Consider the following 72,089-nt stretch of genomic DNA (forward strand, 5'->3'; position numbering starts at 1 on the left):
CCCCATATAATGCTGCACATGGCCCCATAAGATACAGACATTTGCCCCATATGCTGTTGCTGCAATTAAAAAAAAAAATCACATACTCACCTCTCAGGCCCCCCGACACTTGCTATATTCACCTGCTCCCCGGTCGACCTCTGGGCACCACTGTGTCTTCCCCGTCCTCTGCACTGACATTCAGTCAGAGGGCGGCGCGCACACTAATCGTGTCACCGCGCCCTCTGTCACTGCAAGACTGGGAAGATAATAACAGAACTAGGCAACATTTTAGCAGGGAAATTAAAGCACTAAGTAGTGCCCTAAGAACCTGCAACCCAGAAGGCAAACTAACTCCATATTAACCATCGACAGAAAGGAGTACCAGCGGAGCAAAAAGATAGTGCAAAGTTTCAATATTTATTAATTTAACAAGCATATAGTGCATAAATACATACTAGACAATACGAAAGGATGGTTAAAACAAGGTGAGTCACCACCAGTGGACACATTGCCAATAATCAATATCCCACATATAAGGTAATATTAGGAAAGCAGCCGAGTATATATGCCAAATCACTTCCGTGGGTAACCAATATACTCCCCACAATATCAGATACCGGTCACAAGGCAGCGCTTACCAAAAAAATGTGTAGAGGCAGTGTGCACCGGACAGGATACAGTTCATGGAAGTCCCCAGTTTCTCCTTAAGTAGTTTAATGTGGTTCCCATGATGTCTAAGTTTTAGAACCTGTTCAACTACCTGAAAACATAACTTTGATACAGTGTGTTTGGCAGCTGAATAATGTTGATGATATGATGATTGACAGCCGACTCCCCACGGTTAGATGAGGTGAGCCCAGTTAAAGGAAAAATACTTAAGAAGGACGAACCACATTATTAAGCAGACAACAGGTTTCAAGCAATATGGCCAAGGCCCCAAAGCATTAAAAGGGACATTAAATTCAAAAGAATAACTTCTCTGTGAAGTGAATATACTGGTTAATTCGAATTTTGCCTAATTCGCTCATCTCTACCTGTGTGGAGTCTATGAAAGGCTGTCATAAATTTGTATTTTCGGACCCATCTGTCTTTTTGTGATTTGAAGATGCCATTTAATGTGACAACTTTCATATGGTTTATATTGCATCCTGGACTGCAGATGAAAGGAGCCGTCAGGGAGGAGTAATATCATAAATATGGAGTGGACCCTGCAACCAGCATCAGTAGAGAAGATTGACTTATCCTCTCGTCCTCTGTCAGATCAATTCAAACAGCAGCTATAGAACCTCTACATTGTTAGACACAAGCCTTGCACAGTACCCAGCAGAGACAGCATTATAAGTTTAACTCTGCACAGCAACATGTTTTTTTAAATATATCTAATTGTGAAAAAGCTTAATTTCCCTTTATATATCGATTAAACGGCACTTTTGTCTGTGGGGACAGCCCCTTTAAAGTTATGAATATGGGACAAAACCCTTTAATATGGCATATTAAATTTGTATTTAAATGAAAATAAAACAATAAAATGGGAAATAACTATCTGAATTTAATGTTTAAAATGATTTAAAAAAAGTGTTCTTCTATAAAACTCTTCTGCAAGAAAGGAGTGGATTGCAGTCTATTGGCAGTTCCATAAGGATTTAACAGTGTAATGTGACCTTGTGAGATGATTTCAGTGGCATAGATGTTCTGTCTGATAAATGAGACAAGTAAATCATCTGTTATGCTTTACCGTCTGATCGTCTTCAGCAAAGAGCAAATGGTCTTATGAACTTTGATAAATGCCAAAGAAGACATATTTGATGCTTATTAACATTCAAAGATTAGAAGCTAAAGAAGATTAAAAGTGGACTAATGACGCTTTTGTGAGACCTACTAAACTTCCTCAGTGAAGAACACTAAATATTGTTATCATTTCAGAGAAGACCAAATTCAATTACATCCTGTTCAAGAACATCAAATGCATTAAGAAAGAGGTTAGCATCAGGGATCACATGGTTGCCTTCAAATGAACACTCATATTATACAAAGTGAAAATATATGTAAAACTGAACTTTAGGCAGAGGTGAAAGTATGTCTTGTATTTATGAGTCTGATAGTATTACGTGTTTAGCCTCCAGTATATTTCACTTAGAAGATAGTTGATCTTTTGCTCTAGTGGCTAAAAATATTTTACAGAAAGTCCAGAGGAAAAATGTACAGAACAACTTCCTCTGCTGTCATTTACTGAACTATAGCTCTGGCAAAAATTAAGAGACCACTGCAAAATGTTCACTTTGTCTGATTTTTCTTTTTATATGTATATTTTGGTGTAAAATGTAAATTGTTCTTTTATTCTATAAACTTCTGACAACATGTATCCAAAGTTCCAAGCAATACATTTTGTATTTATTTTCTGAAAATGAGAAATGGTCAAAATAACAAAAAAATGCATTGCTTACAGACCAAAAATAATGCAAAAAAAGTCATAATTATTTAGAAGCAACTTTATTTAATGTTTTAACTCAGAAAAAGTTCAGAAATCAATATTTTGTGGAATAACCATGATTTTTAATCACAGCTTTCATGCGTCTTGGCATGCTTTCCACCAGTCTTTCACACTGCTTTTGGGTGTTGTTATGCCACTCCTGGTACAAAAATTTAAGCAGCTCTTTTTGTTTGATGGCTTGTGACTATCCATCTTCCTCTTGATTACATTCCAGAGGTGTTCAATGGGGTTCAGGTCTGTAGATTGAGCTGGCCATGACAGGAATATGATGTGGTGGTCCCTTCATCCACACCTTGATTGACATAGCTGTGTGGCATGGCGCATTGTCCTGCTGGAAAAAACAGTCCTCAGAGTTGGGGAACATTGCCTGAGCAGAAGGAATCAACGGTTTTTCCAGGATAACCTTGTATGCGGCTTGATTCATATGTCCTTCGCAAAGATTACCCTGCTCAATTCCAGCCTTGCTGAAGCATCCCCAGATCAGCACCGATCCTCCACCAAATTTCACAGTGGGTGCAAACACTGTGGCTTGCATGCCTTTCCAGGTCTCGGTCTAACTATTAGACAACCAGGTGTTGGGCAAAGCTGAAAATTAGACTCATCAGAGAAGATTATGTCATCTATGGTCCAATCCTTACGGTCTTTGGCAAACTTCGTCCTGGCTCTCCTTTGCTACTCATTGATGAAAGGCTTTTTTCTAGCTTTGCATGAATTGAGTCCGGCATCTAGAAGTCTGTTTCGAACTGTTCTTGCCATGCACTTCACCCAAGCTGCCATTTGCCATTCCTTTTGAAGGCCACTTGATGTCATCCTGCAGTTGCCGAGTAACATTTGAATAAGATGCCGGTCATGCCGGTCAGTGGAGAGTCGTTTTCACTCTCTGCCAGTCTGTACCTTTGTTGTCCAAAATGTCTACTGCTTGACCTTCTTGTAATGGACTACCGTCTTAGAAATTTTAAGGATGGAGGCAACATGACACTCACTGGATTCCTCTGCTACCAAAGCCAGAATTGAGCCCTTCTTTTCCTCACTCAAGACTTTTCTTTTCAACTCCTTTGGCATGGCTAAAAGTTATTTTTTATTCCTGTTACTTTTGGGAAAATACTACCACTTGTTTTGCCATCCAGCTTGTCCTATTGCAAGAGGATTGTGAACACCACAGCAGTGTTTTTTTATACTTTCCTTCGTTAAATAAGATTTGGTTCAGGTGATCACCTAATCAGAAGCACATTAAGTAGAATGAGGTGTCCTCTGGTTGGAATTCAACTGACACTGGGATGGAATGGCTGTCAGACATGTAGAGAAGCTGGTTTTATAAAACTGTGCAGTGGTCTTTTAATTTTTACAAGAGCTGTATATAGCTTTTAACATATATAATAAAAGAAAAGATTTGACTAAAATGTTTACTAAAAAAAAAAAAAAAAAAAAAAAGCTTTTCTGAAACAAATTTGCTTTTCACTGTGGAAATATGTGGATTATTTCTTGACATTTCTAATGAATTTACTCTTCTAGATTACAGAAAACAATTTGACAAAATATAAAGAACATAAATGAAATGTAAGGTTTCCATTATGACAATGATTTTTTGTACTGTGTGGTTTGTTGGAGCATTACTGTGTTTTGAGCACTGTGGGGTCATTATACTGTGTGAGGGCATTATTGTGAGCATCATACTTTATGGAAGCCATGAGAGACTATCATAGTGGGTGAGAACATTAAGAGCATTCATTAGGGCGATAATATCAGTCTTAGTACTGTAGTTTTGGTTAATGATCAGTATGGTGGTTGTATTACTCCTGTATATTCCAGAAATATTTGATTATGGGCAGATGGTATTTCTCTATTACAGTATATTGCAATGATATTATAATGGTATTATTGTAGTGGTAAAACTTGATTTCCTTTGCACAAGGTAATATTTGTAATAGAGACCCCCATCAAAAGAAGATTGTGAGGGCAGCGTGAACCTGTGTGCTTTCAAATAGCAGGGCTAAATTGCAGTCCGAATTCAACCCTGGTTACATATGTTAGTCATTTCTATTTGAAATTGATTGTCCTGTTTGTAGAGCCCGTGTGGTTCAAGAACAGAAAAACCCCATAAATGTGTTGCTTTATAAATTATACTCCCTAATTTATTTATCTGGAGAGGTAGTGAATAGTTTGATACCATAATTTTTTATGTATGTTTTTCACTGTACTGTCACTTATATGATTGTTTTTTGTACATTCTGAGGAACACACCTAAAATTATATTGCACATCTTTTTCAGTGTTTGGAAATACATCCAATATGGCACCAATGCGAGCACTGTACATGTGGCTTTGCCTATAATAGATGGCATACCATTTGGTCTTTCAAAATTTATAGAGACATTGAGCTACCAAACAGGGAAATCCTTCCAGGTTTATCTTGTAAAGAGACTGGTCATACAATATCTGGTTAGCTCCATCAGTTCCTAAATAAGGAACTAATATGCTAAGCGGTGTGGTACCCCATAACAGGCTACAGCCGGCGAAGGTAAGAGCCGCTATGTGCACAAACAACCAATCAACTACATAATTCTAAAAGTATTGTCTGGTACAGGAAGTTCGGCATGAACCCTGCAGTAAAGCCCACAGTGTATAAATGTGGAACAGCCTCATTATTAGAGATCCTCCAATAAAATGATCATGCCCATATTACCAACATAAATAATGCATAATTCCAAGAGAGGCCTCACAGATTATTAATCAGGCAGCAGAATGTTTAGTTCAAACATATAGATTTATTTATAACGAGATGAATAAAAACCTTCATTCAAAATACACAATCAAAAAAATGTGCAAGTACCTCCAATCCAATAACTGATTCCGTGTAACCATACGGATACCCATATGATGACGCCTATACAGTAAATGTTAAGGTAAGCCACAAGTAGCCTATTCCATAACTATTATCATACCAATTTATGGGTAATATATCAATGAGTAGCCTAAAAAGAGGAAAACCCGCACTAAAGTGCATGTGTGCATAAATATATAGCTAACTGCCCATTATAGCCTATGTGGCATATATAAGATAAGCAGAAAAAATGGCATTCTTAATACACATTGGCATGTCAGTGGGTATTACAGCTAAATTAGCAATTTACTTCATAGTACAACGACCTAAATAGAAACACCTGGCAACATGCCTTAATGCGCATTGCAAAAATGGGTTTTTAAATGACTATGGCACAATCATCAGAGTATGCTTACCTCCGTGGAATCACACAAGACCAGTTTAAACTGGACTAATATGTATAATAAATAATGCATAAGTAATATAAATGCAAAGAAAAGTTTTGTGTAGCAAGACATAGACATAAAAACAGTCAAAGTAAGATAAATGGTCAAAAATATTTAAGTGAGTGATCAAACCTGGAATTGTCAGATGACCTGACTTTTGTGGGATTCACATTCTGAAGTATACAGATGAGGGCATGTGGATGAGAATTTGCATAAATAATAGTTTCTTATGTGAGTGATCAAGTCATGGAATTGTTAGATTACCTGACTTTTCAAGGTTATTTGTCTGGTTCACATTCTGGTGTATACAGATGTGGGCATTAGAGATGAGAGACTCGTTCAGAAAATGTTTGCCAATTTCAAACATAGCACAATTGGATTCGTGTTCGCTTTCAAGAGCATTTTTACGCGAAGTCGTCAAAATTCGGTCACAGTTTGGTAATTCATTGTGTTTTCACTTATGCTTTTGTTATTACTTTGGCTAGAATCGTGGTGCTGTATGATGAGCAGGGAGGGGGACGGGGAGACGTCTTTGATGAGGAGAGGGGGTGTGGAGAGATTAGAAGAGCGTATGAAGGGGTTAGGGAAGCAGCGCTCATTTTTTTCCCCTTAATGTGTGTTGATTCCGCCAATCAGGGAGCAGAAACCATCCACAACGTCATGACACAAGCTCTTCTCTAATTGGCTGCCGAAGTCACATGTCCCTGGCAATATAAAAAGCAGACATCTTGTTCTGCTGGCACCATCGTCTCAGTGTCAGACAGAGATTGCTCCTGCTGAAAGTTAACTTGTCAGTTAAGTAGATAGGATCATGTCCTGTGTGAAATCGATCTTCCACTTAAAAATGGTTAGGACTAACATTGCGGTGCAGCTATGAGGTCCAATTAGCTACTTCAAATCATTTGTGATAAAACTGTGTTTCAGAGACAAATCAGAAGGTTAGATTCCACTTCAAAGTCATTAGGCCTAATATTGGGGTACAGCCTGGAGGCCCAATTAGCTAATCCACATCATTTGTGATAAAACTGTGTTTCAGTGGCAAATCAGAAGGCCAGATTTCCACTTAAAAATTGTTAGGAATAAATGTTTTTCAGGCACATTATCTAAGAAAATGAATAGTGAATTTTCATTTAGTGAAAGATAACTGATAGCTGTGGGCTTAAGGTTGTGAAATAGCAGGTTACAAGAGGGGAAGGCTACTTACAACATGAGTGGCAAAGAGAGAGGTTATGATAGAAGAGGGAATAGGCTTTGTGTTCAACGTGTACTTGGGTTAGGTGTTAATGTAAATGAAAGTTCAACTGAACGAACACCATCTTGTCCTATCCAAAGAATCATAGAATCCAGAGGAGGAAAACATCTGCACTGATGCAGACACTAACCACCCAGGGTGGAAGTGATCCTGATGAGACTCAGATACCACATGGACTGTTCTGTGGTGTCAGGTAAGGAAGAGGAGGGGGGTGAGTCTCAGCTTGAGGAATGAGAGAACAGAGAGGATGATGATGAGGTTGTAGATCCCACTTGGTGTGAAGCCAGATGTACGCGTCTGAGTAGTTCAGCAGAAGGAGTGGAAGAGGAGGATGATGAAGAGGTTACGTTGCAACTTCCCACACAGGCACAAAGAGATGCAATCATGACAAGTACTGCATCCTAAGCCCCAACTCTGGCTGTAGGCAGCTCTGGTCACAAGTGTGCAGTTCACAGGGGCGGCAAGGGTTTCCTAGCTTAGGCCTTTTTCGTGACTGCAAAGGATGATCTAACACATGCTATTGGTGAAATTTGTAAAATACAACTAGAGTAGAGTAGATGTAAAAATTGTATTAATTTGACAACTACATGCCTTAGTGGAAATCCCAGTGCACTAAAATGCGTACTAGTGGACCTCGCCAACCACCGGCTGTCCCATCAACCCCATCTGCTGCTTCTTCCTCCTCCGTCACCATTCCAAGGCTTCTCACACAGGTCTATGGCCACAGAAACTACACTTGTTTACCCCTACAGTCGGGGTGAGTGAGAGCCTGTCAGCTGTTACAGAAGTAGACATAACTGCTGCTTTTTTGTCACCTAGTAAAATATATCTTTCTTAATCCACCATTACATCTCTGCCTGCACATCACTCACAGTCCAGCAGTTTGTCCTGTTCTCCATACTCCACCCTTTTTCAACACAGCAGTCAGCCCGCGGTCCCATAGTTGTGGTCACATAAAAGAATGTTTCCTCCGTCACATGCCAAAGCTAAACGCTTGTACTCCCACATCTCCAATCTGTTGGCCATGGAAATACTGCATTTCCACTTAATGAATATAGACAGTTTCAGAAAGTTATTGGCCGTCACAATCCCTCATTACCAGTTGCCCAATTTCCATTACTTCTCTAAGGATGCTGTGCCTGCGCTACACCAGTATGTCATCGGAAACTTCACCCGTTCCCTGAAAAAATCTATGTCTCCCAGGGTTAATTTCACCACAGACACCTGAATGATCAAACATGCGCAGGGGCGTTACATCTCACTGACTGGGCACTGGGTGACTCGTGTGGCTTTGGGGGCAGGTGGTCAAGGCGTTGCTCCACAAGTCTTTGAATCCCCAAAAGCTTGAGTGACAAACCTCTGTATCTAACAGTTCCTCCACTGCTTCTGCATTCTTCACCTCCTCTAGGGCTTTCAGCTGTGCCTTCAACCTCTTAGTTAATCAAACATACATTCCAACAGTGCAGATAGAATCTCCCCCACCTCCGTACTGAGCAGCCATGACTCATCACAATTAGGCTGTGTTTAAATTAATATGCCTTGGATATCGCAGTCACACAGCTCAAGACTTGAGGACAGCTATCCAGGCCAAGATACAGCAATGGCTGTCTCCACTAAACATGAAGCCAAAGAAGGCTGTGTGCAATAACAGTGTAAACCTGGTGACTGCCATATGCTGTGCCAACCTCACACATGTGCCTTGCATGGCTCACATCTTAAACTTGGTGGTACAGCAATTTTTCTGCCACTATCCCGGCCAGGACGCACTGCTGCAGAAAGCACGCAGGGGTGGGATTCAGCCGGTTCTCCCCAGTTCTATGGAACCGCTTGTTAAAAAGTATCTGGTTTCCCGAACCGGGGAGATTCAGAGCCGCGATCCGGTACCACACCTCCCAACCTTCCCGTATCCCGCTGGGGAGTCCCGATTTGAGAGTGCCCCGTGGTCCAGCACTGCAGAGCTGCATCCCTCCACCCACAGAGAGCCGCACATCACATACATGGCTGCCGCTGCTCTGTGTGCACAGGACCTGTGATGAGGTCACATGAGGGGAGGAGTCAGGAGTCACATGATTAGGGGTCTCCCTGTTTTGCAGGACTCTGCTGTGCTGGTTGTCATGGTGCTGTATGACGGTAAGCTTATGTGTGGGGTCAAGAGTTGTTTACAGTGTGGATGTAGCAGAGCCATGTGTGTGTACCAGGTGTGTACGAGGTGTGTGTGTGTACGAGGTGTACGACAGTAAGCTTATGTGTGGGGTCAAGAGTTGTTTACAGTGTGGATGTAGCAGAGCCATGTGTGTGTACCAGGTGTGTACGAGGTGTGTGTGTGTACGAGGTGTACGGAGCAGAGCCGTGTGTGTCCGAGGTGCACGAAGCGGAGCCGTGTCTGTGTATGAGGTGTATGGAGTGGAGCCGTGTGTGTATGAGGTGTACGGAGCGGAGCCGTGTGTGCAAGGTATACGGAGAGGGGCCTTGTGTGTACGAGGTGTGCGGAGTGGGACCATGTGTGTACGAGGTGTATGAAGCAGAGCCATGTGTGCAAGGACTATGGAGCAGAGCCGCATGTTTACTAGGTGTACGGAGTGGAGCCACGTGTGTACGAGGTGTATGGAGTGGAGCTGTGTATAACAAGGTGTGCAGAGTGGAGCCGTGTGTGTACAAGGTGTACAGAGCTGAGCCGTGTATGCAAGGTGTACGGAGCGGAGCCGCGTGTGTAGGAGTAACTATGTAATTATGCTGTACGCAATATCATGTGTGGCCATTCTACATTATGGAGCATCATGTGTGGCCATTCTACAGTATGGAGCATCATTTGTGGCCATTATACAGTATGTAGCATCATGTGGCCATTATACAGTATGGAGTATTATGTGTGGCCATTATACAGTACGGAGCATCATGTGTGGCCATTATACAGTATGGAGCATCATGTGTGGCCATTATACAGTACGGAGAATTATGTGTGGCCATTATACAGTACGGAGCATCATGTGTGGCCATTATACAGTATGGAGTATCATGTGTGGCCATTATACAGTATAGAGCATCATGTGTGGCCACTATACAGTATGGAGCATCATGTGTGGCCATTATACAGTATGGAGCATCATGTGTGGCCATTATACAGTATGGAGCACTGTGTGGCCATATGTTTTTGTTTATAATTATTGTTTATGAAACAGTGTGATCAGCAGCGCTAAATGAGTGTGGTTGGGATGTGGATATGGGTGTGACTAGTTGCAAAATGGGTGTGGCCAGAGGCGTGGCCTAAAACTTGCAGCGGCGTGAGCGCCGCAAAGTTTACCCTCTTTCCCTTCTTCAAAAGTTGGGTGGTAGGATTTGACTGCGCCCCTACTTGTATATGTTTGAGGAAAAGGTGTGTGTAAATGGGGGTGGCTTAAAAAATGGGTGTGGTTTTCCCACACACAAACACAGAACCTGTTGTTAAAAATTTGAATCCCACCCCTGAAAGCACGGTTGCTGTATGCTTACTTCTGACAATCGCACCCGCAGGTCATCAACTTGCATTGCTGTCTTTCGACCTACCGGTTAACCGTTTGATTAGCAATCTTCTGACATGGTAGAATTCCACTTTGCACATGTTGCAGTGGCTGTGGCAGCCCTGGTGCCATAAGTCCTTTTGCATAGCCTGGGCCAATACAGAACAGACATGGTGCAAATCACGCTTGCGGAGTGAGCACAGATGAAGGACCTCTGCACCCTTGTGCACAGTTTAGAAATGGCTACTAAGATGGCTAGCGCTAATGATGTCATCATCAGCATCACTATTCTGGTCATCTACATGCTGTATCACACTTTGAATAGTCTGCCTGAGGAGGATGAGGTTATGGATGCACAACAGTCAGGAGATGAAGAGGATAATGATCTGCTCTCTCTTGCTCGTGATTGGCAGGAGGGGAAGGAGGAAGCAACCTTGAGTGTTATCCCCCAAACCAGCACACCATGGACTTGGACCTCATGGAAACGCCCATCACATGATCACCTTCTTGCTACACTATCTTCAACATGATGCCCGTATTCTTAGGATTAGAAATAGTGCTGACTACTGAGTTCTTATTACGTTAGATGCATGTTACAAGAGTAAATTTAGATCAAAACAACAAAATTCACAAAAGTGAATAAATGTTCACCATCAAATATAAACCAATGTCAAAGTGAACATAAAGCAATGATCACACTAAGGTATAAAAATATAATTTTATTACAAAAAAATAATAACAAACAAAAAAAACAAAGAAGAAAACAACCAACAATACTACAGCATATAAAGGATATACCGAATGAAGAGACCAGATCCATATAATAAAAAATATACTAGAAAAATAATATATAACCCTCCAAGATGCAGAAGATGGATGAAAAAAGAAATGGACAATCCATCTCAATAAAGTGCATATGCTTTCATAATAAATAGTCTAATCAAGACAAAAAAGTGCATAGAACCTCTGGAGCAATACTAGTACCAGTGTGAAGATGATCTGTGACCCTCAAGGACTCCGACTCCAACGTACGTTTCGCCTAAGTGGCTTTTTCAAGGAGTTGACTCCTTGAAAAAGCCACTTAGGCGAAACGTACGTTGGAGTCGGAGTCCTTGAGGGTCACAGATCATCTCTGTGACCCTCAAGGACTCCGACTCCAACGTACGTTTCGCCTAAGTGGCTTTTTCAAGGAGTTGACTCCTTGAAAAAGCCACTTAGGCGAAACATACGTTGGAGTCGGAGTCCTTGAGGGTCACAGATCATCTTCACACTGGTACTAGTATTGCTCCAGAGGTTCTATGCACTTGGAGGGTTATATATTATTTTTCTAGTATATTTTTTATTATATGGATCTGGTCTCCTCATTCGGTATATCCTTTATATGCTGTAGTATTGTTGGTTGTTTTCTTCTTTGTACTTTGTTTTTTTTGTTTGTTATTATTTTTTTGTAATAAAATTATATTTTTATACCTTAGTGTGATCATTGCTTTATGTTCACTTTGACATTGGTTTATAAGAGTAAATTTAGCCAGATGCTTCACCCCTGGAAAGAGATGTGCACATGCTGGAGTATTGAAACACACTTGTAGACAAACTTAAGAATGGTTTTCTGCAAGACAGCAGTAAGGCATACAGTGTGCATATCAGTTCCAGACGCCCAACCCCGGGAATCTCAAGGCGTCACTGCAAATACATTAGCAGAAGCAGTGTAAGTGGCATAAGCAATTTCTGTGAGTCATTTCACACATTTTTTAGACCAGCCCGTGAACCAGCAGAACTGAGTACAAGTCTGACACGTTGTGAGTGACTGGAGAGGATTGTGCAGGAGTATCTGGAGCTCAATATCAATACCATTATGGAGGGTTGGACCCTTTTGCATTTGGTCTTCAAAAATGGAAGATTGACCTGAAATTGCCTGAAACACCTAGGAGGTTTTGTCATGCCCGGCAGCCAGCGTTCTCTCAGAACATGTCTTCAGCGCTGCTGGTGGTGTCCTGACGGATAAGGCTACGTTCACATTTGCGTTGTGCGCCGCTGCATCGGCGACGCAACGCACAATGCAAATAAAAACGCACCAAAACGCACGCAAAAACGCTGCGTTTTGCGACGCATGCGGCTTTTTTGCCAAAATTTGGACGCAAGAAAAATGCAACTTGTTGCGTTTTCTGCGCCCGACGCTTGCGGCAAAAAAAAACGCATGCATCGCACAACGCAGCACAACGCATGTCCATGCGTCCCCCATGTTAAATCTAGGCGCATGACGCATGCGTCGCCCGACGCAAAACGCTAATGTGAACGTAGCCTAAGCGCATCTGGCTGTCCCCTGAAAGTGAATGACTTTTTCCACCCCAGTCACAGAATGGGTAGTCTAGGCGATGGTGTTGTTTTTAGTGTCATGAATTGATATCACGTTATTGCAGTCTGTGCCATCTTTGTGGTGTCTTCTGTGCCTGCTGTTGCTACTGCTGCTGACATTATAAACAATTTTTTTAAATGTGGAGACTCCAAGATGGGTCTCCATATGGAGGGTTGCCTGTAGTGGAAGGTATGTCACAGTCCTATTATACAGTTTCTACTCTGTGGAAATTGATGTGGCTTTAGTGGTGTATGATAATAATTTTTTGAATTGTGGAGATTATAAATTGGGACTCCATCTGGTGGGTTGCCTGTGTAAGTAGGGCTCCCAGACAGACAGGCCTGCGCTCACTTTCAGTCAACTACCTGTGTTATTTTCCTTCCATTTTTGTACCAATAGTACTGCATGAAACTGTAGTTGGGGAAAAAAGCTGTTGCATGAGGTGTCAGGGCTCCCAGATAGGAAGGCTTTCATTACTCCTTTAGCCACCACCTCTTGATTAAAACTTCAATTCAAAGCTCTCAATGCTAGCCCAGACCCTGATATCTCATTCATGGCACATGGCTGACTCTGCTGTGCCATTATCAAATTTCTACTGTATGTAAATTGATGTTATGCCTCCTGTTGTCTGCCCCTAATTTTGGAAAATATTTGTACTCCAAGTCGGGTCTCCTTCATGTGTGGTGCCTGTTGCAGTATGGCTCCCAGATTGGCAGGCCTGCACTTACTTTTAGTAAACTATCAGTTTTTCTATCCTTACATGTTCAAAATATTAGTGCTCTACCAAGCTGATATTTGTGTTACCTGATTCTAGCAAGGAAAAATATTAAGCTGTTGCATCAGGCATCAGGGCTCCCAGCAAAAAAGGCTTACACCGCTCCCTTAGCCACCATGTCTTAATTGAAACTTCAATTAAAAGATGTAAATGCTGTCCCAGTCCCTAATACCTCATGCATGGCACTTGTCTGACTACTTCTGTGCCATTATAAAGTGTTCTACTGTGGGTCAATTGATCAGTCAACTACCTGTGTTACTAATATACATTTTTCTGCCAATAGAAGTCTGTGAAACTGATGTTTATGCCACCTGAGTGTGGCTAGGAAGCTAAAAAAATTCAGCTGTTGCATGAGGTATCTGGGCTCCCAGTAAAGAAGTCTTTTTCTGCTCCCTTAGCCATGACCTCTTAATTGAAACTTCAATTCCTCGCTCTAAATGCTGGCCCAGACAGTGATACAACATACACGGCCCATTGCTGACTGCTGCTGTGCCATTCTAAAATTTCTACTGTGGGTGAATTGATCAGTCAATTACCTGTGTTACTATCCTTAAACTTTTCTACCAATAGTAGTGTACCAAACTGAAGTTTGAGCTGTTGGAGCCTACACTGGTCCCTTACCCACCTTGTCTCAATTTAAATGTAAAAATTCAAAGCTCTAAATGCAAAACCAGACCCTGATACCACATGCATGGCCTATTGCTGACTGCTGTTGTGCCATTATAAAATGTTCTACTGTGAGTCAATGGATCAGTCACCTATATGTGTTACTAGCCTTACATTTTTCCTACCAATAGTAGCCTATGAAACTGATGTTTGTGCCACTTAGGTGTGGCCGGTAAACTAAAAAAAAGAGGCTGTTGCATGAGGTATCTGGGCTCCCAGCAACGAAGGCTTATACCACTCAATTAGCCACCACATCTAAATTGAAACTTCAATTCAAAGCTGTAAATGCTGTCTCAGACCTTGATACCTCATACATGACACATGATTGACTGCTGCTGTGCCATTCTAAAATTTCTACTGTGGGTGAATTGATCAGTCAGTTACCTGTGTTACTATCCTTAAACTTTTCTACCAATAGAAGTCTACCAACTGATATTTGTGCCACCTGAGAGTGGCTGAGCAAAAAAGAACTTTAAGCTGTTGCATGATGTATCAAGGCTCCCAGCACAGCAGCCTACACTGGTCCCTCACCCACCTTGTCTTAATTTAAAATTAAAAATTCAAAGCTCTAAATGCAGAACGAGACCCTGATACCACATGCATGGCCTATTGCTGACTGCTGTTTTGCCATAATAGAATGTTCTACTGTGAGTAGTGTTGAGTGATACCTTCCAATATCCAGATGTATCGGTATCAGATTGGTTCGGCCGATATCCAAAAAATATCGGATATCACTGATACCGATATCAATGCAAGTCAATGCGACACAAATATCGGAATGTAAATAAGCCCTTTCTGTCCTTCTACATCCTGTTCCGGAGGGGGGAAAAGTGTAGGCGGTGCTTTGGTGGACACTGGGCATGTCTGTGTGTGCGGGCGGAGTCTGTAAGGGCCTGCCGGGGTCTGTGTGTGCCTGCCAGGGGTCTGTACGGGCCTGCTGGGGCTCTGTGCTTGCTGCTGGGGCTCTGTGCGGGCTGTCGGGGCTCTGTGCGGGCCTGCCGGGGCTCTGTTCAGGCTGCTGGGGCTGTGCATGCCTGCCGGAACTTTGTGCGGGCTGCTGGGGCTCTGTGTGGGCCTGCCGGGGGTCTGTGCGGGCTGCCGGGACTCTGTGCGGGCTGCCGGGGCTCTGTACGGGCCTATCGGGGCTCTGAGTGGGCTACCGGGGGTCTGTGCGTGTGTGCAGGCATCGTCCGATGGGACTTCAAGTCCCACCGGACGATGCCTGCTACAGTGACTGTGATTGACACATTAGCCAATGATGGGACAGTAGTAGGTGAATGAATAAAATAAAAAAAACTTACTACACACATACTACATACAGTTAGGTCCATATATATTTGGACAGAAACAACATTTTTCTAATTTTGGTTATAGACATTACCACAATGAATTTTAAACTAAACAGTTCAGATGCAGTTGAAGTTCAGACTTTCAACTTTCATTTGAGGGTATCCACATTAAAATTGGATGAAGGGTTTAGGAGTTTCAGATATGGGGTAATAAGGGGTTAATGTCACCTTGCTATTGTAAGGTGACATTAAGCCGGGTTAATAACAGAGAGGCATCAATTAGATGCCTATTCATTATTAATCCAATAGTAATAAAGGGTTAATAAAACACACACACATTAGGAAAAAAGTATTTTAATATTCTTCATTTAACCATACTTACCATACTTCAGCGCCGTAGTCCAATTAATAACGAGTGTCCCACGACGATCTCCCCTATAGAACAGTGACATCGGGTGATGTCACTGCTCTATAGGACCTTCAGTGACACACTGACAGGAGACAATGGCTCCTGCAGTGCATCACTGAGGTTACTAAAGTTCAAAGTCTCACTTTATGGTAATTGCTGCGTGGGAAAATTTCTCACACAGCAATGCCAAAAGTAAGACTAGGGACTTTTTTTTACAGCGGTGGAGGAATACAGTGCAGAAGGATTCCTTCCTCCCGTCATTGTGTTCCTGGAGCCTGTTATGATTCGGTGACCTTGGAGCAACATGAAAAAAGAAGAAGAGGAGATTGACATCAAAGGAACATCATTATGAACCCCCTGACAACCCCAAATAGTCACAGACATGGACTTCCAATCCAACACAGGATTATGTACCTGCAACCACGGAAAACCCAGCACGATAGCATCATGCAAATTATGCAACACCAGAAATCGACAATCTTCCTGATAGGCTGGCGCCATGCGCATGGTCACCTGTGTCCAAAACTGGGGTTTATTTTTAGCCAAGGGTGTAGCATCAATGCCCCTTAAAGGAATAGGGTTCTGCAAAGGCTGCAAGGAAAAACCACAACGCCTGGCAAACCCAAAGTCCATTAAGTTCAAGGCGGCGCCTGAATCCACAAACGCCATGACAGAAAATGATGACAATGAGCAGATCAAGGACACAGATAACAGAAATTTAGGTTGTACAGTACAGATGGTAAATGAACTAGCGATCCTTTTTGTCCGCTTAGGACAGACTGAAATAACACGAGAAGCATCGCCACAATAATAACACAACCCATTCTGACGTCTGAATCCTTGTCGTTCTGTTCTAGACAGAATCCTATCACACTGCATTGGCTCAGGAGTCTGCTCTGAGGACAACGCCACAGCGCGCACAGTTTTGCGCTCCCGCAAGTGCCGGTCAATCTGAATGGCCAGAGACATAGAATCACTCAGACCAGAAGGCGTGGGAAACCCCACCATGACATCTTTAACGGATTCAGAAAGACCCCTTCTGAAAATTGCCGCCAAAGTATCATTATTCCATTTAGACAACACAGACCATTTTCTGAATTTCTCACAATACAATTCTGCCGCCTCTTGACCCTGAGACAGGGCCAACAAGGTCTTCTCCGCTTGATCCACAGAATTAGGTTCATCATATAACAATCCCAAAGCCTGAAAAAAGGAGTCTATATTAACTCCTTCATGACCTTGGGATTTTTCATTTTTCCGTGTTCGTTTTTCACTCCCCTCCTTCCCAGAGCCATAACTTTTTTATTTTTCCGAGAATTTGGCCATGTGAGGGCTTATTTTTTGCGGGACGAGTTGTACTTTTGAACGACTTCATTGGTTTTAGCATGTCGTGTACTAGAAATCGGGAAAAAAATTCCAAGTGCGGTGATATTGCAAAAAAAGTGCAATCCCACACTTGTTTTTTGTTTGGCTTTTTTGCTAGGTTCACTAAATGCTAAAACTGACTTGACATTATGATTCTCCAGGTCAGTACGAGTTCATAGACACCTAACATGACTAGGTTATTTTTTATCTAAGTGGTGAAAAAAAATTCCAAACTTTGCTAAAAAAAAATAAATAAAAATTGCGCCATTTTCCGATACTCGTAGCGTCTCCATTTTTCGTGATCTGGGGTCGGTTGGGGCTTATTTTTTGCGTGCCGAGATGATGTTTTTAATGATAGCATTTTGGTGCAGATACGTTCTTTTGATCGCCCGTTATTGCATTTTAATGCAATGTCGCGGCGACCTAAAAAACGTAATTCTGGCGTTTCGAATTTTTTTCTCGCTACGCCGTTTAGCGATCAGGTTAATGCTTTTTTTTATTTGATAAATCAGGTGATTCTGAGCGCGGCGATACCAAACATGTGTAGATTTGATTTTTTTTTATTGATTTATTTTGATTGGGGCGAAAGGGGAGTGATTTAAACTTTTATATTTTTTTTATTTTTTTCACATTTTTTTTTACTTTTTTTTTTTACTTTTACCATGCTTCAATAGCCTCCATGGGAGGCTAGAAGCAGGCACAGCACGATCGGCTCTGCTACATAGCAGCGATCTGCTGTTCGCTGCTATGTAGCAGAAAATCAGGTGTGCTGTGAGCGCCGACCACAGGGTGGCGCTCACAGCCACCGGCGATCAGTAACCATAGAGGTCTCAAGGACCTCTATGGTTACAATGGAGACGCATCGCCGACCCCCGATCATGTGACGGGGTCGGCGATGACGTCATTTCCGGCCGCCCGGCCGGATGCGGTAGTTAAATGCCACTGTCTGCGATTGACAGCGGCATTTAACTAGTTAATAGGTGCGGGCAGATCGCGATTCTGCCCGCACCTATTGCGGGCACATGTCAGCTGTTCAAAACAGCTGACAAGTCCCGGCTTTGATGCGGGCTCACCGCGGAGCCCTGCATCAAAGCAGGGGATCTGACCTCGGACGTACTATCCCGTCCGAGGTCAGATAGGGGTTAAGCAAAGCCGGATCCCCAGATTCCAGGGAAAACGCCCAATCCTGCGGGTCGCCACGCAGCAGGGAGATTACGATTTTTACCTGCTGAATGGAATCACCGGAGGATCGAGGTCTCAGAGCAAAAACCAGTTTACAGTTGTTTTTAAAACTCAAAAATTTGGACCTGTCACCAGAAAACAAATCAGGAGTAGGAATCTTCGGTTCTAAAGCAGGAGTCTGAGCAATATACAAACATCCCAAATATGAAAATGCGGAAGCACACGTCACTGATTTTATGCATAAATACTTTATTAAAGGATAACACATATTATCCACACATAGTAAAAAATAGAAAACAAGTTAAAAAAATGGAGATGCACATGCAAGATCACAGCAAAATACAGGTACAGCCTCACCTCTCTGAGTAAATCTCACACTTTGTAAGGAGTATACATAGGGCTGTTCCATATATCTGTAGTGGCTAGTAGATCTAACTAACATACCACATTAGCGGCTACCAGTGCAATCATGACAGTACTGCATACTACGGTAATAAGTGCCAATGCACATTAAATAGGTTTCTCATGGTGTCCTGTCAATAGCTAGCCATTCATAAGGAGTTAAACTTCACTACCACATATACACTAACCAGCTGAGCCCGACTCCGTAATGCATATAGGGGTAAATAATTAGAGGTGATACATGACCTGTATGAGCTGTGAGGATCCCCAACGCGCGTTTCGCGTTAGCTTCGTCCGGGGGTTGCTAATGTGAGTGTTAAAGTGCAGAGTTTATATAGTTATACCTTCATTGGTGGGTGCGGCGTGGTAATGGCGCTCGCGTCTCTGAGCCGGGTCCCGGCGCATGCGCAGGTCGGCGTCCTCGTCACTGTTCCGCTTCCCCGTCTGAGGCATCAAAGCGGGGGGCGGAGCCAGCAACGTACCAGACGTGTTGCCACGGCAGCGCGAGAAATCAGCCAGAGACGGAGCGCACTCACCGCACTGAAGTGTGCTGATGGTACGTATAAGTATGGGAAGCACTGAGGGGCACATCAGAAAGGAGATGGGGACAATTGGTGAACATCAAGGTGTCATTCAGCAAAAAAAGTGTGTATTGTATTGCTGTGTGTGTAAATCCCCCTAGTGCGCGTGATCCCCAGGTCGCACCCAACCGCAGTAAATATGCTGTGGTCTGTATTGGGGCGATCTAGGTGTAGGAAAGTCACTAAATATATATATATATAAACTAATAAAAGCTGATAGTGGTATAACTGATTTCTATAGCCTATAAAAATAAACATAAAAAAATATAAAGAATGATGTAAAAAAATAAAGAAATTATTTACAAATTTTGCCGTTGATTAATTACGGCATGAAGTGAAAAAAATGCAAGATCAAATATGACATCCTCTAGTTTCTAAGATGTCCTAGGTGACAGAGAGCTTGTGAAATGTAACTATAAGTGACATATCTAAATGGTGAGTATGGTGATAGATTCGACAGCTCCAGGTCACATATCACCCACTTACAGCAAATATACTGTAGTAAGTGCAGAGGTAACCATGATATATAGTTATAAGTATGTAAATACATTAATACAATAATGGTGCAAATAAGAAATATTTATATAGAATATATATGTACAAAAAAGAGCTAAATCCTTTAAATATAAAATTGAGTACACATAAAAACAAGTGATGAATAGTTACTGAGTGACATCTGTTGTGAATTCTGTGGTCGAGCTCCCTCCTGTGGTCATAAGTGGTACTTCGGCTGGTTCTGTCTATGAGCTTCCTCTGGTGGATGTGAGTTGGGCTGCGGCTTCTGAGTTTCCTTCCTCAGGCGACGAATTTAAGTCGTTAGGTGCTGCTCTATTTAACTCCACCTAGTTATTTGTTCCTTGCCTCCAGTCAATGTTCCAGTATTGGTCTTGCTCTCTCCTGGATCGTCCTTGTGGCCTGCATAAGCTAAGTTCTGCTTGTGTTTCTTGGTTTGCTATTTTTTCTGTCCAGCTTGCTATTTTGGTTTGTCTTGCTTGCTGGAAGCTCTGGGACGCAGAGGAAGCACCTCCGTACCGTTAGTCGGTGCGGAGGGTCTTTTTGCGCCCTCTGCGTGGTTGTTTGTAGGTATTTGTGCTGACCGCAAAGCTATCCTTCCTATCCTCGGTCTATTCAGTAAGTCGGGCCTCACTTTGCTAAAATCTATTTCATCTCTGTGTTTGTATTTTCATCTTTACTCACAGTCATTATATGTGGGGGGCTGCCTTTTCCTTTGGGGAATTTCTCTGAGGCAAGGTAGGCTTATTTTTCTATCTTCAGGGCTAGCTAGTTTCTCAGGCTGTGCCCGAGGCGCCTAGGTCTGGTCAGGAGCGCTCCACGGCTACCTCTAGTGTGGTGTGATAGGATTAGGGATTGCGGTCAGCAGAGTTCCCACGTCTCAGAGCTCGTCCTATGTTATTAGTAACTATCAGGTCACTTTGTGTGCTCTTAACCACTAGGTCCATTGTGTTTCTGAACCACCAGTTCATAACAGTACTGGAGGCCCAAAGTACTAATGCTTCTCAATAGAGGGAAAAGAGAAGTTCTGAGACCATTTTTTTTCTCTGCACTGTGTTTTGTCTTTCTTTTCCCCTAGACATTTGGGTGGTTCAGGACACAGGTGTAGTGATGGACATTAAAGGTCTGTTTTCTTGTGTGGATCATCTCACTGCAAGAGTACAAAATATTCATGACATTGTGGTTCAGAAATCTATGTTAGAACCTAGAATTCCTATTCCTGACTTATTTTCTGGAGATAGAGCTAAGTTTTTGAATTTCAAAAATAATTGTAAACTGTTTCTGGCTTTGAAACCCCGCTCCTCTGGTGACCCAGTTCAAAAAGTTAAGATCATTATTTCTTTATTACGTGGCGACCCTCAAGACTGGGCATTTTCCCTTGCGCCAGGAGATCTTGCATTATGCGATATTGATGCGTTTTTTCTGGCGCTCGGATTGCTGTATGATGAACCTAATTCAGTGGATCAGGCAGAGAAAAATTTGCTGGCTCTGTGTCAGGGTCAGGATGAGGTAGAGATATATTGTCAGAAGTTTAGGAAGTGGTCTGTGCTCACTCAATGGAATGAATGTGCGCTGGCAGCAATTTTCAGAAAGGGTCTCTCTGAAGCCCTTAAGGATGTCATGGTGGGATTTCCTATGCCTGCTGGTCTGAATGAGTCTATGTCTTTGGCCATTCAGATCGATTGACGCTTACGTGAGCGTAAAAATGTGCACCATTTGGCGGTATTATCTGAGCATAAACCTGAGCCTATGCAATGTGATAGGACTTTGACCAGAGCTGAGCCGCAAGAACACAGACGTCGGAATGGGCTGTGTTTTTATTGTGGTGATTCCACTCATGCTATCTCCGATTGTCCTAAGCGCACTAAGCGGTTCGCTAGGTCTGCCACCATTGGTACGGTACAGTCAAAATTTCTTTTCTCCATTACTTTGATCTGTTCTTTGTCATCCTATTCTGTCATGGCATTTGTGGATTCAGGCGCTGCCCTGAATTTGATGGACTTGGACTTTGCTAGGCGCTGTGGGTTTTTCTTGGAGCCCTTGCAGTATCCTATTCCATTGAGAGGAATTGATGCTACGCCTTTGGCCAAGAATAAGCCTCAGTACTGGACCCAACTGACCATGTGCATGGCTCCTGCGCATCAGGAGGATATTCGCTTTTTGGTGTTGCATAATCTGCATGATGTGGTTGTGTTGGGGTTGCCATGGCTACAAGTACATAACCCAGTATTGGATTGGAAATCTATGTCTGTGTCCAGCTGGTGTTGTCAGGGGGTACATGGTGATGTTCCAGTTCTGTCTATTTCATCATCCACCCCTTCTGAGGTCCCAGAGTTCTTGTCGGATTACCGGGATGTATTTGATGAGTCCAAGTCCAGTGCCCTACCTCCGCATAGGGATTGCGATTGTGCTATCGATTTGATTCCTGGTAGTAAGTTTCCTAAGGGTCGACTGTTTAATTTGTCTGTGCCTGAGCACGCCGCTATGCAGAGTTACGTAAAGGAATCCTTGGAGAAGGGTCATATTTGCCCGTCATCGTCGCCATTGGGAGCAGGGTTCTTTTTTGTGGCCAAGAAGGATGGTTCGTTGAGACCTTGTATTGATTACCGCCTTCTAAATAAAATCACAGTCAAATTTCAGTACCCCTTGCCGCTGCTGTCTGATTTGTTTGCTCGGATTAAGGGGGCTAGTTGGTTCACCAAGATAGATCTTCGTGGTGCGTATAATCTTGTGCGTATTAAACAGGGCGATGAATGGAAAACAGCATTTAATACGCCCGAGGGCCATTTTGAGTACCTGGTTATGCCATTCGGGCTTTCCAATGCTCCATCAGTATTTCAGTCCTTTATGCATGACATCTTCCGAGAGTACCTGGATAAATTCCTGATTGTATACTTGGATGATATTTTGGTCTTCTCGGATGATTGGGAGTCTCACGTGAAGCAGGTTAGAATGGTGTTCCAGGTCCTGCGTGCGAATTCTTTGTTTGTGAAGGGGTCAAAGTGTCTCTTTGGTGTTCAGAAGGTTTCATTTTTGGGTTTCATTTTTTCCCCTTCTACTATCGAGATGGACCCTGTTAAAGTTCAGGCCATTTATGATTGGACTCAGCCGACATCTCTGAAGAGTCTGCAAAAGTTCCTGGGCTTTGCTAATTTTTATCGTCGCTTCATCAATAATTTTTCTAGTATTGCTAAACCGTTGACTGATTTAACCAAGAAGGGTGCTGATGTGGTCAATTGGTCTTCTGCTGCTGTAGAAGCTTTTCAGGAGTTGAAGCATCGTTTTTCTTCTGCCCCTGTGTTGTGCCAGCCAGATGTTTCACTCCCATTCCAGGTCGAGGTTGATGCTTCTGAGATTGGAGCAGGGGCTGTTTTGTCGCAAAGAAGTTCTGATGGCTCGGTGATGTAACCATGTGCCTTCTTTTCCAGGAAGTTTTCGCCTGCTGAGCGTAATTATGATGTTGGCAATCGAGAGTTGTTGGCCTTGAAGTGGGCATTCGAGGAGTGGCATCATTGGCTTGAAGGAGCTAAGCATCGCGTGGTGGTCTTGACTGATCACAAGAACTTGACTTATCTCGAGTCTGCCAAACGGTTGAATCCTAGACAGGCTCGTTGGTCGCTGTTTTTCTCCCGTTTTGACTTTGTGGTTTCGTACCTTCCGGGCTCTAAGAATGTGAAGGCGGATGCCCTGTCCAGGAGTTTTGTGCCCAACTCTCCGGGTTTTCCTGAGCCGGCGGGTATTCTCAAAGTGGGAGTAATTTTGTCTGCCATCTCCCCTGATTTGCGGCGGGTGCTGCAAAAATTTCAGGCTAATAGACCTGACCGTTGCCCAGCGGAGAAACTGTTTGTCCCTGATAAATGGACGAGTAGAGTTATCTCTGAGGTTCATTGTTCGGTGTTGACTGGTCATCCTGGAATCTTTGGTACCAGAGATTTGGTGGCTAGATCCTTTTGGTGGCCGTCTCTGTCGCGGGATGTGCATTCGTTTGTGCAGTCCTGTGGGATTTGTGCTCGGGCTAAGCCCTGCTGTTCTCATGCCAGTGGGTTGCTTTTGCCCTTGCCAGTCCCGAAGAGGCCCTGGACACATATCTCTATGGATTTTATTTCGGATCTCCCCGTCTCTCAAAAGATGTCGGTCATTTGGGTGGTTTGTGATCGCTTCTCTAAGATGGTCCATTTGGTACCCTTGTCTAAATTGCCTTCCTCCTCTGATTTGGTGCCATTGTTTTTCCATCATGTGGTTCGTTTACATGGCATTCCGGAGAACATCGTTTCTGAACATCGTTTCTGCAATTCTGGTTTCCATCCTCGTTTCTCTTCAGGGCAGGTTGAGTCTTCGGACTGTCCTGGTGTGGTTACTGTGGTGGATAGGTTGCAGCAGATTTGGACTCATGTGGTGGACAATTTGACATTGTCCCAGGAGAAGGCTCAATGTTTCGCTAACCGCAGGCGCTGTGTGGGTCCCCGACTTCGTGTTGGGGATTTGGTTTGGTTGTCATCTCGTTATATTCCTATGAAAGTTTCCTCTCCTAAGTTTAAGCCTCGTTTCATTGGTCCGTATAGGATTTCTTAGGTTCTTAATCCTGTGTCTTTTCGTTTGACCCTTCCAGCTTCTTTTTCCATCCATAATGTATTCCATAGGTCATTGTTGCGGAGATACGTGGCACCTGTGGTTCCATCCGTTGATCCTCCTGCCCTGGTTTTGGTTGAGGGGGAGTTGGAGTACATAGTGGAGAAGATTTTCGATTCTCGTATTTCGAGACGGAAACTCCAGTACCTGGTTAAGTGGAAGGGTTATGGTCAGGAAGATAATTCCTGGGTCTTTGCCTCTGATGTTCATGCTGCCGATCTGGTTCTTGCCTTTCATTTGGCTCATCCTGGTCGGCCTGGGGGCTCTGGTGAGGGTTCGGTGACCCCTCCTCAAGGGGGGGGTACTGTTGTGAATTCTGTGGTCGAGCTCCCTCCTGTGGTCATGAGTGGTACTTCGGCTGGTTCTGTCTATGAGCTTCCTCTGGTGGATGTGAGTGGGGCTGCGGCTTCTGAGTTTCCTTCCTCAGGTGACGAGATTAAGTCGTTAGGTGCTGCTCTATTTAACTCCACCTAGTTCTTTGTTCCTTGCCTCCAGTCAATGTTCCAGTATTGGTCTTGCTCTCTCCTGGATCGTCCTTGTGGCCTGCATAAGCTAAGTTCTGCTTGTGTTTCTTGGTTTGCTATTTTTTCTGTCCAGCTTGCTATTTTGGTTTGTCTTGCTTGCTGGAAGCTCTGGGACGCAGAGGAAGCACCTCCGTACCGTTAGTCGGTGCGGAGGGTCTTTTTGCGCCCTCTGCATGGTTGTTTGTAGGTTTTTGTGCTGACCGCAAAGCTATCTTTCCTATCCTCGGTCTATTCAGTAAGTCGGGCCTCACTTTGCTAAAATCTATTTCATCTCTGTGTTTGTATTTTCATCTTTACTCACAGTCATTATATGTGGGGGGCTGCCTTTTCCTTTGGGGAATTTCTCTGAGGCAAGGTAGGCTTATTTTTCTATCTTCAGGGCTAGCTAGTTTCTCAGGCTGTGCCCGAGGCGCCTAGGTCTGGTCAGGAGCGCTCCACGGCTACCTCTAGTGTGGTGTGATAGGATTAGGGATTGCGGTCAGCAGAGTTCCCACGTCTCAGAGCTCGTCCTATGTTATTAGTAACTATCAGGTCACTTTGTGTGCTCTTAACCACCAGGTCCATTGTGTTTCTGAACCACCAGTTCATAACAGACATCACACTTAATGTCCCCATAAGTCTGTTCTCCTTCATTGGTGTAGATCTTCTTTTTTCTTTCTTCTTTGTTCTTCTCCTTCGTGCCAGGCTAGATGTTGATGTGTTGTTCTCATCTCTTCCCAAGGATACCAATAATCAAGGCCACCCCATAGATACTCATCCACCAATAGGAATCTGAATATAAACTAACAAAGAGCAATAAACCATAAAAACAAAGTACAATAAGGAAGCACACACAAATAAGTACCTAAAGAAAAGGGGCAAAACTAAGCTTCTCATTTAATCCCTTTGGCTGTATGCAGTCAATCTTTTTTATCCACCTGGTTTCTAGCTGCGCTAGTGTTCTTTTCCAGTTTCCACCTCTCTGATCTATGAACACCTTGTCTATGCCAGAAACCCTTAATAGTTTGGCTTCACAATCATGATATCTTTTAAAATGTCTCGCTACCGGCTTCAATGTTAACATGTCGGTTGCGTCTTTTGCATTTATAATGTCTCTGTAATGCTCTCTGACACGAACTCTGAGTGGCCTTGACGTTAGGCCCACATAAATTTTGCCACAAGGGCAGCTGGCATAGTACACCACACCAATTGAGTTACATGTTATATGCTGTGTGATGGTGAACAGCTTTGTTCCGTCACTTGATTTAAAAGTTGATGTTTCCTGCATATTTGGGCACGCTATACAGTCATTGCAGGGGAAAAACCCCCATTTAGGACCTTTTGAACCAAAAGCTTTCCCTGGGTCTTCACCCGGATGATAACTGTGCACTAGCATGTCCTTTAGATTCTGTGAACTTCTATAGGTGATAGATGGTACCTTGCTAATGTGTTGAGTCAAGACTTGATCTGTTCTCAATAATGGCCAGTATTTGTTAAGGGCCGATCTCATATCATTCCATTTTTCATTGTATGTAGATATGAACCTTATCATATTGTCCTGTTTGGTTGTTTTGGTCCTTGGTTGTAGAAGTTTAGTTTGATTTTCCACCGCTGCTCTATTGCGTCCCCTCTTGATGCTTCGGTTTGAATACCCCCGATCTCTAAACCGTTTAGTTAGGTCTTCAGCTTGTCCTTCATACAAAAGTTCATTGGAACAAATCCTTTTGATACGTAGGAATTGTCCTGTTGGTATGGAATTAATCACTTGTTGGGGGTGGGAAGAGGAAGCATGAAGAAGTGAATTTACAGCAGTCTTCTTACGGAACACATCAGTTTGCAATACATCCAAAGGGCCCTTTGAAATAAGAATGTCCAAAAATTCGATGTCAGTTTGGCTATATTTACACGTTAATTTAACGTTGATGTCATTGGTGTTTAGTAGATTAACAAACATAAGGACTCGGAGTTCTTGCTCCGTACCCTGCCAGATCATGAGAATGTCGTCTATAAACCTGGCCCAAAATAGGACCTTTTCTATATCCGCTATCGGGTTCGTGAAGAAGATCTTCCTTTCCCACGCCCCTAAAAATAAATTTGCATACGAGGGGGCGAATGACGCCCCCATCGCAGTACCTTGTTTTTGAACATAGATGGTATTTTTAAAGATGAAATAGTTATGTTCCAGCGCAAACTTAAGTAGTGAAATCAAGAACTTTGTGAATTCTATGTCATAATCAGACATGGTCAAGAACATCTGGGTTGCCTGTATACCATCCTTGTGTTGGATTGACGCGTATAGTGACTCTACGTCTAACGTAACGAGCCACATATCCTCCTCCATAGGAATGCCCTCTATCTTACCCAGTACATCACCCGTGTCTTTGATGTGTGATGGTAGAGTTTGAACAATAGGTTTTAAATGATGATCCAAATACTTACTTACAGTTTCGCAGAGGCTTCCATTCCCTGAAACAATCGGTCTCCCGGGAGGATTAATTAAACTCTTATGTACTTTAGGGATGAAGTATATGCAAGCTGTTCTTGGATATGGAGGTATTAAGTTGTCTCTCACTTCCTTTGTTATTACTCCATCTTGAAAGGTCTTGTCCAATATCTCATAGAGTTCACTCTGAAAAGCAGATGTCGGGTTGTACGTTAATCTTTGATAACATGTGACATCTCTCAGTTGTCTGAGTGCCTCCTTTTCGTATTGTTTCTGCAGCCAAATGACAACATTGCCCCCCTTATCGGAGGGCTTTATTACTATGTCTCTCATTCTTTTAAGTTCATGTAGTGCTTTTCTTTGGGTTGGAGTTAAATTATCATTAGAAATCCTCCTATTGATTTTTTCAAATTCTTCGGTGACTAATTTAACAAACAATTCAATATTTGGGTAGATATGCAGAGGTGGGAATTTTTTGGGGGTAGGTATGGCAAACTTACTTCTGGTTTCAGATTCATCATTTTCATTACTCAGTTCTTCTAGTATTCTTATGGTTTCCATTTCTTCCCTGGTCCATTCCTCATCTTTCTCAGGTCTATCATGTAACTTCTTTAGGACCAGTTTCCGTGCAAAAAGATGAAGGTCTTTTATGGCTGTGAAGGAGTCGAAGGGAGAGACAGGAGAAAATGTTAGACCCAGGCTCAACACGTCTAATTGTGCTTCAGATAGATGAATTTCTGAAAGGTTGATCACCTGTAGCTTAGATGGAGGGTTATTATCTTTTCTCTCATTTTTTCTATGATGGGTATTACCCTTCCTTTTGTAATTACCGTATATACTCGAGTATAAGCCGAGATTTTCAGCCCATTTTTTTGGGCTGAAAGTCCCCCTCTCGGCTTATACTCGAGTCATATACCCGGGTGTCGGCAGGGGAGGGGGAGCGGGGGCTGTGTAGTCATACTTACCTGCTGCGGCGCGGTCCCTGCAGTCCCTGGCTTCTCCGGCGCTGCAGATTCTTCCTGTACTGAGCGGTCACATGGCACCGCTCATTACAGAAATGAATAGGCGGCTCCACCCCCATAGGGGAGGAGCCGCATATTCATTGCTGTAAATGATCGGTGCCATGTGACCGCTCAATTACAGGAAGAAGCTGCAGCGCCGGAGAAGCCAGGGACTGCAGGGACCGCGCCGCAGCAGGTAAGGGGAGCGCAGCGCTATAATTACCTGCTCCTCGCTCCGGTGCGGCTCCGTCTGCAGCGTCCTCTAGCAGTGACGCTCAGGTTAGAGGGCGCTGTGACGTAGTCAGTGCGCGCCCTCTGCTGAGCGTCAGTGCTGGAGACGGAGCCGCAGAGGAGCAGGTAATTATTGAAAGCGCTGGCGTCCTGAGAAGAGAGGTGAGTATGTGATTTTTTTTTTATTGCAGCCGCATTCTATATGGCACAGCATTATAAGGAGCACCTATGGGGCCATAATCAAAGGTGCAGAGCATATATGGCACAGCATTATAAGGAGCACCTATGGGGCCATAATCAAAGGTGCAGAGCATATATGGCACAGCATTATAAGGAGCACCTATGGGGCCATAATCAAAGGTGCAGAGCATATATGGCACAGCATTATAAGGAGCACCTATGGGGCCATAATCAAAGGTGCAGAGCATATATAGCACAGCATTATAAGGAGCATCTATGGGGCCATAATCAAAGGTGCAGAGCATATATGGCACAGCATTATAAGGAGCATCTATGGGGCCATAATCAAAGGTGCAGAGCATATATGGCACAGCATTATAAGGAGCACCTATGGGGCCATAATCAAAGGTGCAGAGCATATATGGCACAGCATTATAAGGAGCATCTATGGGGCCATAATCAAAGGTGCAGAGCATATATGGCACAGCATTATAAGGAGCACCTATGGGGCCATAATCAAAGGTGCAGAGCATATATGGCACAGCATTATAAGGAGCACCTATGGGGCCATAATCAAAGGTGCAGAGCATATATGGCACAGCATTATAAGGAGCATCTATGGGGCCATAATCAAAGGTGCAGAGCATATATGGCACAGCATTATAAGGGGCATCTATGGGGCCATAATCAAAGGTGCAGAGCATATATGGCACAGCATTATAAGGAGCATCTATGGGGCCATAATCAAAGGTGCAGAGCATTATATATGGCACAGCATTATAAGGAGCATCTATGGGGCCATAATCAACGGTGCAGAGCATGCTATATGGCACAGCTTTATAAGGAGCATCTATTGGGCAATAATGAACGGTGCAGAGCATTCTATACAGCACAGTTGTATATGGAGCATCTATGGGGCAATAATGAACGGTATGGAGCATCTATTTTTATTTTGAAATTCACCGGTAGCTGCTGCATTTTCTACCCTAGGATTATTCTCGAGTCAATAAGTTTTCCCAGATTTTTGTGGCAAAATTAGGGGGGTCGGCTTATACTCGGGTCGGCTTATACTCGAGTATATACGGTACTCTGCCGTAGACTGTAAATACGGTTCCCTGTTCCTGATTCCCCCTCATCATCCCTTGATGACATGGATGAGAATGACGAAGATCTGGATCTGTTCTGTTCTCTAGTGGAGATAGGTCGCCATCTATATACATTGCCACTCTTGAAATTATTCAAATCCCTCTGAAATTTCTTCATTTTCACCTCCTTCACTTCCTTTTCCCATATCTGAAACTGTGTATCAATGTCCTTATTAAGGGAGTCCATTTCTGATGTTGATAGATTTTCAGTCAATTTTTTACGTGTATCCTCAATATCTGTATCGAATTTCTCCAGGCTTTTTTTGTTACTGTTAATTAGTAAATCCATTAATGATCTGGAGCATTGATTACATGTTTCCTCCCATTTTGTTTTAAATATACTGTCTTCTATGGGGAAGGAAGGCATTATTCTTACTCTAAGGCCCCTTGGAATTAATCCTTTGATCAAATATTTTTCTAGCGACGCCTTGTTCCACCACATGCGAGTGCGTTTTTTTAAAAGATGTTTCATAGAGTTTTTAAGCTCCGTTTTCTGCCCATTTTCACTAGTTTCCACTTGTACGGCATCTCCATTAAAAATGGTATCAATAGTCGAGAGCCAGGCTGTATCCCTGGCTCTAATATCCATTCTTGGCCAGATACACAGCTGTAACCAAATACAGAACCAATTCAGTAACTTCCAAAAATCAGAACAACGGCCTAACTGTGTGACGCTTCCAAAACAAGCCACAAAAATCCCAAATATGAAAATGCGGAAGCACACGTCACTGATATAATGCATAAATACTTTATTAAAGGATAATACATATTATCCACACATAGTAAAAAATAGAAAACAAGTTAAAAAAATGGAGATGCACATGCAAGATCACAGCAAAATACAGGTACAGCCTCACCTCTCTGAGTAAATCTCACACTTTGTAAGGAGTATACATAGGGCTGTTCTATATATCTGTAGTGGCTAGTAGATCTAACTAACATACCACATTAGCGGCTACCAGTGCAATCATGACAGTACTGCATACTACGGTAATAAGTGCCACTGCACATTAAATAGGTTTCTCATGGTGTCCTGTCAATAGCTAGCCATTCATAAGGAGTTAAACTTCACTACCACATATACACTAACCAGCTGAGCCCGACTCCGTAATGCATATAGGGGTAAATAATTAGAGGTGATACATGACCTGTATGAGCTGTGAGGATCCCCAACGCGCGTTTCGCGTTAGCTTCGTCTGTATTTTAATTGGATCTTTGTTAGTTTATATTCAGATTCCTATTGGTGGATGAGTATCTATGGGGGGGCCTTGATTATTGGTATCCTTGGGAATCACCTCTAATTATTTACCCCTATATGCATTACGGAGTCGGGCTCAGCTGGTTAGTGTATATGTGGTAGTGAAGTTTAACTCCTTATGAATGGCTAGCTATTGACAGGACACCATGAGAAACCTATTTAATGTGCATTGGCACTTATTACCGTAGTATGCAGTACTGTCATGATTGCACTGGTAGCCGCTAATGTGGTATGTTAGTTAGATCTACTAGCCACTACAGATATATAGAACAGCCCTATGTATACTCCTTACAAAGTGTGAGATTTACTCAGAGAGGTGAGGCTGTACCTGTATTTTGCTGTGATCTTGCATGTGCATCTCCATTTTTTTAACTTGTTTTCTATTTTTTACTATGTGTGGATAATATGTGAAATCCTTTAATAAAGTATTTATGCATTATATCAGTGACGTGTGCTTCCGCATTTTCATATTTGGGATTTTTGTCGCTTGTTTTGGAAGCGTCACACAGTTAGGCCGTTGTTCTGATTTTTGGAAGTTGTCTGAGCAATATATCCTGAAATACACTGTACCCTAGCAGCAAGCTGGTCTACACGAGAAGCTATTTCCTGAACATTCATGCTAGCACAGGGCTCCTCAGCCACCCAGAGATTAGGAGGGAAGAAAACGCAAAACAGACTGAAGAAAAAAAAATGGCTCAACACCTTTCTTCCTTTCTTCTGAGAGGCATTTAACTCATTATGGGCCAGTTGTACTGTTATGATTCGGTGACCTTGGAGCAACATGAAAACTTTCACTGGAGTAGGTGGTCACTATACTGGCCGCAATCCTGATCTTAACATCGCAACTAGAAGTAGCCGTGGAGTGTACCTAACAATCCTAGACACCTCGTCACAGCCGGAGGACTAAATACCCCTAAAGATGGAAATAGGAATACTATCTTGCCTCAGAGCAGAACCTGTTGTGAGTTCTGTTTTTGGGTTCCCTCTGGTGGTTACTGATGGTACTGGGTGACTTGTGTTCTTTGCGGTCTCTGGTGTCCACCTGTTCCATCAGGTTATGGGAGTTTCCTATTTAACCTGGCTTTTTTGTCATTTCCTCGCCGGCTATCAATGTAATCAGCATGTCTTTTTACCTCTGCTCCCTGCCTCTGTTATCTTCAGGACAAGCTAAGTTTTGATTTTCCTGTTCCACGTTTTGCTTAATTTTTGTCTTAGTCCAGCTTGCAGATATGTGATTCCTTGCTGCTGGTTGCTCTAGTGGGCTGAAATTACTCCTCATGTTCCATGAGTTGGCACATGAGTTCAAGTAATTTCAGGATGGTTTTTTGAAGGGTTTTTCGCTGACCGCGCAGTTCACTTTTGTATCCTCTGCTATCTAGCTTTAGCGGGCCTCATTTTTGCTGATTCTATATTCATAACTACGTATGTGCTTTCCTCTCATTTCACCGTTATTACATGTGGGGGGCTGCTATTTCTGTGGGGTGTTTCTCTGGAGGCAAGTGAGGTCTGTGTTTCTTCTAATAGGGGAAGTTAATCCTTCGGCTGGCGCGAGACGTCTAGGAATCATCGTAGGCACGTTCCCCGGCTACTGCTAGTTGTGTGTTTAGGTTCAGGATCGCGGTCAGCTCAGGTTCCATCACCCTAGAGCTTGTTTTGTTTTTGTGCTTGTCCTTTTGTGATCCCCTGCCATTGGGATTATGACAAGAACCCCAAAGGATAGACAGCCCCCCACAAATATTGGCGGTGAGTCGGAGAGGAAAAAACATACACAGGCAGAAAAACAGGATTTAGCACAAGAGGCCCCTCTAGCTAAAATAGGACAGGATAGGACAGAGTTCTGTGTTATCAGTATTAAAACCCTTCAAAAATATCCACAGCAGACTATACAAAAACTTCCTCTATCTAACTAAAGATGTAGGAGCGTATATCTGCAACTCCAGCGAATCCTACAATCAGAGCAGGAATACAATCAAAAACAAGCACACAGCCTGAGTGCCACAGAAAAAGAAACAAGACACTTATCTTTGCTGAAATGGCAGCCATGGTACAACCAAATAACCTATAATCCTCAAATAACTATATAAAACAATACTTTTATTGGTTAAAACCATAGACACAACCACAAACATAGCATGACAAACAACCGTGCTCTCTATATGTACCCTATAAAGGGGACCCTCAATACCTCTGCCTAACAGTGGAGGTTGGCACCCTACACATGAACGAGATTGGCGCCCCCACTCAGCGACGGCTCACCTTAAAGCTCCTATTGCCGCCCTACAAATGTGTCACATCCGGGCTCACAGATATACAACAGGAAAAAATAGAGTGGATAAATATCAATAGCCAAAGTTGCTCATTGATAAATACGGCAAAAACATTGTTGTATGTATTTTGATAGGGTGAGAGACACGGACATACAAAGTGCAAAACAGTGCTAAATAAAGTGCTAATAAGTGAACAAAAAATCCTAGCTACAATGCTCCCTAAGCTCAATACCTGCCTAGCTGTGGAGGTTGGCACCCTACTGTACAGCGGAATGGCGCCCTGCGGTCAGCAGGCAGCCAACGGGTAAGGAAAGGGTGAATAAAACACCTGAAAACTCCGCCCATATGACCGAAAACCGGTCCCGCCAAATTCAGGTGACAGGTTCCCTTTAATCTTTTTTTACAGATGACACTGGCTTCAGGGAACAAAGTGACAAGTAATGGTGAGTATGTACTCTATGTTATAGGTACTGTATGTCTGTATGTATGTATTGCATGTATGTAGTATGTATGTAGTATGTAGTATGTATGTTGTATGTAGTATGTTTGTTGTATGTAGTATGTATGTAGTATGTATGTAGTATGTACGCAGTGTGTATGTAGTATGTATGTTGTATGTAGTATGTATGTAGTATGTATGTATGTAGTATGTATGTATGTAGTATGCACAGTATGGAGTATTTTTTTTTTTACATTCAACACATTAACTGGATGATCGGACTACTACTCTCCCATCATTGGCTAATGTGTCAATCACTGTCACTGTAGCAGACATCGTCCGATGAGACTTGTAGTCCCATCGGACGATGCCTGCACACATGCACAGAGCCCCGGCAGCCCACACAGTGCCCCAGCAGCCCGCACAGAGCCCCAGCAGCCCGCACAGAGCCCTGGCAGGTCCGCACAGAGCCCTGTCAGGCCACACAGAGCCCTGGCAGCCCGCACAGAGCCCCGGCAGGCCCACACAGAGCCCCACCAGGCCGCTCAGAGCCCCGGCAGCCTGCACAGAGCCCCGGCAGGGCCGCACAGACCCCGGCAGGCATGCACAGACCCCCCACGGTCACACACAGACCCCTCCCGCACACACACACGCTGTCTCCACCCACGCACCGCCCACACTCCATTATAGTGCATCATTGCACTATGGGAACTTCTGATTATGGTATCCGATATTGCAAAAGTATCAGAACTCGGTATCGGAATTCCGATACAGCGAATATCGGCCGATACCCGATATTTGCAGTATAGGAATGCTCAACACTAACTGTGAGTCAATGGATCAGTCACCTATATGTGTAACTAACCTTTCATTTTTCCTACCAATTGTAGCCTATGAAACTGATCTTTGTGCCACTACGGTGTGGCCGGTAATTTAAGAAAAAAGAAGCTGTTGCATGAGGTATCTGGGCTCCCAACAAAGAAGGCTTACACCGCTCCTAGCCACCACATCTTAGGCTATGTGCCCACATTGTAGAATGTTTGCAGAATTTTCCTGATGAAAACCGAACTCTCTTCGAAGGAAATCCGCTCATGTTTTTTTGTGGTTTTTTGCACGTTTTTGGCGTGTTTTTCTCAGATTTTTTTCACATTTTTTTCCGGAGCCTTCCCAATACAATTATATAGCGGCAAAATTGCTGAAATTCTGCTATGAGCATGCTGCATTTTTTTCCACAATGCTTTTTTTTGTGTAAAAAAAACAGTATGGGCACAACAATGCAGAATTCCATTAAACATAATGGGATGCGTTTTGTAGGATTTTTTTGAAAAAAAGCAAAGAAAACGTCACATATGCATACAACCTTAATTGAAACTTCAATTAAAAGCTGTAAATGCTGTCTCAGACCTTGATACCTCATGCATGGCCCATGGCTGACTTCTTCTGTGCCATTATAAAAGGTTTTACAGTGAGTCAATTGATCGATCAACTACCTGTGTCACTTTCCTTACATTTTTCTACCAATAGTACTATACTGTATGAAACTGATGTTTATTCCACCTGAATGTTGTTCGAATAAATAAAACAAAAATGGAGGTGTTGCATGAGGTATCAGGTTTCCCAGTTAAGAAGACTTACACAGCTCCCTTACTCACCAGGTCCTCATTCAAACTTCAATTTCAAGCTGTAAATTCTGGGCCAGACCCTAATAACTCATGCATGGTCCATGGCTGAGTTCTGCTGTGCCGTTAGCAAATTTTTACTGTGGGTTAATTCATGCCACTGTTCATGGTGACTGCCCCTAATTTTAGCTGTTTAGAAAGCTTTTTGTCACCCCTTAATGTGTTGTGTATACGTTTGTTTGGTCTCCCATTAAATTTAATGGGGTTCTGGTGCGTTCGTTGAACCATTCCTTGAACATTTCCGAGATCCCCAGAACATGGCTTACGGCCACCTGGGTTTAGACCAGTTCTAGCACAAAGGAGTATGAAGTTACATATATCAGCCAGTAGAAACCAGATAGCAAAGCTGTGTTTGATCTTAACACATAGCAGGGGCCTCGGCTAGATCCAATGTTGCCAGAACCGCTGCCATATCACCATCCAGAAAGGAGTTATGATCTTTCATAGGTTCTGGAGGTTGCAGCTGCAAGGGGAGAGTATTTAGGTTCTGATCGAAGTGCAAAGGGGATTAAGGCTAGTTTAGGGCCATGTGGTCACTCTCTCTGTTATACATGCGGTCCACTTCAGAAGTGGGGACCGCGTTGAGTAACATGCTGAGAAGGGACCAAGGAGACAGCTGGCAGCCCATACCCCCTATGGCCCAGTGCACCCATGATCTAACATCACCCAGTAATTGACATGTATTCTCCTTATATCTTTTGTCCTACCACTATCTGTATTTGTGTATCTGACCATTGTATTGGGGAGCCATTTTGTTTATTATGTATTGTCGGATGTGCCTTTAACCCCTTAGTGACAGAGCCAATTTGGTACTTAATGACCGAGCCAATTTTTGCAATTCTGACCACTGTCACTTTATGAGGTTATAACTCTGGAACGCTTCAACGGATCCCGCTGATTCTGAGATTGTTTTTTCGTGACATATTGTACTTCATGTTAGTGGTAACATTTCTTCGATATTACTTGCGATTATTTATGAAAAAAACGGAAATATGGCGAAAATTTTTAAAATTTTGCAATTTTCAAACTTTGTATTTTTATGCCCTTAAATCAGAGAGATATGTCACGAAAAATAGTTAATAAATAACATTTCCCACATGTCTACTTTACATTAGCACAATTTTGGAAACAAAATTTTTTTTTGTTAGGGAGTTATAAGGGTTAAAAGTTGACCAGCAATTTCTCATTTTTACAACACCATTTTTTTTTAGGGACCACATCACATTTGAAGTCATTTTGAGGGGTCTATATGATAGAAAATAATGAAGTGTGACACCATTCTAAAAACTACACCCCTCAAGGTTCTCAAAACCACATTCAAGAAGTTTATTAACCCTTTACGTGCTTCACAGGAACTGAAACAATGTGGAAGGAAAAAATGAACATTTAACTTTTTTTTGCAAACATCTTAATTCAGAACCATTTTTTTTATTTTCACAAGTGTAAAAACAGAAATGTAACCATAAATTTTGTTATGCAATTTCTCCTGAATACGCCAATACCCCATATGTGGGGGTAAACCACTGTTAGGGCGCACCGCAGAACTTAGAAGTGAAGGAGCGCCGTTTGACTTTTTCAATGCAGAATTGGCTGGAATTGAGATCGGACGCCATGTCACGTTTAGAGAGCCCCTGATGTGCCTAAACAGTGGAAACCCCCCACAAGTGACACCATTTTGGAAACTAGACCCCTTAAGGAACTTATCTAGATGTGTGGCGAGCACTTTGAACCCCCAAGTGCTTCACAGAAGTTTATAACGTAGAGCCGTGAAAATAAAAAAATTGCTTTTGTTTACACAAAAATGATGTTTTTGCCCACAAATTCTTATTTTCACAAGGGTAACAGGAGAAATTAGACCACAAAAGTTGTTGTGCGATTTCTCCTGAATACGTCGATACCCCATATGTGGGGGTAAACCACTGTTTGGGCGCACCGCAGAGCTTGGAAGTGAAGGAGCGCCGTTTTACTTTTTCAATGTAGAATTGGCTGGAATTGAGATTGGACGCCATGTCGCGTTTGGAGAGCCCCTGATGTGCCTAAACAGTGGAAACCCCCCACAAGTGACACCATTTTGGAAACTAGACCCCTTAAGGAACTTATCTAGATGTGTGGCGAGCACTTTGAACCCCCATGTGCTTCACAGAAGTTTATAACGTAGAGCCGTGAAAAAAAAAAAATCGCATTTTTTCTACAAAAATGATCTTTTTGCCCACAAATTTTTATTTTCACAAGGGTAACAGGAGAAATTAGACCACAAAAGTTGTTGTGCAATTTCTCCTGAGTACGCTGATACCCAATATGTGGGGGTAAACCACTGCTAGGGCGCACCGCAGAGCTTGGAAGAGAAGGAGTGCCGTTTTACTTTTTCAATGTAGAATTGGCTGGAATTGAGATCGGACGCCATGTCGCGTTTGGAGAGCCCCTGATGTGCCTAAACAGTAGAAATCCCCCACAAGTGACCCCATTTTGGAAACTAGACCCCCATGGAACTTATCTAGATGTGTGGTGAGAACCTTGAATGCCCAAGTGCTTCACAGAAGTTTATAATGCAGAGCCGTGAAAATAAAAAATATTTTTTTTTTCCACAAAAAAGATATTGTAGCCCCCAAGTTTTTATTTTTACAAGGGTAACAAGAGAAATTGGACCCCAAAAGTTGTTGTCCAATTTGTCTTGAGTATGCTGGTACCCCATATGTGGGGGTAAACCACTGTTTGGGCGCACGGCAGAGCTCGGAAGGAAGGAGCGCCGTTTTGGAATGCAGACTTTGATAGAATGGTCTGCGGGTATTATGTTGCATTTGCAGAGCCCCTGATGTACCTAACCAGTAGAAACCCTCCACAAGTGACCCCATTTTGGAAACTAGACCCCCCAAGGAACTTATCTAGATGTGTGGTGAGAACTTTGAATGCCCAAGTGCTTCACAGAAGTTTAGAATGCAGAGTCGTGAAAATAAAAAATATTTTTTTTTTCACAAAAAAGATTTTGTAGCCCCCAAGTTTTTATTTTCACAAGGGTAACAGGAGAAATTGGACTGCAATAGTTGTTGTCCAATTTATCCCGAGTACGCTGATGTGCCATATGTGGGGGTAACCCACTGTTTGGGCGCACGGCAGAGCTCAGAAGGGAGGGAGCACCATTTGACTTTTTGAGCGCAAAATTGGCTGTCGTGTTTGGAGACCCCCTGATGTACCTAAACAGTGGAAACCCCCCAATTCTAGCTCCAACCCCTAACCCTAATCCCAACCTGATCCATAATCCTAATCACTAACCCTAACCATAATCACAACCCTTACCCCAAAACAACCCTAATGTCAACCCTAACCATAACCCTAATCATAACCCTAAATCCAACACACCCCTAATCCTAATCTCAACCCTAACCTCAAACCTAACCCTAATCCCAATACACCCCTAATCACAACCCTAACCTTAACCCTAATCCCAAACCTAACCCTAATCCCAAGCGTAACCCTAATGCCAACCCTAACCCTAATACCAACCCTAATCCAAACCCTAAACCTAATCCCAGCTCTAACCCTAACTTTAGCCCCAACCCTAGCCCTAACTTTAGCCCCAACCCTAACCCTAGCCCTAAGGCTACTTTCACACTTGCGTTGTTTGGCATTCCGTCGCAATCCGTCGTTTTGGACAAGAAACGGATCCTGCAAATGTGCCCGCAGGATGCGTTTTTTGCCCATAGTATTGCCGACGGATCGTGACGGATGGCCACACGTCGCGTCCGTCGTGCACTGGATCAGTTGTGTTTTGGCGGAGCGTCGGCACAAAAAAACGTTCAATGAAACGTTTTTTTGTACGTCGCATCCGCCATTTCTGACCGCGCATGCGTGGCCGTAACTCCGCCCCCTCCTCCCCAGGACATAGATTAGGCAGCGGATGCGTTGAAAAACTACAGCTGCTGCCCACGTTGTGCACAATTTTCACAACGTGCGTCGGTATGTCGGGCCGACGCATTGCGACGGCCCCGTACCGACGTAAGTGTGAAAGAAGCCTAACCCTAAATTTAGCCCCAACCCTAACCCTAAATTTAGCCCCAACCCTAACCCTAAATTTAGCCCCAACCCTACCCCTAACCTAACCCTACCCCTAACCCTAACCTAACCCTACCCCTAACCCTACCCCTAACCCTAACCCTAACCTAACCCTAGCCGTAACCCTACCCCTAACCTAACCCTACCCCTAACCCTAACCCTACCCCTACCCCTACCCTACCCCTACCCCTAACCCTACCCCTAACCCTACCCCTAACCCTAACCCTACCCCTAACCCTACCCCTACCCCTAACCCTAACCCTACCCCTAACCCTACCCCTAACCCTAACCCTAATTTTAGCCCTAACCGCTGTTCTCCTGCCGGCCGGCAGATGGAGACAGATGGCGGGCGCACTGGGCATGCGTCCGCCATGTTCTGCTGCCGGCGGCCAGGAGGAGCAGCAAGAGGATCCAGGGACCTAGGTGAGTATGCTAGGGTCCCCGAATCCCCCTATTTCTCTGTCCTCTGATGTGCGATCACATCAGAGGACAGAGAATTACACTTTACTTTTTTTTTTTTTTTTTTTTTTTTGCGGTCGCCGGTAAACAGTTAATTACCGGCGATCGCAAAACAGGGGTCGCTAAAACCGACCCCCGATCATGCTCTTTGGGGTCTCGGCTACCCCAGGCAGCCGAGACCCCAAAGATTCTCCCGGTGCCGGCCGGCGGGCGCACTGCGCATGCGCCCGCCATTTTGAAGATGGCGGCGCCCACCGGGAGACACGAGGAGCATCGGGGGAGCTAGGTGAGTATTGGGGGGCCACCTGGGACCCCTTTTCTCTGTCCTCCGATGTGCGATCACATCGGAGGACAGAGAAATTAAAAAGAGATCGCTTTTTTTTTTTTTTTTGCGATCGCCGGTAAACGGTTAATTACCGGCGATCGCAAATGCGGGGAGGGTTAAAAACCCCCCGAATCATGTTCTCTGGGGTCTCGGCTACCCTCGGCAGCCGAGACCCCGTAGAAAATCGGCCTGTGGGGGGCGCTATACACTTTTTCCACAGCGCCGTTAATTAACGGCGCTGTGGTTTAAGTACCCTTAGCGGCCGCCGTTAAAAGGCGTATCGGCGGTCGCTAAGGGGTTAAAGCAATTAAATGCATAATTCATACATAATACATAATATCTATAACCCTGTACGTAACCCCTTTTCTCATGTACAGCACCATGGAATTAATGGCGCTATATAAATAAATAATAATAATAACAATATGTTCGGAGAACGTCTAACCATTTGGTGAATCACACTGAACAGCACCTTGAAAGGTTCGCTCATCTCTAGTGGGCATGTGCATGAGAATTTGTCTAAATAATAGTTTGTTGTGTGAGTTATCAAGTCCTGGAATTAATTGTCAGATGACCTGACTTTTCAAAAACATTTGTGGGGTCAACATTCAGGAGTATACAGATGTGGGCATGTGGACGAGAATTGTGACCTGGGATTAATTATGAAATGGGGTAAAATGTGTTTTACTGATGAAAATAGTAATTTTTTTGAGACATGCAATAAATAGAATCTCAGCTGGATCCCACTAAACAGAAAATGGAAATATAATTTAAAAAAGACCCTACCACGCAGTTTTGTGCCATTCATGGTAATTTAATTAATAATAGGAAGTTGTGTGATATTACTCAAAAGCGGGGGTGACACAAAGGCCTGGTTGTGATGGACACATGGGACAATAATAGAGGGAATCGCTTCTTCTACAGTGCTCACTACAAACCTGGCATCTTTTTTGGGGACGGTTTTGGTTAAAAGTGGGAGGGAAGAGGCAAATAAAATGGAGCTCTGAATGTTTTCTCTCTGACTCGAAGAATACCATCTGTGCTCTTGACTTAAATAGGAGACACTCTACAATTTTCTCCTGAAACTGAAGAACAGTCTTGTGAAACTTCTTGTAGAGAATGAAGCCACTGTAGGTAGCAGTCTGGATGATTGCTACCTTTTTATAAAAGGCCCTTCACCAAATATGGTTGAAGCACCTGGTCTGACAGGCTAATGCCTTCCATAATTATTATAATCTGGTACATAGACCGGTTTCTCTGACCTTCCATTTCACTGTAAGGCTGTGTACACATGTTCAGGATTTTTCACGGTTTTTCCCTATAAAAATGTGATAAAACCGTGAAAAAAACGCATACATTATGCATCCTATTATTCGAATGCAATCCGCACTTTATGGGCACATGTTGCATTTTTTTCCACGGCGGAATCGCATTCCGGAAAAATACGCAGCATGTTCATTCTTTGTGCGGAATCTTGGGGATTCTGCACACATAGGAATGCATTGATCCGCTTACTTTCTGCATGTGGCTATGTCCACCATGCAGGAAGTAAGTGGATCTTGTGCGGTTGGTACCCAGGGTGGAGGAGAGGAGACTCTCCTCCAGGCCCTCGGAACCATATAATTGTTAAAAAAAAAGAATTAAAATAAAAAAAAATCATGATATTCTCACCTTCCGGCGTCCCCAACAGTCTTCCCGCTCCTCGCGATGCTTACATTCCTAGTGGTGCATTGCGAAAATGACCTGTGATGACGTAGCGGGCTATGTCATCTGGGGTTTTTGCCGCAATGCATTATTGGGGCCGGAGCATCGCGAGGAGCAGGAAGACTGCCGGGGACGCCGGAAGGTGAAAATATCATGATTTTTTTTTATTATTATTTTTTCACATTCTATCTATTAACTATTGATGCTGCATAGGCAGAATCAATAGTAAAAAGTTGGTCACACTTGTCAAACACTATGTTTGACAAGTGTAACCAACCTGTCAATCAGTTTTCCAAGCAATGCTACAGATCGCTTGGAAAACGCTAGCATTCTGCAAGTTTATTATGCTTGCAAAATGCTAGTGTTTTGCGGGAATACGCATGCCAATTCCGCATGCGATATACCCGCGCCACGAGTTGTTGAATTGCGGCGGAAATTTCAGCGGCAATTCTGCAACGTGTGCACTTAGCCTAAAAATTTGGTCACTTACCAGTGAGAATGACACCTTCATCTTCAAATATGAGGGAAAACCTCTTTTTTTCTGACTGTCACACAAGCCCCTGTATTTGCAGCGTGGAGGGATTTATATAGGGGGATACTAGTATGATAATTTTCGGTGTACAAGTAGTACCCATGATGAAGAAATGGTGTAATTACCGTATATACTCGAGTATAAGCCGACCCGAGTATAAGCCGACCCCCCTAATTTTGCCACAAAAAACTGGGAAAACTTATTGACTCGAGTATAAGCCTAGGGTGGAAATGCAGCATTTACCGGTGAATTTCAAAAATAAAAATAGATCATTATTTCCCCATAGCTGTGCCATATAGTGCTCTGCACTGTTCATATTTCCCCATAGCTGTGCCCCATACAGTGCTCTGCACCGTTCATTTTGTCCCATAGCTGTGCCCCATAAACAATGCTCTGCACGGTTTATTTTGTCCCATAGCTCTGCCCCATACAGTGCTCTGCACCGTTCATTATTGTCCCATATCTGTGCCCCATATAGTGCTCTGCACCGTTCATTATTATCCCATATCTGTGCCCCATATATGCTCTGCACCGTTCATTGTGCCCCATAGCTGTGCCCCATATATGCTCTGCACCGTTCATTATTGTCCCATATCTGTGCCCCATATATGCTCTGCACCGTTCATTATTGCCCCATATCTGTGCCCCATATAGTGCTCTGCACCGTTCATTATTGCCCCATATCTGTGCCCCATATATGCTCTGCACCGTTCATTATTGCCCCATATCTGTGCCCCATATATGCTCTGCACCGTTCATTATTGTCCCATATCTGTGCCCCATATATGCTCTGCACCGTTCATTATTGCCCCATATCTGTGCCCCATATATGCTCTGCACCGTTCATTATTGCCCCATATCTGTGCCCCATATATGCTCTGCACCGTTCATTATTGCTCCATATCTGTGCCCCATATATGCTCTGCACCGTTCATTATTGTCCCATATCTGTGCCCCATATATGCTCTGCACCGTTCATTATTGTCGCATATCTGTGCCCCATATATGCTCTGCACCGTTCATTATTGTCCCATATCTGTGCCCCATATATGCTCTGCACCGTTCATTATTGCCCCATATCTGTGCCCCATATATGCTCTGCACCGTTCATTATTGTCCCATATCTGTGCCCCATATATGCTCTGCACCGTTCATTATTGTCCCATAGCTGTGCCCCATATAGTGCTCTGCACCGTTCATTATTGCCCCATATCTGTGCCCCATATATGCTCTGCACCGTTCATTATTGTCCCATATCTGTGCCCCATATATGCTCTGCACCGTTCATTATTGCCCCATATCTGTGCCCCATATATGCTCTGCACCGTTCATTATTGTCCCATATCTGTGCCCCATATATGCTCTGCACCGTTCATTATTGTCGCATATCTGTGCCCCATATATGCTCTGCACCGTTCATTATTGTCCCATATCTGTGCCCCATATATGCTCTGCACCGTTCATTATTGTCCCATATCTGTGCCCCATATATGCTCTGCACCGTTCATTATTGTCCCATATCTGTGCCCCATATATGCTCTGCACCGTTCATTATTGCCCCATATCTGTGCCCCATATATGCTCTGCACCGTTCATTATTGTCCCATATCTGTGCCCCATATATGCTCTGCACCGTTCATTATTGTCCCATATCTGTGCCCCATATATGCTCTGCACCGTTCATTATTGCCCCATATCTGTGCCCCATATATGCTCTGCACCGTTCATTATTGTCCCATATCTGTGCCCCATATATGCTCTGCACCGTTCATTATTGTCCCATATCTGTGCCCCATATAGTGCTCTGCACCGTTCATTTTGTCCCATAGATGCTCCACATAAATCTGTGCCATGGCCGCTGCTGCTGCAATAAAAAAAAAAAAAACACATACTCACCTTTCTTGCTTGCAGCTCCCAGCGTCCGGTCCCGGCGCCTCCATCTTCCCGGCGTCTCTGCACTGACTGATCAGGCAGAGGGCGCCGCGCACACGATATGCGTCATCGCGCCCTCTGACCTGAACAGTCAGAGCGCAGACGCCGGGAAGATGGAGGCGCCGGGAAGATGGAGCGACGCCCGGCGGCTGGAACGCGGACAGGTGAATATAAAATACTTACCTAGTCCCAGCGGTCCTGACGCTCACTCTGCCTGTCACAGCTGGTCTTCGGTGCCGCAGCCTCTTTCTCTATCAGCGGTCACCGACACCGCTGATTAGAGAAATGAATACGCGGCTCCACCCCTATGGGAGGTGGAGCCGCCTATTCATTTTTCTAATGAGCGGTCCCACGTGACCGCTGAAGAGGGGAAGAAGCTGCAGCACAGAAGACCGTGGGACGGCAGGGACAGCGCCAGGATCGGTGGGACTAGGTAAGTATGCCTCAGCGCCCTCTCTCCCTCACCCGCCGACCCTGCCGCCCACCTTGACTCGAGTATAAGCCGAGAAGGGCACTTTCAGCCCAAAAATTTGGGCTGAAAATCTCGGCTTATACTCGAGTACATACGGTAGTTCCCAGACAATTTTACCAGAGATTCCAATTTTCTAGGGGCAGTTTGGTGGGTTTATTTGGCGGTCCCTACCTTCTTTAATTAGAAAGATGCATGTGTACCCTGATGTGCTCTCACACATTTTATATAATTCGACATTATATTTAGGTTACTAGGAGAGGATGAATTGGCAAAATGACAGACAGCTCTTAAAGCTCATCAAGAATTTGTCAAATGCAGCATTTTGTCCAGGGGTATAGGAATTTGAAAATAAATGCTTCAAAAGGGAAATTTGGGGTTTCAATTTATTTAGGCGATCATAGTTGGGGTCATTTCTTGGGGGGGCTTGGAAATTATCACTTAAATTAAGAAATCTCATTAGGGGTTAATAACAGGTTTGGGATAACACAGCTCCAATACAGGCGTGCTGTTTACAGATTTATTTCACCCGTAGGCCAGGAGAGTGTTTTTTTTTTTTACTAAACCCATGTAGAGAGTAAGGCCCCCAATTTTTCTACTTCAGGGATACTTGTGGGGATTCATGAACAGGAATGGAGGGATGTGAAATTTTGGGAAATGTATTGTCATGCATTTAAATTTGTTTAGTGGGTAATTAGTTGTGGGACTGATTTTGAAAAAATCAAAGAGATAAATTAGTGACATCTCTTATACCAACTGGTTGCTAAAAAGGGTGAATTTGCAGGGAAAATGAACAGTTGAGATACCACAATGGAGTAGGGACTGCAGAACTTGGTCCTGCCTCAGACATTTCAGAGTGATGACTGACTCCGATACCGTCAGGCTGTGGGATCCTATGAAGGAACAGGAGTCATCACTGGCTGAAAACAGTTCTGCTTCAGAAGCAAATTCCATATCAGTCCCCTAGAATAAAGAAAGAAAGAAAGAAAGAAAGAAAGAAAGAAAGAAAGAAGGAAAGAAAGAAAGAAAAGGAAAAAAAATAAAAATAAATTATAAAATTCAAAAAAATAAAAATAAAATTTATAAAATGTAATCTGACTATTGGGATGACAAGGGGTGCTGATCAAGGAGGTGATTAGGAGATTGGGGAAGAATTTATTGGGATTGATTTTGAAATTTGATTCTTTTTTTTATCTGAAAGGACAGCACTTGAGCATAGTTTATCTCTCTTCTCTCCCAAAACAACTACAAGGGGAGAAGAGAGAAGCACAGCCCTAGTGCTGTCCTATATACAAAATGATGGGGTTTTGATCACTGCGATAGTCTATCACAGTGATCAAACATCAGGAACCATTTGAAATTGGCTCCTCACATTGACGGGTGCCGGACGGCAGATCTCGGTGGGCGTAAGTCATATTGTTTCGTGAACAGGAAGGTGACCAAGGCATTGTGACACAGGTACAGAGGTACAGTGGGGGGCCTTGGGACACCATTTCTCTCTCCTCTGACTTCTTAGGTCATGTCAGAGGAGAGAGAGAAATTATTTTTAATGCAGATCTGACTACTTTTAATGTAATCGTCCCTGATCTTGATCTGAAACCTTGGAGATTTTCCGAAAATGGGGGGGCACTATTGCATTCTATTTATCCACCATTTTAAAACCACAGTGAGGAATAAAGCCACTTAACCAAGGCTGTTTTAATGCTTATTCGAGGCAAGTAAGGGGATAAAATAATTGGGATCCATTGTTTACTACTCATCTTCACACATAATTAAGTACATACGCATTTTCTGGTTTCCCATTACATTAAAAATTTAGGATGTTACGATACTATATAAGCTGCTGTAAGTGATAAATAGATCTGCACTAGTATAAGAACACAAAAAATACTGGCTTGAAGGTGAATCAAGATTTGCACTGGATTTAAAGTCTTTAAATCTAATCTTTGTTAAGCTACACAATCTGACCTGATATTCACCTTAGTAACATAAATGTATGGGTGAGTATTAAGTGCCGTAAACACTCATTCGTTTCCCTTAGATCAACTGAAAAAGATCAAAGATGCATGGTAATACAAAATAAACTTCTGCATGTTACATAGAGCTTTGCAGGAAATCTCTTTAAGTTTCTCTTGCTTTGAGCAGTTATGACATCAGGGTTCCATTGCCTCCTGCTGCTTTGTAAAACGATTGATGCATAGTACCTGCAGGAGTGATTAAGCTCAGCTTGCATTTTAATGTAAATATGTAAACAAGAATTTACAATATTCTAAGTAGTTTTTTTATAGCTTTTTATAACAATAAGTTTTGTATTATGAAGAGATAAAGGAATTTGATTTGACAATTTATAAAATCTGACCCACAATTCACTTCAATTGTCAAGAATAGAGTTGAGTGACTTTTACTTTTTTCGGATTGAGTCGGGTTTTGCAAAACCCGACTTTGTCAAAAGTCGGGTCGGGTGAAATCGGCCGATTATTGCAAAAAGTCGGGGGCCGACTGACACACGAAACCCAATGCAAATCAATGGAGAATCAAAGTCGGCAGTGAGTGGAGGACAGGAAAACACCTACAGTGCCCATTTTAATGCCAAAAACATCAATTCTTATTACTTAAGCTTGTCAATCTTAATTTACTTTATAATAATAGTTAGGCATTGAAAACTGGGGGTCATTTGGCTAAAGTTGTGGGGGTTAGGGCTGGCTCAAGATTTTCATGGGCCTAGGAAACGCGGAATAAGTCACGGCGGTGGAGCAGGGAGAGGTAAGTATTTCAACTTTGCAAGTGCTGTGATCCTGAGCAAGTGGGGGGGCCCACTCGTTGGCACTGACACAGGGCCCCTTACTGTACGGCGGTGTGTTTGACGGCGGGTGGCGCCTCCCACTGGCAGAGACACTTTTGCATACTATGAGGGGCCCTGTGCCAGTGACGTTGCCAACGAGTATGCTCCCCCCACCTGATGAAGGAACCTGCACTTTCATCTGCACCTTCCTCTTTGTCCCCGTGTAAGGTGGTATAGTATGCGGGAAGGGGAACCAGACTTTCAGCAGGGTCAGATTCTGGCTGTGTAGAGTGCAAGGGGAATGTAGTGGTCTGGGCCAATGTACCAGCAGACTCATCTAGCAGTGGCTGGGCAATGGGCAGGATGAGGAGGAAACACAGATATAGGTCCAAATAATAAAGTAGGCTAAATGCAGTTCAATATTGGTAACAGGACTAAACAAGCGGCATTGCTTTGTTCAGTGGAGGACAACTGCAATGAGTGGCAGACACAGTTAGTAGGCCCAAATAATAAAGTAGGCTAAATGCAGTTCAAAATTGGTAGCAGGACTAAACAGGCGGCATTGCTTTGTTCAGTGGAGGACAACTGTAATGAGTGGCAGACACAGTTAGTAGGCCCAAATAATAAAGTAGGCTAAATGCAGTTCAAAATTGGCAACAGGACTAAACAGGCGGCATTGCTTTGTTCAGTGGAGGACAACTGTAATGAGTGACAGACACAGTTAGTAGGCCCAAATAATAAAGTAGGCTAAATGCAGTTCAAAAATGGTAACAGGACTAAACAGGCGGCATTGCTTTGTTCAGTGGAGGACAACTGTAATGAGTGGCAGACACAGTTAGTAGGCCCAAATAATAAAGTAGGCTAAATGCAGTTCAAAATTGGTAACAGGACTAAACAGGTGGCATAGCTAGGTACAGGGGTGGGCTCCTCTGCTGAGTAGCAGACAGTGGTAGTAGGCACAAAGTATTAACTGGTCTAAATGGAGGCAAGGGCCCCTGTATATTTTAACTATCATCTATCATTTCAACAAATTTGTATTGGCAGTGCCATTGAAGGATTTAACAGCACAGACTACACAGTGATGGAGCAGGGAGAGGTAAGTATTGCAAGTGGTAGAGCACTGTTCGAGCTGGGGGGAACACTCTCCCGTGGGCGCGGTACTGGCACAGGGCCCCTCATATTACGATGGTGTGTCTGACGTTGGTTGTGCACCACCACCGTTAGAGACACTTCATTGTACTATGAGGTACCATATGCCAGTGCCGTCGCCCAAGAGTGGGCCCACCCACCTATCCAGGCAAACGGCACTCGCACGGGTGCTTGTGCCAGGAGGTAACCACGGCCCTGTGGGAGGAGTTAGGGAGGTATATGGTGGACATTCAGCAGCTGCAAATGGAGGAATTGGAGAAGTCAGTAAGAGGAGGCCAAAAGCAAGACATTTTTCCGGCAAGCTACGTGTCAGCAGGGGAAGGTGGGGCAAAATAATTTGAAATCCATGATTGGTTCATTTTAATGAAGGTTAGATCATCAACATTCTGGGTAGCCAGACGTGTCTTTTTTTCGGTCAGTATTGAACCAGCAGCACTGAAGACTCTTTCTGATAGCACACTAGCAGCAGGGCAAGCGAGCTCCTGTAATGCATATTCTGCCAATTCTGGCCAGGTGTCTATTTTAGGTGCCCAGTAATCAAAGGGGAATGACCTGTGAGGGAGAACATCGATAAGGGAGGAAAAGTAGTTCGTAACCATACTGGACAAATGCTGTCTCCTGTCACTTTGAATCGATGCAGCAGTACCTGTCGTGTCAGCGGTCATTGCGAAATCACTCCACAAACTGGTCATAAAAACCCTCTGTCCAACGCCACTTCGGATTTGTGCACCTCTAACACCTCTGCCATGTTGCCCCCTATGGCTCGTGTGAGAACCATCACCGCCGCTGTGCGCTGGGAATGGCTGAACCAAACGGTCTACAAGAGTTGCTTTTTTGGTAGCCAATATTTGCTCAAGGTTCTCATGTGGCATGATATTTTGTAAATTTTCCTTTATATCGTTGATCCAGGAGGCAGGCCAACTAGTAATCGTCATCAGTCATCATTTTGATAATGCGGGGGTCCCTTTTTAGGATAGGCAAGGCATACTCAGCCATGTGGGCCAATGTTCCAGGTGTCAATTCACTGCTTGTGCTGGGTTGAGGAGCACTTTCTTGCAAATCAACTTCACTTGTGTCCCGCAAAAACCCTGTACCTGACCTTGCAATGCCACCAGTTTGTATTGCCCCCTGAGAAACATCCTCCTCCCATAAATATTCATCCCCATCACCCTCTTCCTCCTCTTTATCCACCACCTCATCCAGGAGAGTTCCCTGAGCAGACAATGGCTGACTGTCATCAAGGCTTCCCTCCTCCTCGGCTGCAGATGCCAGCTCCTTAATGTGCATCAAACTTTGCATCAGCAGACGCATTAGTGGGATGCTCTTGCTTATGATGGCGTCGTCTGCAGTTACCAGCCGTGTGCATTCCTCAAAACACTGAGGGACTTGACAGAGGTCTTGTAGCTTCGACCACTGCACACCAGACAACTCCATGTCTGTCATCCAACTGCCTGCCCTTGTATGTGTATCCTCCCACAAATTAATTACAGCACGCCTCTGTTTGCACAGCCTCTGGACCATGTGCAGTGTGGAGTTCCACCTTGTTGCAATGTCGATTATTAGGCGGTGCTGGGGAAGATTCAGCGATCGCTGATGGTTCAGCATACGGCTGCAGTGTATGGGTGACCGGCAGATTTGCAAGCAAAGTCTTCGCACCTTCAGGAGCAGGGCTGGAAACTCTGGATAATTTTTGAGGAAGCACTGCACCACCATGTTCATGGTGTGAGCCAGGCAAGGTATGTGTTTCAGTTCTGAAAGGGCTATGGCAGCCATAAAATTCCTTACGTTATCACTGACTACTTTGCCTGCCTCAAGATGTACACTGCCCAGCCATGACTGAGTGTGCCGCTGCAAGTACTCGGCCAGTACTTCCGCGGTGAGTCTTGTCGCCCAAACACTTCATTTGTAACACACCCTGCTGACGCTTACCACTAGCTGTTCGATAATGGGACACCTCGTGTGCAACACTGGCAGCTGCGGATGGAGTGGTTGTGCGACTGCGCTCTGTGGACGAGCTTTCGCTTCTGGACGAGGAGGAGGAGGAGGGGTGGCAAACGCCTACAGCCAACTGTTTCCTAGACCGTGAGCTAGGCAGACCTGTCCCACTATAGCTGTCCCCTGTGGACCCTGCATCCACCACATTAACCCAGTGCACCGTGATGGACACGTAACATCCCTGGCCATGCCTACTGGTCCATGCATCTGTTGTGAGGTGCACCTTTCCACTGACTGATTACCTCAGCGCATGGACAATGCGGTCTTTGAAATGCTGGTGGAGGGCTGGGATGGCTTTTCTCGCAAAGAAGTGCCGAGTTGGTAGGTCATAGCATGGTACTGCGTAGGCCATCAGGTCTTTGAAAGCTTTGCTTTCAACCAACCGGTAGGGCATCATCTCTAATGAGATTAGTATAGCAATGTGGGCGTTCAAACCCTGTGTACATGGATGAGAGGATGAGTACTTTCTTTTCCTAATGAGAGTCTCTTGTAGGGTGAGCTGGACTGGAGAGCTGCATATGGTGGAAATAGCAGTGGTGGTGGTGGACATGGCAAATTGAGAGAGGGTTGGTGATGGTATTCTTGATGTTGGCCTACATACAGTGTTTCCTACCAATAACCTTGTGATTCCCTGACTGTTTTGGCCTTGCGACGATACCTCCACATTTGCTGCTGGTGGTGTCCTAACCGGTGGGCTTACAGTGAGGGAAGCAATGTAGCGTTGCTGACTACCTTCATTCTGAGCAGGTGCACCAACGGCACAGGACGTTTGGTAGTTAGTCCAGGCTTGCAAGTGCATGCAGGTTAAATGTCTAAGCATGCACGTTGTATTTAAATTTTGAAGATTCTTCCCTCTGCTAAAGGTCTTTGAACATTTCTTACAGATAACTTTTGACTGATCATTTGGATCTTGGTTAAAAAATTGCCACACTACACTCTTCCTACTATGGAATACCTTTTTAGGCATTGCAAGCTGTGCTACTTTCACCGGATGGCCACGCTGTCCTAAACCTGTTTTTGTTTTTGACAAACGTTTTTGGCCTGATACGGGCCTGCCAGATGACAGCTGTTGTGATGTAGATGGCTGCTGCGGATCATCCTCCTCCGCTTCTGAGCTACTGGCAGCGGCACCCTCTTCCCCCAATGGCTGCCAATCTGGGTCAACAACTGGGTCATCTATCACCTCCTCTTCAATATCATGTGCACCTTCCTCTGTGTCACCGTGTAAGGTGCTATAGCGTTCGGGACAGGGCACCATAGTCTCAGCAGGGTTAGAATCTGGCTCAGTACACTGCGAGAGCAATGTAGTGATCTGAGTCAATGGAACAGCATAATAATCTAGCTGTGGCTGTGCATCAGTGCACTCCATGTCCGATTTATCTTGTAATGGGCAGTTAACAATTCCCCTTTCTAACCCAGGCACAGTATGTGTAAAGAGCTCCATGGAGTAACCTGTAGTGTCGTCCGGACGCATCCTTCACTTTTGGTTTGGGTGAAGGACAAAAGGAAACGTCTTGTTCCAGACCGGGAGCATCCACTGAAAACTCGCTGCTTTTATATTTGGAACTTTCTGAAGAGGAGGCGAAAGAGCTAGAGGCTGAGTCAGCAAGGAAAGCCAAAACTTTTTCCGGCTGTTCCTGCTTTAAAAGCTGTTTTCCTACTCCCAGATAAGGGAGCCTTCGAGGCCTTGTGTAGCCAGATGATGACGCTGGCTCAACACCTCCAGCCTTAGGTGCTATTGTGCTTTTGCCACTACCACCAGATGCACCACCACCACCACCATCAGTACCAGCTGGCAACCACCACCCACGGACTCTTCCACCAGACTTCCTCATTTTTTGGAAAATCTAACCAAAATAACAACCGTTATATGGTACTGTAAAACAAGGTAGAAGGTGTATATAAACTTGATGAGAATTTAAATCTCCCTGATGGCTGATATACGACAAACTAACAGGACTGAAGTATATCCACTTTGTGAGAATTAGAATCTCCATTTTTTGGGGGGACACTGAACCAAAACTTAGGCCCAGTGTATATAACAACGCAATCTAAGTGGCAGAAAGTCACTGGCTGACATACGATAAACTAACAGGACTGAAGTATATCCACTTTGTGAGAATTTGAATCTCACTTTTTTGGGGGGAGACTGAACCAAACCTCAGGCCCTATGCATAAAACAACACAATGTAAGTGGCAATAAGTGGCTGGCTGACATACTACAAACTAACAGGACTGAAGTATATCCACATTGTGAGAATTAGAATCTCCATTTTTTGGGGAGACTGAACCAAAACTCAGGCTCAGGCCGGCGTCACACTTGCGAGTTTTACGGACGTAAGAGCGCAGAAACTACGTCCGTAAAACTCGCATAACATACGGGACAATGATTCTCTATGGGTCTAGTCCTATCAGCCGTATATTACGGATCCGTAATATACGGCGTTGTACGGCCGCACAAAATCGCAGCATGCTGCGTTTGTCAGCGTATAGCGCAAAAAATACGCCAATGCAAGTCTATGGGAGAGCGTATAATACGGAATGCATACGGACCATGCGTGTGCATTGCGAGAAATACGCAACTTACAGGCAGATGTCCGGAAATGTCCAAAGGCGTCAATCAGGCAGGTGAGACATGCTAATTAGCTGAAAAAGCCAGACAGTGAACCCGGAAGTCTGCTGCACGCCTCCACGGAGTGATATTCAGCATGGCAAACATTGTCAATACGGACATGCTGATAATTTTGGTCCAAGAGAGGCCTGTCATATGGGACCAAAGAGACCCAAATTATGCCAACAGGGCACAAAAAGAGGCTGCATGGAGGAGTGTGTGTGGGTCCCTCTTCCCACATTATGACCAGCAGCCACGTGAGGCACAGCGACAGATAAGTAAGTACACCCATGTTGGAAATGTAATGCTCTTGTGAAACAGCAGGACTTTACTACTTTGAATTTCTCATCAAGAATGTATTAAATATTCATGAAAGAACTAGAAAGCACACCAGTAGATACATGGTGTTGTACCTGATAAAAGGATTTCATTAATGTTTTAAATAGGTGTCCCTTACTAACAGTGTTTGCCATTAATTGTCCTTTCTGTGATAGAGGTTAGGGGACTCTGTCCTTGTGGCCTTGCTTCATAATTGTGTTTTGTTTTTTTTAATTTAATATTAAATGTGCTCCTCAAATGCCTATTTGTATGCTTCACTTAAGTCTGTGTATTCAATTTCACCTTGTGTGAGCAATCTGCATAATGGTGTAATGAATGTGTGTATTTTTTGTTGTTTTTTAGTGGGTGATGTTACAACAAGGTGGCGGAGTATCCGGGACCAGTATAGGAGGGAGAGGCAGCAGCGGGAGAAAAGTGGAGCCGGGGCACCTCCTAAAAAAAAAAAATACATATATTTCGACCGCCTAACCTTCCTTAACCCCAGCATGGACCTCAGGCCGTAAGTACAAACATCACTCACTGTTTTTTTTTGGGGATAGAAAATTTCTTTTAAATTGTGACAAAATTTTTTGTTTTATTTTTCAGAACTCAGTCTAACCTCACTGACAGGGAGACAGGGTCTGAGTCAGAGCTGGTCATTGACCCAGTTGGGGAAGGTGAAGAGGTGGCTGGTCCATCTGCTGCTCCCTCAGGCTCCATCCCTCATAGATCCTCCACATCTGGCCAGGCAGCTCCATCTGCATCACAACCACACCCAGAGGCCCCAGAGTTTGCATCTTCCGCCGCAGCATCATCATCAGCTGCAGCACCACCACCTAGCCAGGATGAGCCTGGAAATAGCAGCAGCCCAACTGTTGCCCTGGATCCATCCCCACAGGTTGCAGTCAGACCACAGCGTTCACGCCGCAGGAGAGAGCTGATCCAAAGCCGCCGAAACGTTGATGCTGGGTCATGAACTATTTGGCACGGGTTCGAGAGGATGATGGGGAGGAGGGATTTACAAGGAGCCTTGCCCAGTACTTAAGGTCCATAGAGCGGGAGTTGAGGCTGCGTTTGAGAGGGTGTTTTCAGATCCTTATTGACGCATGCACCCCCCCAAATAACCCATACAATCTATTGCAGATGATTGAACAGTGGCAGATGTCACCTGAAAATATTCTGCGGCCTCAAAGATTACAAGGCCTGGCTGCTCAACAAGGATCTGAAGCACCCCCTCAACGTCAGCCAACACCTCAACCCCAAACAACAACGAACCCACAATGGCAACCTCAGCAACATATGGCTGGATATCATCAACCATCCCAATATGGCCACTTGTCCTCACCTAGTGCTGGAGGCTGGTCCCAACCTGGGTATGGACAATATGGTCATTTTGGGTTGGGGTATGATTCCCGGACATATGGTCAGCAACAGCAGGGGTATGTCCCAAATCCTCGGCCCACTCTTCAAACTTACCAGCATCATAGCTGGGCTAATGTCCCTCAGGCCACTACAACATCTGCACAGGGTTCTGGACAATTGGGCCTACAAAGGCCACCTGATGCTGACCCTGAGCAAGCTACATCTCCTGCACCAACCTACCAGGACTTGTAATTTTGTTTTATGTTTGTTTTGGTTTGTTATTTTTTCCTTGTTATTTTTTGGAGGTTTATATTTTTTTAACCACAATATTGGTTTAGATTGTGCATACATAGCAGTCTTAATTGTGGATTTTGTTCAGAATGTTGTTGCCACTAAAAAAATGCAAATTTGTGGCCAAAATCTGGTTATGGGCCCAAAAAAAACCCATAACAAATGGTATGCAGTAAAAAGTTATATTAATACCAATCAAAGTCTGGATGCGCTCGAATCATTCTTCCATCACACACACATGATATGCTGACAACCATATGTGAAATAATTAAATACAACAGACAGAGATTAGAAATTGGTTAACACATACTTCATAGATCAAAATAATTAAACATGCAAAAATGCATAGTCTTGCCAGGGAGTAGCACCTTGAGGAGTCAAAAAATAAATTGTAAAGACATCACGAACTTTAAGACCAGAAAGTGGACGGTGCAAAGGAGGGACATATGGGGTAGGCCTACTAACATTGTTCATGAGGTGATCTTCAAAATGTGGAGAGGAACAATCATGTATTCTTGTGAAATTATGTAGAATTACACAGGCTTTGATCACTTCATTGATTGTAGCCTCACTCAGCTGGATGGCAGACTGAAGAACACGCCATTTGGCAACAAGAATCCCAAAGGCGCACTCAACCAGTCTCCGTGCCCTTGCAAGTCTCAAATTAAACACCCTCCGCCGGTGGTCAAGGTTGCGCCTGGGGTAAGGCCTCATGACGTGCCTCGTCAGTTGGAAGGCCTCATCCCCAACAAAAACAAAAGGCAGTGCTTCCGCATTGGAGCCTGGGAGTTGTTGTGGTGGTGGGAGGTTCAACTGGTTGTCACGTAGCCGCCGACCCATTATGGACGAATTGAAGACCCTAGAGTCTCCAGTTCGCCCATAGGCACCAATGTCTACAATTATAAACCTGTAGTTACTGTCAGCAACTGCTAACAGAACTACAGAGAAAAACTGTTTGTAATTGTAGAATTGGGAACCAGAGTTCGGCGGCTTACGCACCCTGATATGTTTCCCATCCACAGCTCCAATGCAGTTAGGGAAGTCACAAGTATTTTTGAAACCAGTGGCGATTTTGAGCCAATCCTCCTGTTTGGGCTCAGGCATCACAACTTCCTGAAGTTTCTGCCATATTTGGGAACAGGTTGTCCTAACAATGGCTGAAATTGTCGACCGCCCAATCAGAAACTCCAGGTGTAGACCCGCATAGGACAAGCCTGTTGACAGGAAGCTGCAAGACAAGAAAAATGTAAAAAAAACCATTAACATGATGACTACGAAAACAGGAATAAGCAAAAGTGTATATTTCATTTCCTAGGACATTATTTACAATCGAAAAAGGTTAATTTTACTATCTTAAAATAATAGCATATTAACAACATTCTTTTATATGTGCTTGTGGCTTCATGTCCAAGTTAAGTTAATGAAACATAGTAGGACACCACACAGTTTAGAACAAACAAACAAAAAACAGTATGGGTGAATGTGGAATACATACCGTAAGGTAAGGAGCAGACGCTCCTCAGCAGAGATGGCTTTTCTCATCCAGGTGTCCTGATAGGTGAGGGCAGGACGTAAGATCTCCAACAACATGTCAAAAGTCCTGATGGACATGCGACTATACAGGTAAAACTTGTCAGGATGTGCCCTCAAAGCTGAATATAGTCTCTGGAAATGTCCTTTACTCTGGCGTTGGGTCAATAGAGGATGGATCCACAATCTTCGTCTCCTCCTTCGCGGATCAACATTGACCGGATATGGCTGTCCAAAGCGACGAGACAACACCCAGTGAAGCAACACCCGCTGAGTTGTGCTTAAATACACATGGTCAGACATGTTTGTAAGTTCCAAGCAACACACCCAAAATATGCTAGAGAACATATAGGGCAGATGGGAGGGGTCCACCTGTTGTCGAGGGCTTAAATAGTGTGTTTAATGATGATTTAAATGATGTGCAGGCCAGAAAACCGTTAAATGTCCATTTTGTGAGAGTGCGTGAAAAAAACGCAATACGGATTACATACGGATTACACACGCACAAGCACATGCGCAAAATACGCGACCACACCTAAGAAACGCAGTAACTACGGAAGTCGATTACGGAGACATTGTGGCGTATTGAACGCATAGTACGGACGTATAATACGTTCCGTATTGTCTTACGCCAAGTGTGACGCTGGCCTCAGTGTATATAACAACGCCATCTAAGTGGCAGAAAGTGGCTGGCTGACATACGACAAACTAACAGGACTGAAGTATATCCACTTTGTGAGAATTTGAATCTCACTTTTTTGGGGGGAGACTGAACCAAAACTCAGGCTCTGTGCATAAAACAACACAATGTAAGTGGCAGAAAGTGGCTGGCTGATATACGACAAACTAAACAGGATTAAAGTATATCCACTTTGTGAGAGTTTGAATCTCCCTTTTTTTTGGGAGACTGAACCAAAACTCAGGCCCAGTGTATATAACAACGCAATCTAAGTGGCAGAAAGTGGCTGAAAGATATATGAAAAAAATACAAGGACTGTAGTACAATTTCAATCTCCCTACAATGATCTCATCAAAAGTATGGCAGCAATAAAAAGGACTGCTGCACACAAAAGTGTGGACAAATAAACAAGATAACTGTGCAGAAAGGAGCAACAGGATTTTTGCTTTAAAAAAAGCAGTTGGTTTGCACAACAGCGTGCAAACAGCAATGCAGCTATCAGGGAGCCTTATAAGGCAGCCTGATAAGCTACAGAGATGATGCACAAAAATATAGCCTCCACTGTCCCTGCAAAAAAATGGTGGTGTTGGACAGTGGAAATCGCTACAGCACAAGCAGTTTGGGGGTTAATCTTCCCTCCCTAACTATATCCCTTCTTCTGATGAAGCTGCAGCAACCTCTCTTTATGCTAAGATTGGCAGAAGTAAGATGGCGGCCGGCGTGCACGCCCCTTTGTAGCCCCTGTGATGCCACAGAAAGCAAGCCAATCACTGTCATGCCCTTCTCTAAGATGGTGGGGACCGAAACCTATGTCATCACGCTGCCCACACTCTGCATCCTCCTTCATTGACTGAAAAATGGCACTGAAAGCGTCATATGAAACGCGACTTTTGCGCGCAGATCACCGACCTTATGGCCGATCCCACACTAGGATCGGGTTGGGTTTCATGAAACCCGACTTTGCCGAAAGTCGGCGATTTTTGAATTTGTCCGATCCGTTTCGCTCAACCCTAGTCAAGAACAAACTTGCACTTCAGATCTACATTCTCCACAAAAAAGACAGTGGGGCCTAACATATAACTAGAGATTGGCGAACCTGAACAGTAAAGTTTTGGGTCCATACCAAACACCTACAGTTCGGGCATAAAGGAAATCTGAGTTATTGTTTTTGTCCGGCACCCCAAACATCAAGTGTTTCCCATGCTGCCATCTGCACAATAGCGCGAGAAAAAACGGCGGCTCTGATGTGGTTAAATTACTAGCGGTAAAAAAATTAATGCCGTCACAAAGGTGTTGGCTGATGGGAGCGTATTACTCCCATCAGCCTATGGCTGTCATTGATAACATCGAGAGCAGGCACCACTAATTGGGGCATTCATCAGCGGGAGCTTGCGTTATAAAAAAATTTTTTTTAATGGCATGAGTTCTATTTTTGAAAACCAGCATGGTAAAACTGACAGCTGCGGGCTGCAACCCTCAGCTTTCAGCTTTCTCTTTGCTAGTTATCAGGAATAGAGAGGTCCTCAGGGCATTTTTTAAATATTTAAATAAATAATTTAAAAAAACACAGTGGGGTCTCCCCCATTTTTGTTAACCAGCCAAGTTAGAGCAGATAGCTGGGGGCTGGTATTCTCAAGCTGGTAAGTGGCCATGGATATGGCCCCACCAGCCTAAGAATAGCTGCTTGCATCCATCCATAAAAGGCACATCTATAAGACATGCCAATTCTGCCGCTTTGCCCAGCTCTTCCCATCTGGTATTCCCATTAACCCCATTTGCCAACACCACAGGGCAAGTGGGAAGAGCAAGGCAAAGCTCCAGAATTGGAAAATCTATTAGATGTGGTCTGCTATTTTTAGGCTGGGTGGCAATACCCATGGCCCCTTTTCAGCCTTAGAATATCAGCCCCAGCTGTCTGCTTTAGGCTGGCTGGTTGTCAAAAGCATAGGGGGACCCCACGCCATTTTTAAACTATTTATTTAAAGTATTAATATTTTACCTCCAGTCACAGAATGTTGGCTCATACTGTCATGTGACAAAGTGGGACCCGTGGCTTTCATAATCTTTAGAGGTAATGTTTGCTGCACTGTCATGCAGATGTCAGCATGGCAAACAATGGATGTTCGGGCATCCCATTCATGTGCATGGGGTCTGGGTTCGGGTACAGTTCTGGTACATGAATCAAACTTTTTCAACTGATTGGCAGAACCCGTAAGACCAGAACATCCAGGGGTTTGACCAACACTAGTTCTAGCTGCATTTCAGATGATATAGTGAAGGTATTCTATGGACTAGTTGAAGATCTCTGAAGTGTACCTTATTATTCCAGAAAAGCATCTACAAATAACTTTGGAATCCATTAAGGGCATGCAAGGTAAAGCCTTAATCCCATGAGTGTTTAGTCTAGTGACTTTCACAAGATTGGCCAAAGACTGGTTATTACTACTTTTCCCAACGAAGAAGCTACACGCGAAACGCGCGTCGGGTTCTGCGGGTTCTGAGCCGCGTACACAGGTTATGTATTGCTTTTATTTCTAGCCTCTCTCCACTTTTGTCAGCACGATGCACTTATGCATTAACTATTTAGCTGCTTGTTATACCTTTGGCACATGGCACTTTCTTATTGCCTTTATGAACTTTGACTATTGTGGGCACTTATTTAAAAAGTAAATCTCTTATACATGGAAACTTTTTCCCTGTCACTTGGCACTTTATTAATTGCTTTTTGTATTGTGCTTTTGGTCTATTGAGAATTATTGATTACGTGGTTACACAATTTTGTTGTCTATTAGACTATTGTGCAGTAATTGTGTCTTAAATGATTGTAGGGCAGCTTTGTATTTTGTTTTCCTTGGTCTGGGTGCATTACATGTATTTTATACATTAATTATTTATTCTTTATTAATTAGTAATATTTATTATTGATTGATACACCCAGCCTTAGAACTAAATACTGTGATTGTTGGAGAGGGCTGAAAAAGCATTTGAATATATACAACTTAGGTATTTTATAGCACTTTGGAGTGCAATACACTGTGGTACTGCGGCTATTTTTGTGTTGTTCCCCTTTTTATTTATGTATTGTACGTATATACAGTGGGGCAAAAAAATATTTAGTCAGTCAGCAATAGTGCAAGTTCCACCACTTAAAAAGATGAGAGGCGTCTGTAATTTACATCATAGGTAGACCTCAACTATGGGAGACAAACTGAGAAAAAAAAATCCAGAAAATCACATTGTCTGTTTTTTTAACAATTTATTTGCATATTATGGTGGAAAATAAGTATTTGGTCAGAAACAAAATTTCATCTCAATACTTTGTAATATATCCTTTGTTGGCAATGACAGAGGTCAAACGTTTTCTGTAAGTCTTCACAAGGTTGCCACACACTGTTGTTGGTATGTTGGCCCATTCCTCCATGCAGATCTCCTCTAGAGCAGTGATGTTTTTGGCTTTTCGCTTGGCAACACGGACTTTCAACTCCCTCCAAAGGTTTTCTATAGGGTTGAGATCTGGAGACTGGCTAGGCCACTCCAGGACCTTGAAATGCTTCTTACGAAGCCACTCCTTCGTTGCCCTGGCAGTGTGCTTTGGATCATTGTCATGTTGAAAGACCCAGCCACGTTTCATCTTCAATGCCCTTGCTGATGGAAGGAGGTTTGCACTCAAAATCTCACGATACATGGCCCCATTCATTCTTTCATGTACCCGGATCAGTCGTCCTGGCCCCTTTGCAGAGAAACAGCCCCAAAGCATGATGTTTCCACCACCATGCTTTACAGTAGGTATGGTGTTTGATGGATGCAACTCAGTATTCTTTTTCCTCCAAACACGACAAGTTGTGTTTCTACCAAACAGTTCCAGTTTGGTTTCATCAGACCATAGGACATTCTCCCAAAACTCCTCTGGATCATCCAAATGCTCTCTAGCAAACTTCAGACGGGCCCGGACATGTACTGGCTTAAGCAGTGGGACACGTCTGGCACTGCAGGATCTGAGTCCATGGTGGCGTAGTGTGTTACTTATGGTAGGCCTTGTTACATTGGTCCCAGCTCTCTGCAGTTCATTCACTAGGTCCCCCCGCGTGGTTCTGGGATTTTTGCTCACCGTTCTTGTGATCATTCTGACCCCACGGGGTGGGATTTTGCGTGGAGCCCCAGATCGAGGGAGATTATCAGTGGTCTTGTATGTCTTCCATTTTCTAATTATTGCTCCCACTGTTGATTTCTTCACTCCAAGCTGGTTGGCTATTGCAGATTCAGTCTTCCCAGCCTGGTGCAGGGCTACAATTTTGTTTCTGGTGTCCTTTGACAGCTCTTTGGTCTTCACCATAGTGGAGTTTGGAGTCAGACTGTTTGAGGGTGTGCACAGGTGTCTTTTTATACTGATAACATGTTTAAACAGGTGCCATTACTACAGGTAATGAGTGGAGGAAAGAGGAGACTCTTAAAGAAGAAGTTACAGGTCTGTGAGAGCCAGAAATCTTGATTGTTTGTTTCTGACCAAATACTTATTTTCCACCATAATATGCAAATAAATTGTTAAAAAAACAGACAATGTGATTTTCTGGAATTTTTTTTCTCAGTTTGTCTCCCATAGTTGAGGTCTACCTATGATGTAAATTACAGACGCCTCTCATCTTTTTAAGTGGTGGAACTTGCACTATTGCTGACTGACTAAATACTTTTTTGCCCCACTGTATGTAATAAAATGACATTTTAATCTTCTACTATGGCATTACTTCCGTTGTGTTTGTAGGATTTGTAAAATTGGAAGTGCCTCTATTAGGCCAGAATATTTTGGTTAATTTGGTTATTGTAGAAGGTCACTAAATAATTATACCCTACTGATAAACAATATAGAAAAAATTCCCACAGAAATCAGTAGATAACCATCATATTAAACCAATCAGTCATAAAACTAGTTCAAAGAAGAACATTCAGTGAAGTGGAGACAGGGGCTTGAAAGAAAATTTCTCAATAATGTGCCAAGGGGAGCCAAGGTTAATCCATCTGGTCCAGTCAGACAGAAGAGGTACTCTAGCACAAATTTTTTTATCACAAAACACATTTATCACCTATCTGCAGGATTGGACATAAATGTTTGATTGCTGCCACCATGGAAAATTTAATGGTAGCCAGCTCCCTGCACAGTTTAGACTGTGTGGGGAACCCCAATCACCTGGGACATGCCACATGACAACTAGAGCATCATTTGATGCACAGATAAAATAAATTGTTTGTACTCTTCTGTTAAAGTAAAAGAAATCCATAATCCACTATGCATAATAAGAGACAACACTATTCAATAAGTGTCCCTTATTGAATTATTATTATTATTACAAATTATTATTATTATTATTATTATTATTGTAAACATAGAAGATGCTATCTAATAAGGGACAAGGATATCAACAAGAGAGGATGCTATGTAATGAGAGACAGCAATATACAATGGGGATACAAAGTATTTAGTCAGCCACCAATTGTGCAAGTTCTCCCACTTAAAAAGATAAGTGAGGCCTGTAATTGACATAATTGGTTGACCATAACTATGAGAGTCAAAACTGAGAAAACAAATCCAAAAAATCACCTTGTCTGATTTGACAATAATTATTTTTCAAATTATGGTGGAAAATAAGTATTTGGTCACCTAAATACTGTGCATGCAAGATTTCTGGCTCTCAGAGACCTGTAACTTCTTCTTTAAGAGGCTCTTCGGTCCTCCGCTCATTACCTGTAGTAATGTAACCTGTTTGAACATGTTATCAGTATAAAAGACACCTGTCCACAACCTCTTAGCTTAGGGCTTGCAGTCTGTTGCTAAATATTGTAGGGGTTGTACTCGCTCAGGTGCGACGGCTGACACTCAGTAGGCACGTTCCATTAAAAGTTCAAGGGTTTATTACTCCATAAACCACATAGTAAAGAACAGAAAACAAATAGCCTTTAGCTCAGGAAAAGAAAATACAAGTGTCCACCAGTCCTTCAGACTCAATCCTGGAGCCTTAACACACTCTGGAGGTTTTCACCTCCACACACACACCTCCTGTGTTAAGCATTAGCCTTTATTTTATAGACCTAACCACACCCAGGAACCCATCACATGATTAGACATGTGGTTATGACATCACCACAGGTCCTGAAACACATAGATAGACAAGGTTATGCCCCTTACCCAGGAGTGAGGTATATGTGTAGTCAGACCCTATCATTGCTTTATGTGCATCAAAGAAAACACTCCAGGTTACATCACAGTGACAAGCCATCTATGTGACACATACCTCCCATTGACTATACAACCTTTAGCCATGCTACATACCTCCCCCTCTGCCTAAAGCCGTGGGGCTTGGCACTTTGCCCCACTAGACAAGGGATTCTTGATAGGGCATCAGCATTACAGTGCAGCTTCCTGGCCCTATGTTCCACATGGAAACTGAAGTCCTGCAGGGTTAAATTCCAACGGGTGACCCTAGCATTTTTACCCTTCGTTTCCCTCATCCATCTAAGTGGGGCATGGTCGGATATCAGTCTAAATTTACGTCCCAGCAGATAATACCGTAACGTGTCCACCGCCCACTTTATGGCCAAACACTCCTTCTCTATGACTGAGTAATTCCTTTCAGATGAGGACAGCTTCCTGCTCAGATAGAGAACAGGATGCGCCTCCCCATGTAGCTCTTGGGAAAGGACTGCTCCTACCCCAACATCTGAGGCATCTGTCTGAAGAATAAACTCTTTCTTAAAGTCTGGGGCCATCAGAACGGGTTTCTTACATAGAGTCCCTTTCATTTCTTGGAAGGCTGACTCTGTCTCTTTGGACCATTTAACCATTACTGATTTTGTCCCCTTTAGTAGATCAGTCAGAGGCGCAGCCACCGTGGTGAAGTTTGGGGATGAACCTCCTGTAATATCCCACAATCCCCAGAAAGGCTTTAACTTGCTTTTTGGTTTTGGTCATGTTTGAATTGCTTCCACTTTACTGATTTGGTGCTTTATTTCTCCACGACCCACTACATATCCTAAGTACTTAGCTTCTTCCTCACCCAAGGCACACTTCTTCGGGTTTATTGTAAACCCCGCCTCCCTTAGAGCATCAAACACTGCTTGAACTTTTTCCAGATGACTCTCCCGAACTGGGCTAAAGATGATGATATCATCCAGGTACACAGCAGCGTATGGCTTATGGAGTGCAAGAATTCTATCCATAGCCCTCTGGAAGGTCGCCGGAGCTCCCTGTAGGCCAAACAGCATCCGGACATACTGGAAGCATCCATCTGGTGTAGAAAATGCTGTCTTCTCTTTGGCTTCCTGTGCCATGGGGATCTGCCAATACCCCTTCGTCAAATCCACACACACACCTCCTGTGTTAAGCATTAGCCTTTATTTTATAGACCTAACCGCAACCAGGAACCCATCACATGATTAGACATGTGGTTATGATGTCATCATAGGTCCTGAAACACATATAGATAGACATGGTTATGCCCCTTGCCCAGGAGTGAGGTAAATGGGTAGTCAGACCCTATCATTGCTTTATGTGCATCAAAGAAAACACTCCGGGTTACATCACAGTGACAAGCAATCTATGTGACACATACCTCCCGTCGACTATACAACCTTTAGCCACGCTACAATATATATATGCTGCACATGACTACATTTTTGAGCAGGATAAAAAAATGTTCTATATTTTAATTAATTGAATATTACTTGCTTTGTGGTACATTTATTTGGTATAAAACACTCCAAAGAAGAGTTGACCATTTTTCTGGATTCAATTACTCACCCACAGAGCATTATGTGCTCTGTGGTGCATTTTGCTGGCATATAACACTCCAAAATGCATTGAAAAAAAATTCTGAATTCAGCTACTCATCGATACAGTATAAATGCTTTGTGGTGCATTTCGGTGTTATATAACACTCCAAAAAAGTGTTGAAAACTTTGTCTGGATTGAATTAGTCATTCATAGAGTATTAGTTGCTTTCTATGACATTATGGTGGTATATAATCCTCCAAAAAAGCTTTCAAAAATGTGTCTAAATTCAAATAGTCATCCATAGAGCATTATGTGTTAAGTGCCTTCTGCTACATTTTGGTGGTATGTAACACTACAAAAAAGTGTTGAAAAATTTGTCTGAAATCAATTAATTGTCAATACAGTATTATGAGCTTTGGGTTAAATTTTGGTTGTATAGAATACTCCAAAAAAGCATTGAAAAATTTGTCTGGATTCAATTAGTCATTCATAAAGTATTAGGTGCTTTCTATTACATTTCAGTGGTATATAACATTCCAAAAAGCATTGAAAAACGTGTGTGGATCCAATTAGTCAACCATAGTGTATTAGGCGCTTTCTGTTAAATTTCGGTGGTAAATATCACTCTAAAAAAGTTTCAAAATTTTTTATGTATTCAGTTATTCATCCATACAGTTTAACGTGGTCATCCTTACAATAAAATTCCCCAAAAACTTCCAAAAATTTTTATGGATTCAACTCGTCATCTACACAGTTTAACATGCTTTGTGTAAAATCACGGTGGGCTCAAATTTTTTAAAAAACACTTGGCCTGGTACAGTTCACAAAATATTTGTGTTCAAACAGTTGACTATTGTCAAATATACTGTAAGAACCTGTTTTGTCTAAAATTTTGTTGGTTTGAAATAAAAAACTACTACAGGTATTTAAATTTGGTTCTTCAAAAATTGACTATTGTCATATATACTGTAGAACTTGGTTTGTGTGTAATTTCATTGGTTTTAAATAAAAACCAAAATTGGCCTGCTATAGGTGTATAAATTTTGTCCCTAAATACTTAGTACCCATCCGCCACTCTTTCTCCTAGATTGGCATCCCTGCTTTGTACCAGCACATGTCCAGAAACGTCACCCGTGTCTTTACCACCCCCTGACGAAGGAACTCCACTCTGAAACGCAAGTCGGGGTGTATGCGTCTCTTGGACCAAGTGGCACCTTAAGGTATTGATCTCCACTTTCTCCCCTCATTTTTTCTTTGTACTCTGCACAATGCACTTTAGAGGTCACATGGAGATTTGGGCGTTTATTATGTGGCACGCTGTTTGTTGACACATACTAAGGCTACTATACTACTTAATCATTTTCCTTAGTCCATTTATTTTGGTATTCAATATTTGATTCACAGTTTTATATTAGTGTTACTTATTTCTGTTTTCTTTTAAGAAATTTTGGAGATATGCAATATTCTATTTAGGAGGCCATTCTTTTTTATCCTGTAGGTTCACTACTCACTATAATTGCTTTTATATTTTTTATATATCATGTTTGTATTAAATATCCGGATATGTGCGCACTTTTTATATTATATTTTTTATTAATAATATTGCTGTTGTCATTTAATAAAGATATATATCTTATATTATATTAGCTTGTCTGGACTTTCTTGGTTGATCTAGAGTTCTGGTGACTGGTTTTTCCTCGGTATGTGAGTGGTTTCCACTTTTTTCGGTGTAACACTGGGGATAATTCTTTTCCTATTTTAGTTTTTCATTGTAATTTATTTGGTTATCCCGTGTATTGATCCCCGAGGTGTTACCACACTGTTCTAATACATGATAATTTGAACAGAATGTGTATGAGACACTCCTTTTATCTACTCCAGGGTGTATCTGAGTTCTAATTTTTGGAAATGTTTGCTTTTTTCATAAATTACACTGAAATTTCCAATTTTTGTATCTAAAATTAAATTTTGGATTACTTAAATTATTTCTTTAATCCTTTTTACATTTTCCCTTATATAAGTCATAATAAAGAGAAACAAAAGTTTCTTAACACTTTTTTCTTTTAAACAACAAGTTATCTGTTAAGGGTCAAGTTCCCACCTCTGCACAGGGGAAATCTCGAGCTTTCTCTGCTGCGGTCTCCCATTCTTCTCCTGCCGCAGTGAAGCCTGCTCGGTGGAGGCGTCGGTCCCAGCGTCTTGCTCAGTCTGACGCTGTGCAAAGGGTTACTGCTGCCTTTCCAGCTTCTGCCATTGTAGCCAGTACTGGTCATCTTTGGGGCCAAGTCCTACTTTTCCCCTTCTGAGCATGCCCAGGATAAGATCTCTCATTGGAGATCAAGGGTCACATGCTCAGGTACTGCAGCAATTCCAAATGGTCCTCTAGGAAGGTCCTGAAGTTGCTCAAGTTCTGTGGCAGCCTCCCATTGGTCCTTCAGGGAAGGTCCTGTAGTTGCTGCAGCTATAAAAGGTTCGCATGACCGCATGGCCATGCGCTAGTATCAATCTAAGTTATGTGCTTTTGCACCAGTGTCATTATGTGTGTATGTATTCAGGGACCCGGCTGAAATAAGCCCCTAGAATACCGGCACCTCTGGTGAGGAAATTGTGTGTTGTGTATGTATTCAATGATCCGGCTGAAATAAGCCCCTTGAATACCGGCACCTCCGGTGAGGAGATTGTGTGTTTGCATGACCACTGACTGCTATCAGCTCGGCAGTTAGCTTGTGCTCCTATGTGTCTAACAGGGCGCAGTGCTTTCCTTTCACGGCATCTCTGTGAAGTAACAGTGCTAGCTTATACCGCCAAATAGTGCCACCATTCTCTAGCAGCAGGTTCCTCTTGCACGGTGGACCCTGGGCTGGGAACGCACCAATAATAAACGTCTATATTTGCTTGGTGAATTCCACTAGCCCAAATATTATCTTCAACTTTTAATGGTTTATTGTCAAACCTTAAAGTGGAGTAAAAGTGTGACACCATTGTTCTCAGCAACAATCTAGGAGTCAGAGATGCTTCTAGGGGCCATGAGAGTCTTAATACATGTAATATTTTTTTCATTTTACTGTATATTTGTAAGTCAGTGATTAAGAGCTCCAAGGTCTCATTTGGAGCTATATTTTGTAATGAGATGAGTGAAGTGGAGCATTTGATGTGAAAAAGTTTCCAGCTTGAATGAGAAGTTGTAATTAGTTAAGGTAAGTAAAGGGAAGATGAGATTAAGGATGCAATAAGTAGTGCTTTCAGATTTCTGGACATTATAAACTCAGATTTAATCTGTGTCCAATGATAGACTTTTTTACCCCTTTGCCAATCCTTGATGCAATCCTATCAGAGAGGCTAAGTAATACTCAAGCAGATTAGGGAGACTCTTAGATTTTCTTTAGAAGACTAAATTCTGATTTGTTTTTTTTTACTCTTCCACGCATTATTATTATTATTATTTATTATAGCGCCATTTATTCCATGGTGCTTTGCATGTGAGGAGGGGTATACATAATAAAAAAACAGTACAATAATCTTAATCAATACAAATCACTGGTACATGAGGAGAGAGGACCCTGCCCGCAAGGCTCACAATCTACAAGGGATGGGTGAGAATACAGTAGGCTAGGGTAGAGCTGGTCGTGCAGCAGTTTGGTCATTATTAGGTTAAATATTTTATGGGCTTGTTTGAAAAAGGATTGAGTAAAGGTAATTGGTATAGTGAAAAACATATATACAAATTGGGGAGGGAGAACATTTGAAAAACTGTAGCATGCCCATTTCAGATTTTGAAAAATGTAATATAACTTTCTGAGTTAAAGGCAGAATATAGGTCTATGCACTATTTTTGCTTACCTCACACACTAATAAAGTTCCCCATTATGGCTCCCATACACTAATAATGTACCCCATTATGTCTGTATACATTAACAATGTCTCCCTTTGTAGCCTTTATCCAGAAGTAATACTTCAGAGTGGTCCTCTTCATATAGCACTTAACAAAACCAAACAACTAGTCATATCACTGACCCCTACTCCCGTGACAAGCATCTCCTTCTTCCTACGCTATCACCTGTCTCAGGTGGCGCAATGCAGTGAAGTCACTATGATTTCTGCAACAGGATACCTGATGGCACATGCTGTTGGCTTCTGATAGGCAGGTGGGCTCTATAGTTCTTGTGGATCTCTGCCTCGCAGTAACTTTTGATTGAACTGAAAATAGAGCTGGTGGACTCAATCCTCCTAAGGCCCAGTCATGGTCACACCCTCTGTGACAGCAATCAAAACACCCTTGGTTTGGTTTTTCAGTTTATCCTCATTCAAATGAATGATGTTGAAGTGCTGTTTCTGAAACAGCAGACCCTTTTTCAGACAACCTGATCAAGGATAATTTCAGAATATATTCTGAAATGAAAGAAGAAACTGGGTAAAATAATGTAAAAGTCAAATGTGGTCATTTAAGAGTGCTTTTAAACACAAGCAACCCTTATCAACAGCACACAGCCACTACCAATCCTAAATATCAAAATTCAGTATCCATGCATAAATACCATCATGCATGGCATACATAGTTGATTAACGTAATCAAACTCATCAATAGACACTAGAAAAACCAAAGGTGAGATACAATGACTCTATAGTTACACTATTTTTGTGGCTAGCAAGAATGGACAGATTTATTGTTATTGATGGCTTTTTCCGTAAGTATTGAAAATTTTTATTGGGCTATGCTTTTGTATGCCCTCCAGATGATCAAGTTTCATCATTTTGGTACATTTTTGCTTTAATACTTTGAGGAAGAAACACTTTTGCAATTGTAAATATTTATGAATGTTGAATTTTAATGGGTCATAGTTTTTTTGCTATAATTACGGTACTCTTTCTGAGTAGTTACTGTATTCTGTCCTTTGAAGTACGTGTTGTAGTGATAGGCTATGGCATATCTTGACAAAAGAGATGAGTGAACCAATGGATGTTCCACCGTTTCCTCATCAAGTCAGAAAGTGCCGTCCATCTATGCGCTCTTTTGGCGTTCTCACCCTGTTACTACTCTCCTGCTGGGGCTGCAGCTTCACTTCTGAATTCTGACAGTCGCAGCACAGCTGGGAAGGGAGGGTTAGCATGGAAGAATTGTGTAAAACCTTACTCAGCAAGTCACAACTTCCAGCACCACGTGATATGGTCCGTAATAACAGGAAGCAGCGTTTAGGTTATGCCTGTGTAGCAACTCACTTGGGCTTAATAGGATTGACACTAAAAATAACAACTAAGCCTGCCGATTCTTGTAGAGGTCTAGACATCCTGACACCGCAATCCCTAGTCGTGCCTGCAGTTACAGAGATAGACTTAACCAGAGAACTATTAGACAGCAACTCGGACCTAAACCTCCTAAACTGCCGTAGAGTAGCTTCACATTGCTCCTAAAGAACCAGAGGGCACAGCAGAGTGTGAACTAACTGCAAGAGGAGAAGTGTGTTGAACAAAGGAAAGATGTTACAGTGAGTAAATTAAATAATGAAATGCCAATAAAAGAATAAATAAATTTCTCTTAACAAATATACAAATATACTTATTAAAGTGAAACAGATGAGAGTTGCAAAATATAGCAAAGGGACAACAAGATGAAAATCCTTAGCTGAAAGCTATGGAGAAGGACAGGGCCAGTTTTAGACAAATTGGGGTCCAAGGCAAAATTCAAAGTGGGGCTCCCATGTCCATATAAAACACGTACATGTTACACCGATATCGGTGTCACCAGTGTTTTCAATCAGTGTGCCATCCATGTGCCATCTGTGTTTTTCCAGTGTGGATAATGGAAATTAAATAACAAAGCTTCTCATATACTTTCCATTTTAAACACGGACGGCACATGAGCGGCATGTTTACATGGACTCATAAAGAGAGAGGGGGGCTGGAAGGGGGTTTGGGAGAGACACTCCGGAACTGCTTATTCACTGCTGTACACCCTCTGGGCTCTTCATATAGGGGCTGCAGACGCAGGGGGCCCCCTTTGTGAGTGGGGGCCCCAGGCGTCTGCTTGCCCCAAACGCCAGCCCTGGAGAAGGAGTACAATCAGTAGATTTGGAGGTGCTGGCCAGACTGAAGAATTCAAAATCGTCAAGTATAAGCAAATCAACTGCACTCTCAGAAGATTGCATAAGTGTTTGTTTTTACTTTAACATAAAGTCATCATTCATCACACCGTTGACTTATCAAAAAACAAGTGATGATGGGTAAAGCAATGGGTAAGCGATAGGATAGATCATGAAGGAAGGACGTATATAATGTTTATATAAAATAATATTATATATATCCTTCCTTCCTGATCTAACAATTTTTTACCCATATCAGAC

The sequence above is a fragment of the Ranitomeya imitator genome, chromosome 4 (assembly GCF_032444005.1).
Source record: "Ranitomeya imitator isolate aRanImi1 chromosome 4, aRanImi1.pri, whole genome shotgun sequence".
NCBI lineage: Eukaryota > Metazoa > Chordata > Amphibia > Anura > Dendrobatidae > Ranitomeya > Ranitomeya imitator.